Source organism: Nicotiana tabacum, chromosome 7 (assembly GCF_000715075.1).
Source record: "Nicotiana tabacum cultivar K326 chromosome 7, ASM71507v2, whole genome shotgun sequence".
In the NCBI taxonomy this organism is placed as follows: Eukaryota; Viridiplantae; Streptophyta; class Magnoliopsida; order Solanales; family Solanaceae; genus Nicotiana; species Nicotiana tabacum.
Window position 1 is genome coordinate 179,871,882 of NC_134086.1, and position 72,089 is coordinate 179,943,970.

The 72,089-nt window shown below is 37.0% G+C and overlaps 4 protein-coding genes across 6 annotated transcripts; 1 reads left to right on the forward strand and 3 right to left on the reverse strand.

Annotated features, from left to right (window-relative positions):
- The first annotated feature begins 17,790 nt into the window (after positions 1 to 17,790).
- LOC107776421 (protein NLP2) lies at positions 17,791 to 23,485 on the forward strand. Of its 3 annotated transcripts, XM_016596312.2 has the most exons (6): positions 18,103 to 18,313; positions 18,400 to 18,478; positions 18,971 to 20,023; positions 20,387 to 20,434; positions 20,522 to 21,506; positions 22,102 to 23,485. In XM_016596312.2, exons 3-6 carry the CDS (start codon positions 19,211 to 19,213, stop codon positions 22,986 to 22,988), a joined length of 2,733 nt encoding a protein of 910 aa, XP_016451798.2. In that variant the 5' UTR covers positions 18,103 to 18,313; positions 18,400 to 18,478; positions 18,971 to 19,210; the 3' UTR covers positions 22,989 to 23,485. The 3 variants fall into 3 exon arrangements, with proteins under 3 accessions (XP_075074347.1, XP_016451798.2, XP_016451799.2); XM_075218246.1 differs by having other exon boundaries at positions 17,791 to 18,478; XM_016596313.2 differs by lacking the exon at positions 18,400 to 18,478 and having other exon boundaries at positions 18,186 to 18,313.
- Positions 23,486 to 24,498: 1,013 nt separating this feature from the next.
- LOC107776422 (pentatricopeptide repeat-containing protein At2g17210-like) lies at positions 24,499 to 26,997 on the reverse strand. The gene has a single exon (XM_016596314.2). It carries the CDS (start codon positions 26,845 to 26,847, stop codon positions 24,637 to 24,639), a length of 2,211 nt encoding a protein of 736 aa, XP_016451800.1. The 5' UTR covers positions 26,848 to 26,997; the 3' UTR covers positions 24,499 to 24,636.
- A 387-nt stretch (positions 26,998 to 27,384) lies between these two features.
- Positions 27,385 to 32,229, reverse strand: LOC107776423 (putative galacturonosyltransferase 3). The gene is made up of 10 exons (XM_016596317.2): positions 31,957 to 32,229; positions 31,621 to 31,670; positions 31,414 to 31,474; positions 31,238 to 31,276; positions 30,971 to 31,108; positions 30,712 to 30,849; positions 30,294 to 30,628; positions 29,275 to 30,220; positions 27,650 to 27,945; positions 27,385 to 27,556 (listed from the first exon to the last, which is right to left on the reverse strand). The coding sequence occupies exons 1-9, from the start codon at positions 32,011 to 32,013 to the stop codon at positions 27,670 to 27,672; spliced, it is 2,040 nt and encodes a 679-aa protein (XP_016451803.1). The 5' UTR covers positions 32,014 to 32,229; the 3' UTR covers positions 27,385 to 27,556; positions 27,650 to 27,669.
- A 1,916-nt stretch (positions 32,230 to 34,145) lies between these two features.
- On the reverse strand, positions 34,146 to 34,583 carry LOC142162463 (putative serine/threonine-protein kinase PIX13). Its single transcript, XM_075218828.1, has one exon. It carries the CDS (start codon positions 34,581 to 34,583, stop codon positions 34,146 to 34,148), a length of 438 nt encoding a protein of 145 aa, XP_075074929.1.
- Positions 34,584 to 72,089: the final 37,506 nt, after the last annotated feature.

Consider the following 72,089-nt stretch of genomic DNA (forward strand, 5'->3'; position numbering starts at 1 on the left):
TGATTTTCAATAACACTCGAGAAAAGACAAACGGAATTTATTCAAGTAGAAGTTCAGGTTGTCTTTCTCTTTTACTCTCTAACACTCTTGAAATTTTCCAGAATATATTACTCTCGAAAATATTCTCCCAATAATCTCTAAGTCTTCCTCTTAATGTTCAAGTTTTCTAAAACCTCTCTCCAGAATCCCCTTAATAATGTTCAACTCTCCTCCCCTTCCCTAGTCAAGAATGACCCTATATATAGCAAGGCAAGTCTTCAATTCCCAACCCCAAATTCTTCCCCCAATGGCATGCTTTGTCCCACTATTAAATGTCTTCTTTATTTTAAACTTTGTCCCCCATGCCTACATTAAATAAATACCACATTCCCAACCCATTACAATATGTCCCCCATGCCTACATTAAACAAGTACAAGATTCCTCTCCATTATGTTTTGTCTTGTCCCCCATTATATTAAACAAGTACATCAAAACTCCACCCCATTATATTTTGTCCCCTATGCTTAACATAAAGAATCAAAATAATGTTCAATTACCAAACTACCCTTCCGACCTTATTGCAATTTAACATTTTACCCCTGAACGGATTGCAATTTACCAAACTACCCTCATCAGCTCTAAACACTCAATTAATCGTAACTTAACCAAAAGATAGCTAAGATGACCAATTTCTCAACAATCTTCAACAACAAATCATATGAACATAATGAACAACACAATCTCAAAATTAATGGAATGAATCAACCATATCGGGAACCAATCCTGGTTAATTTAGACCATGAATGTATGAGCAAGAATACAACAATACAAACAACAAAATACATGATTCAAACTAAATTAACAAATAAAAAACAAACATAAACTCGCATTAAATCACTGGACTTAAACATGAACTTCAAACAAAGATGAACATGACCTAAATATATTTTTGAACAACAAACATGACGGATTCAACATGACTCAAACAACATTAATATTTTCTGGAAAATACATAACAACATGAAACAAATTGAAGAAATAATTAATTAAATTTCAATTTAAATCTAACAAACATTAAACTAACAAATATTCACTTAAACAACAATACAAACATGAAATAAACATGAAAAATAACTAATTAACTTCCATTTGAAATCTGAAAATTAATTCAACAAAAACACATGAACATGAACAAAACAAAAAACAAATATCTAACCATAGACATGAACAAACAAACATTTGCCGATTTTAGATTCGAAAATATCAAAACAAAATACGGACAAAATAAAACTCAAAAATTACTAACCGGAGATGAACAACATACGTACAGACTATTTTGACGACCAAAGCATCGAACGAATGACGATGAACCTGGGTGGAAACAATCTGTTCGGAAATGACTCTCGCACCAAGATAACTTGACGCCGAAGACGACCGAAGAAAGGACGACCAAAGAAGCGTGGCAGCCCGTCACAAGAAGATGGATGAAGCGGAAGGCAGCAGCACCCCGGAGACACAGTGGTCGCTGCTGCAGCGTCGCCTGGGCCTTGAACGTGAAGCAGTTGGGGCACGTTTGGTTGTTTGGATAGAGGAGATGAAGGCAGAAGAAGCAGCTCGGAGGAAGGCAGCCATGGCGATGAGCCTCGACGAAGCAGGGACAGCAGCGTCGGGGCAGCAGCAGCGGTGGCACGACAGGTTTTGGTCGTGACGAAGCAGCAGCGACGGGGCCTCGAACAACAGAAGGAGCAAACAGCGGGCTGGTCGACGCAGCAAGCAGAAGCAACTGGTGGTGACGACGGACTGTTTTGACGGAGAAGATGAAGCTCGACCAAACGATGACGAACTGGAGCAACCATGGTGGACGAAGGAGATGAAGTGCTTGGGCAGCAACTGTTTGGACGTGAAAGAGCAGAAGCAGCGGGTTGTTTGGACGACGAGGGTGTGTCGAAGAAGAAGGTAAAGGGCAGTCATGGATGCTTGGGGTGGTTTAGTTTTGGAGAGGAAGAAGATGGAGGGTGGCGGGTAGGCTTAGGTCTTTTTTAGGGTTTTTTGCTTTGTTTTGTTTTGTGTTGGATGAAAAATGAAGAGGGGTTGTTGGGTTAGTGGGTCAATGGGGCGGACCGGGTCGACCCGGTCTGAAGTGGACTGGGTCATGGAGAAGATTGGGCAATTTTTTGGGCCTTTGGCTTACAATTGAAGAAGTGGCCCAATCCGATTTTCTTTTGTATTTTTTGTTCTCTTTTCTTCTTTTATTTTCTAAAACTAAATTATAAAAATACTTAAATTATTATTAAGAACTAAATTAAGTTATAAAAGCGCAAATTAACTCCACATAACAATTAACGCACAATTAAGTAATAATTAAGCATAAAATTGTATATTTGGACATTAAATGCTAAAAATGCAAAAGATGCCTATTTTTATAGTTTTCATTTTTGTAAACTACTAATTTAATTACTAAAAATTATAGAATTAAATTCTACATGCAAAATGCGATATATTTTTGTATTTTTTATTAATTTAACAAATAAGCAAACATAGACAAATACAAATAATTATTCAAAAATGTCACAAAAATACTCAAAATTGCACACCAAGGAAAATTAGTTTATTTTGCATTTTTGGGAGTATTTCTCATATAGGGAAAAAATCACGTGCTTACAAGGGTTCATTCTCTTCAACTCCTTTTAAGAGCTTTAAGAAGTGAATCTATATATAAGCACATAAATGTGATTGTCCCTCATCAAAGTGCAAGACAAAAGTTCACTTCTTCAAATTTTCATTTTCCCTCCATTTTATTTCCCTCCATTTCCAATTCACACTTCTTCTCTTTTAAAGCCCAATGGCTTAAAGTCCAACAGTTCTTTTTATTGTAATCAGTATTGATGGAATTACCAGATCGGGAGAGGTGAAGATCATTTCCCCATCCCATTAGGTGGTGTTGTGATGTGCCCCCCCCCCCCTATCATGAGGAAATCAGCTATGGTATACTGGCATGAATATGGTATGAGGTATTATAATTCATGTTCCATCTGTTTGGAGCAACTGCTGTGATTTGGTTGTATTGAGCCGGGGATCTTTCAAAAACAACCTATCTACCTTCACATGGCAGGGGTAAGGATTGCGTACATATTATCCTTCTCAAGCCCCGCTTGTGAGAATATACTGGGTTTGTTGTTATCATCTGTTTGGAGCAACATGACACAGTTTACTTTTTAGTATACACAGTGAGGGAGGTGAAGATAGCATCATTACCCTATATAACAATTCTGATGGTAAAATATGTTAAAATGACATGATCAGAATTCAATGGAATAACATTACACCCTGCCGCCCGGGCGTGTCTGGCCATTTTGATATGTTTCTAATGGGTTTCTATGGTTGATAAAACAAGGTATTTTTTCATTCCAATATACTATTTGAATCTTTATTATCCTTAATGCTCATGTTTAGTTAATTACCCGGCATAAATAAGTTTGTTTACAAAATATATACAATTCAACTTAAAAAGCTCCCAATCCATTATTTGTGCTTTCAATCAAGGGATTTAGTTACACATTTTTCCTTTTTTCTCTCCTCTCCCCTCTTCTCTCTTTCTTATAATACAAGATTGGCCCATATTTTAAAATTAGTAGATCAGAAGTTCAAAACTGATTATAAGAGCATTTTCCCGTTGTGAATTCTATAAACATTTATTTGGTAAATAAAGAATTTTATTTCCAATTGCAATCTATACAGAGAAAACAAGCACTGCATATAAATCACTTCATATGAACAATAAGAAATCCAGAAAATGAAGTAAAAATCGGATAACATAAATCACAAATCTTGTTATTTGTCGTCATTTCTCAAGCAAGGCACATTAAAAACTCTACTCCCACTTTTGAATCCATCAGGACACAATTTCCATTCAACTTTCTTTTGTTATTCAAAATGGATAAATCAGAATCAGATTGGGAGTGGACATATTATGAGAAATCGAGAATGGACAGAGACATAGCTAAACAAAAAAAAAAAAAAAAGCCTACCGACTGAATAACATTTCCAAATAATAATCAAATCTACATAAAATAAAACCTCGAACCTCAAGGCTTATGCCTAAGTTATGTAATGTTTTTGTAGCTTACAAAGAGAGACAATTTACTGATTTGTGCAATGAATTTAAAGAAATGTTGAAAAAAATAATTTCCCCTAATGATCAGCTTTCACACATTATATATTATACAACATATCTACAATTTATCTACAACTTTCATATATTATTTCTACCCAAGTTATATACAACTACAATATCATACAAATTAAATATAATTTTTATACAATATTGTTCTAACTTTCATACGATATATATATATAAACAACAGAATACAATTTTTCTACTATTTTACTACAACTTTACTACAATTTTTGCAGTATAATATATGTCATGTCTTCTTCTTCTTTGAGTTTCAATTTGAAATTCAGTCAAAATCAAGTCTAATCTTCACCAAAACACCTTCAAAATTGAGATAAAACTCCAAACCATATTCCTAATTGTTTGCAACAACACCCAATCCAAACAAATAATGGTTTTTAAAAACCCAAATTTGAATTCAAAGTTTCAAAGCTTTTTAATGGCTATCGATGGTGGAATTGCTGCTCTCTTTTCCTTTGCTTTATATTACTAAAATTAAGGATTGAGAGAGACGTAGAGAGAATCTTAATTCCTTGCAACAACATTCAATTCAAACAAATAATATTTTTTGAAAATCCAAATTCGAATTCAAAGCTTCAAAGCTTTTTAGTGGTTGTCAATTGTGGAATTGCTGCTCTCTGGTGCAAGATACGTGGGGAAGGGGTGGGATATGGAGAGAGAAATGTGGGGGAGTGGGATACAGAGAGAGAAACAGGGGGGTGAGATTTGTACTTTACAGTGATTGTAGGAATTGATTAATTATCCTTAAATCCTAAAAATGTACATAATTGGTAATTTTGTACATATGAGGTAATTAAAGTGAAACTCGAGTAGGGAGGATAATAAAGTTTCCAATAGTGTATAGGTATGTAAAAATCCCATAAAACAAGGCATCGTAGGCTAAAATGCGGAAATTAAATAATCCAGGAAGTGAAAATAAATAATTGCGTGACGATAGTCAATTGGTTGGTTGATTGTGCTTGAAGAATGGGATATTCGAAGTAGAGTATTATTCTACATTTCTTTTTAATTGGATGAATTTTCTCCTTCAATTTTTCTCTTGACTTTAATATCTTCGTATAAACAATTACTAAGTGATTTGAAGGTTGTAGAGTCATTATTCTTTGAGATTTTTAGCTACTTCAAAAATAAAAGAGTTTCTGCGTAAGTTAAGTTTTGGTACATAATTTATTCTTTCTCACTAAAGTAGGTGTAATTGATTCGTTTATTTTCTAAGCCACCACTTAATCTCTCAATAAAATCAGAAACAAAATAACATACACACAAACTTTTTAATTTTTCTCGTCAAAATAGTACCACTCTATTACCGTAATAGCAATGGGCCAAATAGGTATTAGGCAGGTCTGTTTATTAAGACCCAGTACTGTCTATTGAAGGCATTGAGGTTCTCTATAAATTTGTAACAAATCTTTGTCATCGACCGTATTACACTTGGGTTTACTCGATGTTTTAAGGATGTTGTGTTGAATTCTGTAATGAACGCTAATTCAATGTGTGTGTGTGAGATTGATCGAGAGAACAGAAGAGAAAATAGAAGCAGGGGAGATAGAACTGTAATAGAGTTGCAGAAGAAAATGATTTTTTTCTCTTACATTTACAATGTGTAATACAAGTATTTATATACAATTGACTAACCATGGTTAAGTTAACAACTAACTATAGTTAAGTGACCCAACTAACTAAGTACCGTGTGTACTGGCACTATCTTCTACATGTTGTATCTTGTTGCAGAAATAATTAAGACATGCATAATGTTGTACGCATATATATCCGTTTTATCCTTTGGTTTAGTTGATCCTTACGGATGAGATCTATACTTTTTAGTGACAAAAGTTATCCCAATTTACGAAGCGACCGTAAATTCATTAAAAGGTGTCTAACTATGAAATCTGGGTAATATAGTATAGTATATACGTGCATGTAGGCAAAGAGGTTGTGAGTTCGAGTCTCCCCAAGAGCAAGGTGGGAAGTTCTTGGAGGGAAGGATGCGGGGGGTCTTTTTGGAAACATCTCTACCCCAGGGTAGGGGTAAGGTCTGCGTACACACTACCCTTCCTAGACCCCACTAAGTGGGATTATACTGGGTTGTTGTTGTTGTTGTAGCTGCAATGTTGTTGCAACTCAAACATCAAAAGTAACGTATTCGATGCGAGGAATATATATCTCGAGTGAGTGAGATGCAATGGATCTTTCACATCCAGCACGCACCTAATTATCTCCAACGTAACTTCATCTCGTAACCACTTCTAACATAACCAGCAAATTAAAACGATTTGATAATGTCATCTTCTCATCCATCCAGCACATCATTTATTCTATTTCCCAATATTGTGCACATATATATACCAGGCTAGCTGATTGTATTTATTTTAATACCGTTGATTTTGTCGATCGGGTACGTGCATAATGGAAATTTAATTAAAGTCAGAAAAGAAAGAAGAATCTTGTTTGAATCTTTCTTTGATTCAATAATATTGAGCTCCTAAGTACGTGTTGGCTAGGGATCTTCTTTCTTATCTCTTACAGCCTGAAGCCAGGGAATTCAAATACTCTCTCTATCCATCATACACAATAATTATGTTCTGCTTCAATAATAGAATATATAATACTTAGTTATAGAGTAGAATACGACTTTTTCTTTTTTCTTTAATGCTAGCTCTTTTCTTTCTAGAAACAAAAAAGGAGAAGAAAACGACATGTTGTGATGGCGCCTTTCGTGGTATTAGGCAAGCCGATTCTTTATAAAAAACAACACGATATTTCATTTCAAAGATAAATTCAAACTATTTAATAATAAAACTCCATAAAGAAATTCTGAATAACGAAAGTGCGGAAAGAAAAGTCCGACATCGGGATATCACTAGTCAGGAGCATCTACTACAATCTGTCCGAATATACTGAGACTAACACAGTTGTTGAGTTTCTTTTTAATATAGAAAGGTATTAAAAAGAGGGTAAATGGGAAATGGAGGGAAATGAAAATTTTGAGTAAAATTTTAAGTTTCTCTCTCCTTTTAATGAGACATTGTCCCTCATTGGTAGAGGAAAAAGAGTTTGGTGGGTTTATATACAAATGCACTTCATGTAGCTCTTAAAGAGTTAGGAAGAAGGCAAGCCTCGCGCCGTCGTCGTCGCTCGCTCGGCTACGGCTACGGCTACGGCTACGGCTACGGCTTTGGTCAAACGATTGATTGATTAATTTTTTGGACCAAATTTATTAGTTAATAGTAAATATTAACGTAATATTATCCGTGTTTGTAACGAATATGTTCCAAGGCTATAATTTGCATTCCTTCCTCTCAGAATTTCCATTCGACTTCTGAGTTTTCCTCCCTTGTTCTGCATTGTATTAAACTATAAACAAAGCATCCGTAAGTGTGATTTGCTGCCGAACTTTGTATTCGCTGAAACACTGGGGTTTAATTTGAAGTACCGCTATACCAGTGTGTAATTCGTTCTATCCTGGGAGGAAATAATCCATAACCTTGGGTACTAGGAGGGGATTAAATTCCTTAAGGAAACACTGTGAATTCAATGGGCTCGAATTAATTTTTGTTTTATTTATATTTACGTTTATAAGCTAACGTTCTAATTTCCAGAATCATTATTTGCAAATACAAGCATAGTAATAACAACAGTTTGGAAATGTAACAACAAATAACTATAGAAAGATAGGAGGGAGAAGAGCAGGGGTGCGATCGCCAACAGCTACCTTGCTAACTCCGAGAAGATCTACAGCTGAAATAGTCAACAGCTGCTACCGGGTCCTGATACACCTACTTTTATTTAAAGTTTCTTCCCGCTGACTTTTATTATTTTATAGTAGATGTTTCTTCCCTTGCTTGCGTATGTTTCAAATTTGAATATACCATTAGGTTTTTTCTAATTTTATTTGACTCTACCGTTACTTGTATTTTGTACAACAGGTAGTAGTAATACGTCATGAACACATCTATTACAAGTTTCTGTTATTTCCCTAAAATGAGAAAGAAATTAAAGAACTCATTTCATATATTCTCATATTTGATCAGGAAATGTCAGCCCTAAACTAGTTACATACTTCTACTTTAAATTAAAATTCGTAGGGACGAGAGTTGTGCATAATTCATTGAAAGTAAAGTCAAAATTACATAGATTTAATTAGTAACCAATTTAGATAATTAGTAGGCTATCCAACATGTGCTTAAAAATATTCAAAAGTAAAGGCTAGCTATTATCTCTGCTGGGGGATTGGTGGAAGATGCTTAAGTAAGCAGACAAGAACGTTGGCTTCGTCTGCCGTGTTCTACAGAAATTGAATCCCCATGTCAACCAAAATATAGAGAAAAAGTAAAAACCTAAAAAAGAAAAATTAAACTAATTAAGATGGTCATTTTCAAGGCCGTCCATTACCAAATATTGGTACAACTGTCCCATTGACAAATAGTGATGGCTCATTCTATATATATTGTATAACCGCTTTCAAAATAGTAGTAGAAAATATATATATGTATATATATATACACACACATACATTCTGTATGTTATATTCAAAAATTATATAAATTTTATATACTTTTTGGTTATCAAACGCAGAGAGGTAGAGGGAGACCTAAGAAGTATTGGGGAGAGGTGATCAGACAGGACATGACACGACTTAGGATTACGGAGGACATGGCCCTTGATAGGGAATTATGGAGGTCGAGCATTAAGGTTGTAGGTTAGGGGAGAGGGTGAATATTTCTACAGCACAACTGAGAGAGACTATCTAGTTAGGAGTTAGACTAGGAATGTCAGTGGTCGTCTATTGATGCAGGGCTTTACCTTCTAGTTGTACTATACCAGCCATTTATTTCGTATTTCGTATTTCGTATTTCGTATCCTGTATTTCATATTTCGTATCTCTTATATATTGTTGTTATTTTATTACGCATTTTTATGGTACTAATATATTATCTCCTATTGCTTTTTTTGAGCCGAGGGTCTCCTGGAAACAGCCTCTCTACCCTTCGGGGTAGGGGTAAGGTCTGCGTACATATTACCCTCCCCAGACCCCACTTGTGGGATTATACTGGGTCGTTGTTGTTGTTGTTGTAATCTGCACAGATAGGTATTTACTCATTTTATAAGTGTACACAATTTTCTAGCCTCGTCTGACTATTCTTAGTTAATTCTGAACTATACCAATAATGCGCTTACGTAACAATTCTATTTAATTTTAAATAAATTAAGTTCCAACTTACAGTTACTACTTCTAATAAATATAATTAGATCTGGTATATACTTCTACATTTTCAAAAAATAGAAAAGAATCTCCCTTATTATTATTTTTCCGGATAATGAATGCCACGTGGTATCTTCGTATTTACCAAGGACGTACGGACTGATAAATTTCTTTTTTCCTTCCGCGCATGTTCTTGTGTAGATGAGGCAACTCATCGAATCTCTATAATTGAAATTTCATTATTTCAACGTATAACTTGTATGTTGGTTGATGAAAACGAAACCCTTTTCTTCATATCAAACGAGTAATAGATATTTCTAAAAATTACAAAAATAATCTGTCATATTCAGCGTTTATATTTTTTAGCCGGTAAACATAGATTATATATTAATTATCTATATTTATATATTTTTTTTATACATCTAATTGCTATTTTTAGTTTAAGATATTATTTGGGCGACTATTTGAGTTAAAATACTTTAAAAATTAAATTATTGTATCCTACTTGTAAGTGAACAACAGGAAGATAGAAGATAAACGTTGACGTAAGTGGGCATAGAGATTCCAAGGTACAGTAATAATTAATTTTTTTTATACAAATTTAAACGAAAGAAAAAAGGAAAAATAAATGAGATGAAAATGTCAGCAAGGTCAGATACCATCGAATTAAACAAATCAATAATGAGTGTGGAGAACCTTATACATCCACCAACTAGCATCAATTAAGCTCTAATAATCATAACCAATATATTAACAAAAAAAAAATTATAAAAAAGGAGTAAAACTTAAAAGAGTTGGTGTGGAATGCACGTAAGTACAAAGATTAGTTTATATGAGGCTTAAAATCTGACATAAGCAATGGAAAGAGGGAATGAAAGGAACATATAATCATAATTAACACTTGTAACAGCGAGTGAATACCATGTGCTGTTGTCATTTCCCATAAGTGGATATTAATGTACTTTTACATCTTTTTCGATGACGCATCAACCTTTTTTTATGCATGTAGTTTGTTTTTTTAATTGAATCTTTCACTACTTTTCAATTTTTTTGTATAATATAAGGTTCATGCGACATTATTAGTCTGTATATATATAACTTTTGCATATGTGATTAAGTGTAGTACGAATAAACCCTGGTTAAGCATGTGAATTCCTATAGTGAAAAGCATCACAAAAGGAGATCCATCACTCTTTTTTTACTGCAAAAGTCAAAAAGAAAAAGAAAAAGATCGTACCATGGAACAAGTATTCAACCTATTTAGTGAAGACATTTAGTTATTTATGCAAAAACAAAGGAGCTTTCCTGTGGGTTCAGCTTTTATTACCGTCTTTAATTTGGTCATTCTATTTTATAATACCTTCAAGTGTTATATTAAGAAGAAGAAGAAAAAAAGAAAAAAAAAAGGAAAAAGTGGTTATTAAGGATGATAATTAAAGCTGAGAAAGTATATTATCATATAAGGGTTCGTTTGGTTGGGAAACAAGTTATCCCGTGATTAATTATCTCGGGATAAGTTATCTCATCCTCTCATAAGGATAAAAAAAACATTACAGTCCCGGAATAACTAATTTCGGGATTAGTTATACCACAATTTTATACCAATAAAACATGGAATAAACTCATCTTAAATTTAATCCCGTTTCTCTCATACCAAACGGGCCCTAAAAGCTGAGAACGTATATTATAGGATGATAACTAAAGCAGAGAAAGTATATTACACTAATAAATAGGTCTTTGGATTCGAGTTGTAGTTATAGAATCTGTCTTTGTTAGAGAGTGTTTTACCACCCAATATGAAATTTTTCGGTGCAAATTCGAATTCAGTCGGCCTCAATGCAGATACCAAACATCAGGCGAGGAAAAAAAAATGATAATACACGTTCAGAAAGGTTGGTTAGGTTGGAGTAAACCAAAGAGCAATATAATATTCAGGGAGATGATGATATCAGCAAATAGGTTTGTTCAAATAATTAAGATGATTCATTGTAATAATTGGAGGGGGGTGTGGGGGTTGTAATTGTGTTGCTTCCTCATTAGCGGCAGGTTGTAGGGCCCACTGTATATCGTCAGCACCAATTTATACATTTAATACTCAGAATTCTACTCTATTATTAATGACAACAAATAAAGAATCAGCATAAAATAGTAATAAAAGAGCACTACCTACGATGACCAAAGCACTTCCCTTTGATTCAGAATCCAGAGAGGAATCCTTTTAAACGAGACGACGACAACAACAACTCAGTATAATCCCATTTAGTGGGGTTTGGGGAAGGTAGTGTGTACGCAGACCTTACCCGTACCTTAAGATAGAGAGACTGTTTCCACCTTGCTCTTGGGGAGACTCGAACTCACAACCTCTCGGTTGGAAGTGAGGATTGCTTATCATCAGAGCAACCCCTCTTGTCCTAAACGGGACTACCACCTAAATTAAACACCCTCTGCTAATTAAATAAAAAAAAATACTTGAGAAAAGTTGTATAGAGTATAAACTTATTTAGAAATATAATGAAGACAAATTAAAGAGGGGGACCAGACCAGCAAAGTGAAGGCCAATTCCCATATTTTTCGTGCGATGCGGCGAAGAGCGATGTTATTTCTCTTGGAGCCATTACCTTGAGCCTGCCCCTATAGATATTAGAGAGTCGCCTTTGTAAATTTATGGACTATATATTAATCCAAGATTTGTACTTAGATAGGGAATAATAAATGACCCTGCCAAGATTTTTAAAAAAGAAAATATATAGATTCCAATTGAAATATATCGTCAGCATTGAGGATTCAGAATGGCCTAACTTCATATCTTTTTAAGGTTGACCAGTACAATTTCATACCATGTTCGCATATCTTTAAAGTACAGCTAATAAATTGTTTAAAGTTAGTTTTAAAAAGAAAGAGATGAAAATTATGGTAGACACCCGACAGCCAAATTTTTTACTATGTGTTTTAAGCTCATTTAAGATAACGATTGTCATTAACAGGGAAATTAATTAAGCATTAATGATGAGAAATGGAGAGTGCAAACAGCTTAACCAAAGTCAGTGATATGATGTAGCAATATCAATTTTTGGTTGAATGACAAAAAAAAAAAAAAAAAAAAAAATATCGTTCTCTTTACAGCCAAATTAAGGGTCCAACTTTACTGCAACTTTTGGGGATGGAGGGGCTCAAGCTCTTCTTATCCATTTGATCAGTTTAAAAAGTAGAGATAGTTTTGGGTGCAACCACTAATTACATTGAATTAATAATCTTAATTGTGTTTTGTAGCCATAATTAATCATGTATTGGAAATTGGAGGTTAAAAAAGGGCAAATAAACGTCGTAGGTACGGGATGCCGCATAAATAGTCGATCCCTCAGAGATGGGAAAGGTGCCGTCCTTTCTCGTAATTAAGATACACACAAAAAAATTAAAAATTAAAAAAAAAAAAAAAAAAAAAAAAAAATCTCTCCCTGCCGCATATATGTTTTTCTGTTCACAAGACCTGAGAATTAAGATCAGTTTCTTTTTAAAATAACCAATATTTGTGTTTTTAGAGGAAATCACCAACAAGTTTACTAGGGTTTTATTTATACAACAACAATATCAACAACAACCCAGTATAATCCCACTTAGTGAGGTCTGGGGAGGGTAGTGTGTACGCAGACTTTACCCCTACCCTGAGGTAGAGAGGCTGTTTCCAACAGGACCCCCGACATCCTTCCCTCCAAGAACTTTCCACCTTGCTCTTGGGGAGACTCGAACTCACAACCTCTTGGTTGGAAGCGGAGGTTGCTTACCATCAGAGCAACCCCTCTTGTCTAGGGTTTTATTTATAGATCTTGAGAATTTAGTTGCCCTCTTCCCTGTCTGCTGATCAAGCAAACTGCTTGCTGGTTGGGAACACGTTTTTGCTTATACATCAGGAAAAGGACTCTTTAATGAACATTCCTCGAAATTTCACAATTACATTAATTAGCCAAAAGACAAGATTTATATATAGATATATCACCAAAAAATATACTACTCCAATGTATATCGATCTCAGTAGCAGCTGGCATCTGCGTCCAATGGATCAGAATCTTATTTTCTCTTTAAATTAAGAGATGCAGTAGATCAAATCAGTTTTCCATGAGCAAATCCGACTATTTCGTTAACTACTTATAATGATAAGACCAAATTATGTTTTTTTTTTTTTTTTTTTTTTTTTTTTTGCATAGCTTATAGCGTTTATGTTTTTTGGTCCTTTTTTCCTTTTCAATTGCCCACATATATCGTAGCTTTTCAAAAAAAAAAATATTTATTTTTTCTATTTTTCATGTGACACTTTGTTCTCGCACACCGAAAGTTATGATCCTTTTTGGGACCAAACACCTATCTTATGATACCATACTCTTTTAGGTACAGAAACCTCTTTAATTGGTCCTACCAATCATGGTTTCGTCGGAAAATTACACTGCATGTATAGGTAAAATATTATATTTTAGAGGTATATAACACAAATTGAACACTCTTTCTTGGAGATTTTTTTCACTTCTTTCAAGTTTGAACACCATTGAGTAAATTCCTGGCTTCGCCATTGCTACCAATGATATATCATTATTTATTTTTCTTTAAGCTAATCGTGATCGCATTTCTTCAAATACAATAACATAGCATATTTCTCAATATGTTATAGTGCTTTAAAGAAGATTAATTTTATGCGTAAAATTTTAAAAAGTATGATACAAAAATGTGTAAATTAGGTAGAAAATTGTAAATAAAATACTAATTGAAATTTGAAACAGAGGAGTGCTTGTGAACTGAACCTTGGTTTCAGGTGTATGTTGTCTACAGAAAGAATCTCAATGGATTCTCTTTCTTTCTTTCGGACACAGTCAATGGAACACCAAGTTTTAGAATCTTTTTTTCAGGGGCTCCACCCCAAATATTATGGATTGTTGCGCGTGTATCCCGTCTCAATAAGTATAAAATAAAAAATTACATAAATACCATGTTAACTAATTACGTTTGAGTTATAAAATAAGTTTAAGAAAAAAGTGTGAGTTATTGAAAATAATAATTAGTGGTTATATTTAGTAACTCAATAAATGAAGAAACGGTGATAATAGAAGTCATCAATCATCTTAGTCAATATTTTCAACTTAAGATTTATTCATTACTATAACTTCACAAGTTGTCGTATTTCTTTTTATTTTCATCAAGAGCACATAAACTCTCGAAGATTCAAATTTTTTTTTTGAAAACTTTTTGAGAAATATATATTCTTAAGTTCATTCTAGAAAACATACAAAGGATCATCTAACTGACAAAAGATTTTTTTTTTCTCGCAAACAAAATGTGGATTATTCTATTTCTTTAATATATAAGAATTATTCTAAAAGCTATAAAACAACTAAAAAAAATGAGATTTTAGCCAAACAGGCTCATGTTCATTCAAGGTTAACAATTAAGAATACAAAATAAAATAAAAACTTGTTGAATACGTGAATGCAAAATTTAATTATTAAAATAAATATGTAAATGCAAATTTAACTACTAATATAAACGCGTGAATGTAAAATTGAACTACTATAACAAAAAATTGCTCAAAGAAGAACCTGAAAGTCCTTAATTTATAGTTGTTTCTCGAACAAGGCAAAGTTTTGATGATGAAAACGTAGAATTGTACGTAGCTCTTTTATAGAAATTTTTGGTATATAATTTGAAACATGAAAAGATGTATACAAAATAAAATTATGTATAATTTAATGATTTGTTAGAAAATAAAGACTCCTAAACCAAAAAGAAAATCAAATTGCACGTTTTTACCTAATATTTTTTGAAGAATTAATTTGTCAAAAAAAATTTAACTAAAAAATTTCCTATGATATTTTCCTTTGAAAGTAAATAAAATTTTCCTAAGTTAGATGAAAGACGAAACTTTTAGTTTGAGTTGAATAACAAAAACTTTCCAAGTTTTAGTTGAAAGTGTTTGAAATTTTAGATCTAAAAGAAACTGAAAAATAAAAGTTTTAAGTATTTTATTAAATGATTGTTCCTAAATAATAGAAAATTAATTAAATGACTATTCCTCAATATAGAAAAATAATCAAATAAATATTTTGTCTAGTGTGAACTCTATTTCAAAGGGGTAAAAAAGGCGAACGACATTTCACTAAGGGCCTTCGTGCTTTTGATATAGTAACTGGTGTTAGTGAACGTGCTTTGCGCGTGTACCCATATTAATAAATATAACTTTTTTGAAAGTTATGTAAATATTAGATATTTATGTAACGTAAAAGTTAAAGTTTTTTTTTTTTTTGAAAATAATAGATATTTTTGTATTTAGCTAGCTCAATAGATGATGAAATCATGTCCAATTGAAGTTTTCAAACATCTTATTGTGATCTATGAGGACTTATGCGAAACTCTTATAAAAATTATTGTTATGTGATTAATACTAAAACAAAATACGAAAATATTTTTTCACGATTCTTAGATTGAATCTTTTGGTCTTTTAGAATTTGAGAATGAAAAGATTGGCCTTGACCTCCTAAATATTAATAACAAAATATAAAATTTTAAAAATTGACTAATGTTGAGTTCATATTTTGCGATAAATAACTTAAAATATGAAGAATATAGGGAGTTGTCCTTCGTCGGTATAGATTCAAAAAAGAATAATAATGAAGGACAACTCATTTAGAATACATATTTTAAAAGAAAAAAATTACTGATAATTCCTTAAGAATACATTTGTACTTAGAATTAATAAGCGCAAAATTTTGAATATTACCTAAACATTATTAAAAATATATTTTGAGTTATAAAATAAAAATTAAGAAAAATATTTAAGTTTCTAAATTTTTTTTATCCAATTTAACTAACTCAGTAAAAAATAGATAAGTTTTCACGTGAATTGCAGGACTCTAGCTAATAAAAATGTCACCGAAGTACTTGAAAATAATGTAAGATTTTATAAAGAAATATATTACCATCGAACTAAATTACAATTAGGGCTCTCAGCTTTTTGTTGTTCCTTTTTTTCTCCCAAAATTAACTTTTTATTTGCTATAATATATTGCTAAAAAATAACAATAACATTAATTGGTCAATTTAGTTTGTTTGCAAAGTATGATAAATTCTTTTACTTACCAAAAAGAATATTAATTGTAAGAAGAAAAAAAAGTTAAAAAATAGATATATTCCACCACCTATACATCACGTTATTTCCAATATCTAAAAAGTTAGATTTTTTTAGTAAGGTTTTAATTAATTTCAACTTAAATATTAGGATTTCTTACTTAATTCATAAGGAAAGATGTAGCAATCAAACTTTTCGTTGATTTTATTGTCCTAGATATTAGGAAAATAATTTAAATTACAACTTTGTCCAATATAATATTTATTTTTAAAGAGTATAAAAGACGAACAACATTTAGCTAAGAGCCTTCGTGTTTTTAATAAAGTACAAATATAGATAGATATAGATATAGATATAAATAGATAATAAATAATAGATATACGGTAGTCAAAATTTTCCTAAGTTAAATAATACTAGTAGTATTATCTTTTCACTTCATCCTCTTCCTATATGTATTTCCTCTTTAGTCGGAGCTATATGAATTGTTGAATTTCTCTAACATAATGAGGCTTTTAGTGTAATTAATTGCAAAAGTGCTTCAAAATTTGATTGAGGTCATAGATTCAAATTTCAAAGTGTAATATGTTTTGATTTTTTTTTTCCTTATAAAATTTGTGTTACGTAAATGTCATTTGTCCGGTAAGAGAAATAAAATAATAGATGTTATTTGTTAAACTCAAATCTCTCTATAACAACCACTCGATATAATAACATTTCACTATAACTATAAAAATTAATTTTTTTTCAGAAACTATCTTTTTTTTGTTATATTTTACTTTTCTATAACAACATTTTACGTATAACAACCACCGTCTTTATAGCAGTACGTTATTTATTAAAATTATCCATAATAACAACCATATTTATAGAAGTAGAATCTCTAATATTACCAAATAATAGGCCTAGAGATTTTAACTAAAACTTTTTTTCAGCTTAAGCACTTTTATCCAAACACGTAACGTAAAACCAACTCAAGCACCTAAAAAGTGTTTTTAAGAACTTGTACTTAAAGACCACTTTTTTCCGGTCAATCCAAACGGATTCTAAATATTTTGAAACATTAATACATTCATTATAAAACTAAAAAAAAATCAAAACAAGTGAGGCTGTTATAGAGAGATTTGCCTGTATTAGGTGAAGGAATAAGCATCCAAAAAATATTATTAAAAAATGAAAAAAATTTAAATAATAGCCTTAAAGTATTTTATCTTTTTTCTTATGGGTGACAAGGTTTTTCTGAAGCGTCATCTTTTTTTTTAATCCTCAGAATCTTTAAAGTTACTAGTAGAATCAACAGCAACGGCAAGTACCATTTAGAATAGGAATATCAAAGGGGCCACGAAAATGAAATATGAAGTACAGGCGTAGAAGAGCACATTAAAGGTGATTTTCCTTTTTTTTGGGTTCTCTCCCGTGTCCGCTACTCGCACCGGAGTCCGATTATATCCGAATTCGCATCGCATAGGGTCCCATTCGAGTAAAGCACTCCCTATCAAAATTTTTTACATACCCAATATTTAAATTCGAGACCTCTAGTCAAAGGAGTAGTCTTATCCACTGCACCGGGTAAGGTGATTTTCCTTTTAAGCGCGAGTGAGTGTGTGCGTCTGTACTCTGTATCTTATTCTATTCTTTACAATACAGTGGCTTACATCAGCAGCCAGGAGCAGTTCATATAGGGAGGGGTGGCGGACCTTTATTCATATACTAGTACACAACTTTAACTGTGTCCCATTTCTCTGTAGTGCTCTCTCTCTTCTCTATATTCTCTCCTCAGTTACAAAAATTTCTGTGGATGTCATGGGTTCTGAACTCTGACTGCCTTAGGTAACAAAATTAAAAGCAAGCCACCCCTTTATATATATATATATATATGTGAAGTGACTTTACCAAATTCTTATGATGTTTTTCAGTTCTTGAAATTAGTCATATAGCCAGCCAGACATGCCAGCTTAATTAAAGACTATATATATTTCAAGAATCTTTCTCAAAGTGAGTTGCTTTTCCTACTTTTATTCTACCGAGTATCTTTTTTCCACTCCCTGTAATTGCTGGTCTTTCTTTCTTTTGCTATACATGGTTGAATTAATGACCTTTTTGTGTGTGTGATTCTCGCTTTGCTAATTCTGCAAAGTCAAATTCTACATTACATACTCGATGTAGCTTTTGTTTAACTCTACAAAGACGATAACTTTGGAATTGGAATGTTTGTCTTCTCTTGTTGTTTAGATCAACAACTTTATGTTCAACTTGTACTATTTCTGACCCCCTTAGATCCATAATCCATCCGTCTTGATTTGTTTCTTTGTTGACAGCTCAGGTTGTTTATAGTTTCTCTTTAGTTTAAATTCCTTGGGGGGGGGGGGGGGGGCTTCTGTATCAAAGGTTGCAGCTTTGTGTTGTTTGATTAGCATTTTGGCTATGTAGTGTAGAGTAATTTTGCATGGAAATGTATGGCTCCTGAAATGCATTTGTGAATTGCAGTTTACAAACCAAAACTAAAACTGATGAGGTTTGTGGAAACCGGGCTGATTGGGTTTTGGAAGGCTGAGGAAAGAAATCCTTCATGGAAATTCCTCTTCTTGTTTTTCATATATAGGCTGCTTTTGTGTTCTGGCTCGTGATCGTGATCGTGATTTTTTGCCCTCTCTCTCTGTTGGATGATTTAGGGCTTCTGTTTTTATATTGGGATGGGAGATTCAAATTGAGGCTAGCTATTTCATTATGGAAGATGGTCCCTTTACACTTCATGACATGTTTGCAAAGCTCTCTTCTGATAACACTATTAGTACTTCTGATTTTAGTGAATTCCTCTCCGATGGTTTCTGGCTAGAGACAACTAATCACGCCTCGAATTTCCTTATTCCCTCCTCTTTGGCTTCTCAGCCCCTTTTGTTAGATACTACTAACGCAGGCCATTCCCTTCCTACCGCAAATCAAGAAGAAACTGACAAAGATAAGATTTTGTTTGCCCAAATGGATGATTTTTCTCCAACTAGAAGAGAAAACTCTGAGACTTCCCCTCGTCGGTTGTGGATTGGACCAAACATAAACCCAAATCCAACTTTATCAGTGAAAAAGAGATTGGTGCAAGCCATTGAACACCTAAAAGATTCCACAAGGGATAAAGATGTCCTAATTCAGATATGGGTACCAGTCAAGAGAGGAGACAAACATGTCCTTATTACTAATAATCAACCTTACTTCCTCAACCCAAATTTCCAGAGTCTAGTAGAGTACAGATATGTCTCCCAAAATTACCAATTTGCTGCTGAGAAGGATTCAAATGAGTTGGTTGGGTTGCCTGGCCGTGTTTTCTTGAAGAAGCTACCAGAGTGGACTCCTGATGTTCGTTTTTTCAAGCGGGAGGAGTATCCACGAGTTAATCATGCTCATCAGTATAATGTTAGGGGTTCCATTGCAGTTCCTGTTTTTGAAACCGGCAGTGGAACTTGCTTGGGTGTTGTTGAGATTGTGACTACTACTCAGAAAACTCACTATCACCCCGAGCTTGAAGATGTCTGCAAAGCTCTTGAGGTATTTCTTAATTGCTTTTTTCTCTATCTTTATTGTGTCTTAGAATTAATGTCCATTCCTAGAATCGTAAGATCGGCAATATTAGTCCATTATTTGGTAGGTGAGGCGAGAGATTAATTTTCTTTCGAGTTCTGAATACAAGTGATGAAGTATTGTTGAAGCATGAAGTTCTTTGTTTCTTTTTCTTCCTGTTTATTGGTGATTTTGCTTGTCTTTGGTAGCTATTATGCCTGTTTGTTAGGTTACCAACAAAATGGCCTCTAACAAGTAGCTTTTGCTACTCATTTTGGGCTACTCTGATTCTCTGCTTTGACAATGAACCATTTCTCTGGGAAATTAAAGAAGCCGTTTTCCTTCTTGTAGGCTGTTAATCTAAGAAGTTCTGGTATCTCAAATCCTGCAAAAATAAAGGTAGATCCTGAAATTAATCTTTCACTTCTCATTAGGAGGCGGAGCTCCATTTTCACCTCTTATATCGTAGTTGTGATTCTATATCAGGACTGCAATGAGTCGTACCTTGCTGCCTTGGCCGAGATTCAATATATCTTGACATGTGTGTGTGATACACACAAGTTGCCATTGGCTCAGACTTGGGCCCCGTGCATACAACAAGGTAAAGGTGGGTGCCTGCAATCCGATGAGAACTCTGCTTCTTGTGTTACCACAGTCGACGAAGCTTGCTATGTGCGTGATCCACAAGTGTTGCCTTTTCATTACGCATGTTCTGAGCATCACTTGCTTAAAGGTGAAGGGGTTGCAGGTGGAGCATTCAATACAAATCAGCCATGTTTCGCTACAGATATTACGGCCTTTAGCAAGACAGAATATCCACTATCACACCACGCCAGGATGTTTGGATTATGTTCTGCTGTAGCAATACGCCTTCGAAGTATATACACAGGGTCGGCTGACTTTGTTTTGGAGTTCTTCTTGCCACTTGATTGCAAAAATACTGAAGACCAAAAACAAATGTTAAGTTCACTGTCTTCTGTGATACAGCAAAGTTGCCGAAGCTTACGTGTTGTTACGGATCAGGAATTACTGGAGGAAAAAGAACTCCTACAACGTGAAAAGGTCAGCCTTTCTGCTGGTGAATCACATGAAGAAGTATCAAGAAAACCAGTCTCTCCACCTTACAGGGATGAAGATGCTTCTTCCTGGCTTTCTCAAATGACGGATGTCCAAAGAAAGGGTAAAGGAGCCGCTATTTCGCAAGAAGAAAATTTTAAGGTGACAGCAAACCGTTGGAGGGAATCCATTCATGCATCTACATACTCAGAGCCAAACCAGATCCAGGATAATTTTGGACCCAAAGGAGGTTATGGGGGTTCCTTAGATTTTTCTTCTGGTACAGGATCACATTCCTCAGGTGCCAAGAGAGCAGGTGAAAGAAAACGGTCAAAGACCGAGAAGAGCATCAGTTTGCAGGTACTCAGGCAGTACTTTGCCGGGAGCCTAAAAGATGCTGCAAAAAATATTGGAGGTAGGATAAGTTGCATCGTCATTTCACAATCATGTACCTATTTTGTCTTTGATCACTACTGCGGATTTGGAACTTTAGAAATTTGCAATTTTCGGCCTTTTAAATAAAGAAACTGTGCATTTCTCTGCCTGTCGCGAAATTGTCTGCCTTTCATGGCATGATTGTCCCCCTGGGAAACTGTTAAAATGATGCACTGAAAATCCATGGACATCTTGAGTTCTTTGAGAACTGCCCTTAGCTAAAACGACTCAATAGTTCAAAGTTTCAACTATTTCTCCAGACTACTTATGCATCATCTTGATTAACCTCTACTTTCTAGTTTGGAATCTGTAGGACATGCTCATGTGATCCTTTTGGGTTTTCATCCTTTCCAAAGTTATAATTCTTTTGATATTTATCATCTCAAAATTTTAGATTATTTCTGTGTTTGTCTTTCCTACAAGTTTGTGCATCCATGATTTAGTTAATGCAAAGTCCTTTCTTTGTTTTAAAGGCCTATAATTTACCTTAAGGTCTCGAATTTGGGTCTTGAGCACTATCATCTCTGCCATATTAGCTTGTCATTAATTACTTATCAATTTGTTCCAACTTGCAGTTTGCCCTACAACTTTGAAAAGAATATGCAGGCAACACGGAATCACAAGGTGGCCTTCTCGCAAGATCAAGAAAGTGGGCCACTCGTTGCAGAAACTTCAACTTGTGATTGATTCAGTCCATGGTGCCGAGGGTGCTATTAAACTCAGTTCTTTCTACACTAACTTCCCAGAACTTACCTCTCCAAATAATCCAGGGACCAGTAATTTATCTGCTTCTAAGAACCATGATCATCTGCAGCAAGTAAATACTCAACCTGATGGCAGTACATTAAGCCCTGATACCACTACTTCCAAGTCAACTTCTTCATCTGGCAGTCATAACTCCAGTTCAAGTTTATTCTGTTCAACTGGTTCAAAGCATTTATTTCCTCTTACAAATGTTTTTTCCACGGGGAATGCCACAATGGAAGAACACCCTGGAGGAATGCTAAAGAGAGCACATACAGAAGCAGAATTGCATGACGTGGGTCAAGAAGAAACCAAACTTTTGGTTCGATCACAGAGTCAAAAAATTCAAAGCAATCACAATTCTCTGGAACCTTTGTGTCCTTTGCCGACGAGTAGCAACCAGGTTATACGGGATTCGGCTACATTTAAAGTAAAAGCCACTTTTGGGAAAGAAAAGATTCGTTTCAGCCTGCAATCACATTGGGGTTTTATAGATGTTCTGCAAGAGGTCTTAAGGCGTTTCAATATAGAAGATGGTAAAATTGATCTAAAATATTTGGATGATGACGACGAGTGGGTGCTTCTGACATGTGATGCTGATCTTGAGGAATGTGTAGATATACACAGATTATGTAAAAGGAAAACCATTAAAGTCTCCCTCCACCATGCTTACCATCCCAATCTTGGAAGTTCATTTGGTAGCAGTGGCCCTGCCTAAAGCTATATTTGCTTTGCTTTACAACTTTTTCCAGATTTCGGGTCAGGTTTGCTTGCTACGAAGCTTGCAGCTTATCACTGTGGAGGATTCTTGGCAGACACATGTAAGTAAAAAACGGCCTCACTTTTTATTCCTAGTGTTAATGTTGGATGCACACGCACACAAAATGGGAGATGGCAGTTTAAAGCTACAACGTACTGTTTACACGAGTGGTTAATGTGCCGTTGCATGTCCAGTCAGATGCAGCTATTTGACATTCTTGTTGATTACACAATGCATACCCATTGTATTAATGTTTTTTTAAAAATCAATGGGAATGTAATACGTATAGAACATACAATTATGCATCGAGTGAGATGGATTCTTGGTCAAGCTGTTTGTGCACTTCGGGCATGGTTTTCCCTTTGTGGGAGAGGAGATAGTCTTCAGTGGTCATTTGACATTTAAACGATTTGGGCAGTAAACCATCAGATACCCTCTCCGCATTAGATGTCTAATAGTGTGTTTTAGCTAAGTTCCAACCTTATGTAGTTGTTATTGCATTCACTACCAGGAGCCTAACAAAACTGTACTAATGGCTTGGTATCTACTTTATGGATCTTTCTGTTTTTGTAAAAAAGATTCGTGGAATGAATTTCGATAGTAGTATCTTTCCTGTGACAAAAAAGACTGGGTGCCTACTTAAATATCAATGATAACAAGTTGTTCTTAGGACAACAAATTAACTGCATCAACTTACACCTAAGAAATCTTCAGTGATATGAGGTAAACATCTCTTGATAAAAATATCAATGTTGGATGCACATGCACACAAAAAGAAATGAAGATACTATAAAAGGAAGTATTGTGACTATGTTCATCTCCCTCTTTCCTAGCGTCTTATGTGCTAACCCTTTAATTAATTACCTCATCCGTCCAGGACATATCTTTCCCCTCCCCCTCTCTTTGTCGCCCTTTTGTCACCACTAGAGGTGGCAAAATGGTTTAAAAGACAGTTATTCACCCATATTATTCATTAAAAAATGAGTTGGATAATGAATTTTTTTAAAAACGGGTCAAATATGGATAAGAACCATATTATCCACTTAGAAAATGGATAACTAATGAGTTTAATTTTTACATTTGTAAAGCCTCAAATTGGAGGTTCATCAAGTTTGGGAGACTAGAAATTCTCCTAAAAGTGATCATATTCAAGAAGTCATGTCCATATTATCCGCCGGGTAACTCTTTTTTATCCATATTAAATATGGGTCGGACCGGATAATTTATCCGTTTTTTAATTACCCTTATTCGACCCGCTCATATGCGACCCGATCCGCCCATTTGCCACCCCTAGTCACCACCTTTCAGTGGACAGCAGCGATATAACCCACTGCTGAGACACATTTTACCCTATCCTGAATTATAATTCCCAATCCAATGTAAGGTACGACCATTTGACTGGCAAAAGGTTCCCTCACCCCTGTCCCCTAACCCCACAAAATTTACAGGTAGGCATCAGAAGCAGAAAACCGCCAACAAGCTTCCACCCCCAACATCCAACAATCCAGAGTTTTGGCCCCCTAATTTTGCGGTTTCTATGCAGCAAAAGAAAGACAGCTCTTTAGTTGTGGAAAAGTGCCGGCTTTCATAGAACACAAAAGAGCCCCTACCTGCAAGTGATGTCCATTTTCATACATGAGTGCAGTTGCTGAATGGCGAACTGCAATTCATCAGACAAAGAATTGTGGTTATCTCCTGCAAGAAACTTGCATGCCTTACCATTGACATACACTAAGCTATAGCCAGCTGTAACCTTGACACCTCTCTCCTTAGACATCATTCTCATTTTGCTGGCATCAACCCATGAATGACCTGATGCATACATGTTTGATGCAAGAAGATAGCCAGCTGAGCTTGACGGCTCGAGTTCAAGTACTTGAGGGAGGGCACTGGCACCGAACTCATAGTTCTCATAGTTCCTACAGGCACTCAAGAGCGCCCCCCATGCACTTGCACTAGGCTTTACTCCACCACGTAGCCTTCCTATCAAATTCATTGCACTATCAACCTTTCCAGCCCGAGCTAACAAATCTACAAGGCAAGAGTAATGTTCTAAGCTAGGTTCAACCTCATCATCCCAAATCAACTCCTCAAAAAGAGATAGCCCTTCTTCTACCAGTCCCCCATGACTACAAGCGGACAAAAGAGACAGTGCTGTTACTTGATTCGGCTTCAGACCACTCATTTTCATCTCAGCAAGTAGGGCTAGAGCTTCATTTGGGAGGCCATTCATACCATATGCTGTGATTATGGCACTCCAGGTAACGACATTCTTGTGTGGAATCCGTTCAAACACTTTTCTTGACAATTCAACAGAACCACATTTCGAATACATATCTAAGATCGCAGTTCCCACATGTACATCAGATGCCAACCCTCTTCGAATAACAATGCCATGAGCCCACCTTGATCTTTTCAGGTCTGCAGAAAGAGAGCAAGCTTCAAGAAGATGTAGCATGGTAATGGCATTGGGCCGTTCAGTAGTGTGGTTCATCTCTCGGAAAACAGCAATGGCTTCGTCAGGCATGCCACAGTGTGTGAATCCAGCAATCATGGTGCTCCAAGTTACTGCATCAAGCGTTTTCATAATACTAAATTGACTCCATGCATAATTTATGAGATTGCAACTTGCATATGCATCGATCAAAGAGTTTGTAACCAACTCATTCAACTCAAAACCTCGTCGGAGTACTCTGGAATGTATCAACTTGCACTGGTAAGGGTCAAGGAAGGACTTACATAACTGCAGTAGATTGACCAGAGTCACCTCATCAGAATCAACTCCAGCCTTCCTCATCGAATCAAATAAAATTAGAGCCTCAGAATGCTTCTCATTTTGCACAAGTCCTGACAACAAAGAGTTCCAGGATACGACATTCTTTTCGGGAGTTTCGTGGAAAACTCTCAATGAAGAATTAACATCGTTCCATTTAGAATACAAGTCGATCAGGGAGTTCTGTACAAACAAATCATAATCCAGACCTCTAGAGATAACAAACCCGTGAACTGACTCTCCCATTCTAATGGTCATCAATTTGCTGCAAGCTTTGAGTACACTTACCACTGATTGTCCGTCTGGGGTTATCCCAAAATGAATCATCCGTTTAAAGAACCCGAGAGCAACAGTTGCTTCCTCGCTTTGGGCATAGCCAGCAACCATGACACTCCAAGATATAACGTCTCTGTCAGTCATTTCATCGAAAAGGTTATGCGCAAGCTGCATTCCTAATTCAGCATAAAAGTTGAGGAGCGAGTTTTGGACAGAAGTTATACGTGAATATCCAGCACGAATGATAGAACCATGAATCATCTGTCCAACCTCAAAAGCTTTAAGATTCCGACAAGTCTGAATGACAAGCACTAAGGTGGAGATGTTGGGTTCAAAACCTGCAGCCCAAGCCTGAGTAAAGAACCACAATCCTCGCCCGTAAGAAGCAGCAGCTCGCTCTAAGTGTCCGTGAATGATTACATTCCACGAAACTGAATCTTTGTTGGGCATGCAGTTAAAAACAAGAAGTGCAGAACCCAAATCTCCAGATTTAGCATAGAAGTCCACCATAGAATTACCGAGGGAAGTGAAAGCTAGGAATCCCTGCTTAATCAGAGAGCCATGGATAGAGTTGCCATGTGTGGGTGAGAAGTTTAAACATGCTTTGAGAAGGACGGCGAAAACCGAATGGTCTGTCACCTCAAGTCCGCTCTTCTTCAATTCACGGTAGTGGAAAAGAACGTCTTGGGATTTGCCATGGTACAGTAATTCTTTGAACCTAGAACACCAGTTACAGTTCCAAGCAGGCGACGAGAAAGGAACACGCATTTAGACGACAGGGTTTTTTGATTTCAGGGTTTCCAGCTCTAAATCCAATGACCATAACTCACTATGGTATAGTTATACGAAAGCAAGTCCACAGCTCAATTTTAGAGATTAAACTGACTCTTACTGTGATTAGCTCTTACTGTTATTCAGGAGGTAGGCATTTCAATGACCTAATTAAAAGAACTCCCTTTTTAGTATGAAATAGTGCAATGCCAAGCGTCCTTATACCTTCTCAGTTCTCCCCCTAGCCGCTACATTTACACATGAGGTTCTCAACTTATCATTGAACTCATAGCTCGTTTTAGTTACTAATTTCACAATTACATATTTACACATATTTAATGAACTTTCTAATTAATTCAATTACTGGATTCGCCTGTACCCATATCTAATACTTTAGCCCCGCCCCTACCTGAGGGATGATACACTTTATCAGAAAGGTGGATCATTTTTCATACAACTTTGAAAGTCTGCTTTTAGCATTGGACTCGGAATGTCTACAAGTGAAGGGCTAAAAGACGGTAAACAAAAAGGATCTACAAGTTAGTTCTGATTGTTAACATTAACTAAAAACAGTCTGAAACAGTCAACAATCATATGCCGTGATCCTTCTCAAGTTAGCTGCAGAAAATACAAATACGCACATCTTCAGCTATACAACATCATTAGGATACTCTGTCGCTTGCCCATGCTCTCCCAAATTTTCTTGCTACAGGAAAATTTCAAGAGTGACAAAAGTAAAACATTTTCCCTTTTTTCCTATAACAATTGTGAGAAAGAAATTGATTACAAGCAAAACTACCTTGAAAAAACATGAATTTACTACTCACTGATGTTGCAAAGTTGAAGGTATGAATTATTGAACATTACATATCTAGACCAATAAGATTTGTACTTGGCAATTGCAAGATCCAACCATGGTTTGTAATTTCCATTGTAGTGAACAACCGCCCCATTTTCTATTGCTGTTTTGTTTAGGGCAGGATCATAACCAAGACCCAAGACATGCCAGCTCCGGTCCAAAGGATAAGTCAAGTTATAAAAAGTTATCAGCCCCGGAGGTAAGGTCCCAAGTTTCCAAAGTGTTCTATCCTCATTCTGCAATGGAAAATCATAGTCAGCTGAAGGCTACACAAGGATGAAGAAATTAACAAAATGAATAGGAACTATGAATTTTCTCCTCTTACGGAATTGCTCTTGAACATCAAGTGCATTACGACTCTTTGCAAGAGGAAAGCTAGCATTCTAGACATGGTAGATTCTAAGAGCAAGGTCTCTATAAACATGGTGGATCATAACAAGAGTTTGCAAAAAAGCTGTCTAGTCGGCAATAATTCATTTTTCTAAGAGATTGTGCAATATAGCTCAAAGGAAAATGAGCAATCATAGATAAGGTATGTTTCTTCCTTTTTATGGAGTTAGGGGGTGCTGGGGATAACAAGGGCCGCACCCTAATACGACTGTTACAATTCTATGTTTTACAAAACTAGAAATAGAGATCACAAAATTAGGTAAATAGGTGATAAGTAGACAAGCTACATGGTTTGGGCGACAAATTGGTTTAGCCCTTATCATGAATGTACAATTTCATCACTTGTACTCAAAAACTAACTAAGGCACCCACTATTATTCTTAAGTCTAAACAATGCCCGAATTTGCAAAAAGTCATTCTATCTCCACTGCAGAACATACTTTAAGAGCCATGTCTGAGACCCCCAATACCCGGGGGGGGGGGGGGGCAGTCCTGACAAATTATGGCAGTTTAGTTTTGAGCCAATAACATCTATCTACCCTCAAGCAAACAACGGAGCTTTCAGCAATAATTGAAGGTTTCAATCCCATCAGTCTTCCGACTATATTCCTACTTAATTCTTTGTTTTTCATCCTCACTAAATACATTGATTTTCAACAGTAGTTTAATCAGTATGGTTTTTGAGCTGCAGCACTTTCACGGAGTTTCACCTCATTTGACCATCCAAAGCAGCAGCAGAAGCATCTTTAAAGTTATAGTATCTAGTATATTGCACTACTCTCTTACTTATCAAAAAACAATCATATAAACTTGAAACTAAGATGGAGATCAATTTGATGACTGTCTAGCCTTAAGAGCCACCTCCAGGCAGCAGGAGCTATTAAACTCACAAAACCTATATGAAATTGGGAGAGATCGGTCTATTGGCCCATCACAAATGATCCACTAGCTCTTTTTTTTTTTTTGTTGAAGGTAAAAAGGAGATCGCTGAAGTATAACACACAATACCGGTAAATAAAACACATCAGATCTTTGTAGGGTCATTTTCTTTTATTCAAATTGTAGTGGGTCAAAGAAGATCCTTTCCTCATGTAAAACATTCATGATGATAATATCAAAAAATTCAGCTCATTGTGTCTAGAAACACCAACAAAGAATATATAATATTAACTTACCATTTCCTGCCAATGATGATATATTCCTGTAATGTTGCGCCTCCTCCACTCCTTCAAATCAAAGATATTCATGCCAAATGCCCAGCCACAAGCATTGGGATCAAAATTTTCAGATATTTTCGGGTTCGAGAAGTTAAGATATTTATCAAATCTATGGAAGCTTTCCTTGCATGTCTCCACGGCACCATTGACCATCCCTTGTAGGTCGACAGACCAAAGAGGCGTCAGATCCTTTTGAACAACAATATCATCATCCAGAAACAAGATTTTCTCCAGCTTTGGGTATACTTCAGGAAGGTAAAACCTAAGATGATTTAGCATTGACAAATACTTTGGGTTCCTGTATTTGAGATTGTCGGTGCCAGTTGTAAGGGAATTCGACTGATGTGCCTTGAAATAATACTCTATCATTCTAGCAGATTCAAGCTGTCGTAGTACAGGGCAGTAAGAAGAATTAAGCCATGTAAAGTCATCCACATTCTCAACATGAATTGTTGCGCCAGCAGGAGGATTGACAAGGAACCACATTTTCATAGCTAGGAAGTTCAATTTGTCTGTCACTATATGGAAAACGTGCTTTTCAGGCTCCTTTGCGTGCAGTGTAGTAGAGTTCACAACAACAGATGTGGCTAGGACATTATCAGAAAATATAGCATAATGATACAGAGAAGGATCTTCAAGTTTTTCCTTGTTTGGAAATCCTCTCTCTTCATATCCATGTAGGAAGTAGTCCGTCGTGAGAAGCAAGGGAAGACAATGCAAAGGCCTGGGAACTGTTTTAGCAGCCAGCTGTATCAAGAATGCACTCCTTTTCTTCAGCAGACTTAGACCAGTTTCAGCCGACTGAAGCATGACCCTTAGTTTCCTTGCTAGTGTTATGCAATCGTATAGTTGATCTTTCGCAGCAGCTAGAACATGGCCCATATCCTTTGCTCTGTCAAGTGCACTGTAGATAAACCTAATGTTAAAGACAAAACCTAACATGTAAACTTCATTAACGAAAAGTTGAAAGCACCAACCTTGGTAGAAGTTCAGCATCAGAAGTGGCCTCTCCAATTGCAAGCTGATTTACTCTAGAATGTTGTATCAAAGAATCATACAGAGCATCTTCATTCTTAGCTTTTGCAATGGTAGCATAAGCTCTTGCCATGATTATTTGGTCACGCATAAGTTTAAGGGTAGAGTCAGAATTGGGATTTTCATATTCTTTCCTCCATATATTGTATTTACCCTTTCTAGTTGTGTCAAGCTCTTTAGCTCGCTGAATAGCAGCATCTTGAATCTGGTCTTCAATTGCCTTATCTTGTTGGATCAGCTCTGCAGTCCGCCGTTCCTTTCTTTCATTTCTTAGCCTCTGAAGCATCAGGAAGTATCTATGAATCCAAATGACTCAAAAAGAACATGAATGATAAATGTAGAGATATAAGAATTTGCCACCTGGCGCTTGAGTTTGATTGGATGAAGCTCAGATGCTTTTTTATGCTCTATGACAAATCCATACTGATTTTCATTTATGTTAGAGTGCTCAATATTGACCTCAAACTTATCCGGTGTCTGAGACTTCCCTTCCACTTCCTGAGAACAAGCAGTAAAAAGAATTGCAGTCTACATTAACAAATATAAAAACTACTATATCCTCTTCACTTCGAGAAGATGTTGTGTCCATTTAAGATCAGCAAGTAAAGTAAACACACACCTTGGAACTCTTTTTCTGATCACCATCCTCATCACTAGGATATCTCCATACCCATGAAGTTGACAAGTCCTTGGAGTTTATGCTCCTAGTTCTAATAGCACCATTAGCATCAGTGTATGTTACAATGATGTCAATATTCTGCATCAAGAACAGAAAGATCATCATGGTATGGTATACGAAGATTAAAAGTAGATAAATCTAAAGGAGAAAAGAATTCTCTAGTCATCATTAGACTGTTATCCTAAAATCAAAAGCTGGGTTGATTACTTTCTCATCAGGACGAGCAGCACTCATTCGACCTTGTTCCTGCCAAGAAATTGCAGAGTTTACAGCATATACAGGCAAAAGGGATGCAAAAATAGAAGCCAAATTTTCATAGAGGCAGAAGTCTTGAAAGACATAGATAATGGCTTTCAAATATACCAAATAAATAATTGTATTACCTTTCTATCAATGCATTGTGGACAATCATATGAGGGGAAAAGACCTTTCAGCTCTCCCTGACTGGAAATAGGAGGAAGAGAAGAGAAGTGAAAAGGTAACACATAGAAGTCGGGTAAATAAGAAGTAGTAACAAACTAGGCAGCATTACTTGCAGCAGTAAAATTGACTAAACATGAAGATAAGTATGATGCACGAGTGATCCTTACAGTGATAATACATTTGACAATTCTGTTCGGGCAGGTTCAACATGTATAACCTGAATAAATAGGATATAATAAGTGTAACAAAATGAGAAAAGAGAGCTAAGGTAAAGCTCATTATGTATTGGAAGAAGTATGATACACTCCTACAGTATAATTTGAATCACAACAAGTTAAAAATGAGAAGAAAATAGAACCTCTTTAAATAGTCTCGACGAGATCCAGGCCACATCAACAAGATTAAAGTAGAGGGAAAAATGAAAACATAAAATTCAGGGAGAAACAGAAACAAAGATGCGCAACGATAATATTGAGAGAGAAAGATCTAAAGAAGTGAATTACCAGGAAGAAGATTAACAAAGTCGGGGAGATGAAGGATCCTCTAAAACGAGCTCTCATGGCCGGCCGACCCAAGAAGAAAGAAGAGGCCTCTGCTCTGACAGTGCGTGGGTGGGTGGGTGGGTGGGGATCAAATCAATAATCAATTACAGTACGTACGGCATTATTCTCTTCACATTCAACCTTAGCTCAGCTCAGCTGTGCCGATGAACATACAACTCTCAACGGAATGGGATAAATGAAATCAATACAACTTCCTCCCCTTGTAATAATAATTTATTATAAATGCCCTCTTTCTTATATTTACTAAAGTTGTTTTGGCTATTTATTAACAGCTTGTTTGGATATGGTTGTTACCAGTTGTATCGTATCGTATTGTTACTTTAAATACAATATTTGTTTTGATTGTTACTTAAATTTTATTGTATCGTATCGTTAAATCCGTCGTTACGTAACGATGAAATGTGACACTTTATGTAACGACCGATTTGGTGTGGTCGCGTAGTTTCCTTGTGTTTTTCTCTCAATCTCACCCTTTATTATTATTAAATAATTTTATTTTATCATTTACCCTACCTTTTTATATACCATCTCATAATTTTTCTTTATAATATTGCAAGTTTATTCATCATATTACTGGTGCATGATACCATGAAACGACGGCAAAACGACACAATCCATCCAAACATTGTATTCATCAAACGATACAGTACAATACAATACAATACAATACAATACGATACATTATGAAACGATATGTAACAACCATCCAAATAAGCTGATAATATCAACGGCATAATAGACTTTTCAAGTAAATATGTGACTTTTGTGATAACTAGAGCAAAGTAAAATGATTTTTGTGTAACAAAAAAATGCTAAGATAATGCCTACTTATTTAAAAACGATAAACCTCTTTGTATCATTTTAGTTCAAAATTCAGCAATTGTAGTGCTCTTCATGTTATTGTTAAGATAATGCCTATTTATTTTCATAAAATAAATAATGCTAAAGAAAAAACTTACAAGTTCGACCATTGATAAAGTTGGTGAATTGGCTGGTAGTAAGTTGAAAAATATAAAAGAGAACAAACTTTTAATTGCATTATTTGTCTAGTTTTCTTTAACCGACCTTCGTTTCTTACTTGTTTTACTCCATTTCAAAGGTTAAATTCGTCCCACTTCATTCCCATCACCTTGCAGCAAAAGCTTTGTGTTTTCCCATTCTTTAGGCAAAATGTTGGGTAGCCTTGATTTATTTACTTTTCTACTAACTTATAACATTGCTTCAGCCCCACCTTCTCTTCCAGGTCCATCGTGTGGGGCTTAAGGGCAGCCCGGCGCACTAAGCTCACGCTATGCGTGGGGACCAGGAAGGGGCGGACCACAAGGGTCTATTGTACACAGCCTTATCTTGTATTTCTGCAAGAGGCTATTTCCGTTGCTCGAACCCGTAACCTCCTGGTCACTTGACATCAACTTTATCCGTGTGGGTTTGATTATGTTAAAAAAGACTTTCAAAAACTGTATCAAATCTTCTATTCATTGCAGAATGAACATGAAGTATGAATGCTGCTAAACCAGAATACCATGTATGTATCATAAGCTCCTTTGAGTGATTGCATAGATGAAATGTATATGCTTTTAAACTAGTTTTGCCAATTTATTGACGACAAACAACCTCCCAAGGAAGGTCGTTGCCCAAAACAAAACTACTTTTTAATAACGACTCTAATTACACAAGGTTCACTTCCCTCCAAGAATAACGAAGATAATCATATGGAGTACCATTCTTATTTTAGAATCAATATCAAAATAAAATTATAGGATGTATCAATCCTATGTGCAGCAGGTATGTGATTATCTGCTTCCATTTCCTAAGTTCTGATAGCCATTAGCCACCACCTCTCTATTCAATGATATCCATAACATAAGATAGTAACAAGTCCGACTCGAAATCTCAATCTCCTTCAATGTACAAAATAACGACCTCTTTACATATTGCTAAAACAACTACAACCCAACACCATACAGAGCCTTACCACTTCACCTCACAAGCTCAGACTAAAGACCAACTAAACATACAATGGCTTTGAAGAGGCCAGGCGACAAAAGAAGAAGAAGAAAATGTTTCTATTTGGACAACTAAGTTATCATAACTTCTTCATTTTGTTATATAAATAGAACGTATCATATTCAGTATGCTCTTCTTGGGAGTGGATAGGCTCGATTTACATCGTGCCTTGGGTGAAGTGGAGAACGATGGTGCAAAGGTTGTTGACCATATCTATAAGCAGTCTGATGTCTCGAACTTACTCTAGGCTCCTTGGGTCTTTCATTGGCAGCCTCAATATGTTCTAGTTTCTCAACTACTTCTTTCATTGATGGTCTGGTTTTAGGTTCAGGTCCAAGACATGACAGTGCCAGTTGTGCTATTTGTACTGCAGCTCTGGATGGATATTTCCCTTCTAGCCGTGAATCCATCTTGTCCTTCAACTTCCTTCTGTCAGATAAATGTGGCTTAATCCATTCAACCAGATTATGCTGGTGGCTTGGGCGGTTTGTGTCTAGTGCCCGTAGACCTGTTAGCATTTCCACTAAAACAACACCAAAACCATACTTCACCCGTTTCATTCCCAAACACCACCCCCCTTTATCTCTGAAAGAGACTAACCAAACGACCTCGGAACCCTAGCGCCGCCTTTCCACCCCCTCACCATAAACCCGTCGGCAACGATGCCAGTGACCACCAAATTAACACCCCTAGTGCACCTTGACCCCCTGGACATGAATCTACAAACCGTTTGGCTCGAATCAACCTACATCGTCTACGAGCCAAACCTCAACCTATACTAACCGACCCCAAATTCACACCAGTTACTCCCCTGACGTCCCTCGTGACCAAACCAAGCTTGGTTTGGTTCGAATCGAACCATAAAAGCTCGAACCCCTAATCTGAGCCCCAAGAACCCTAGAAATCTAAGAACCAGGAATTTGTCCAAATTAGCAGAGGGTGTGGGGTCTAATAGACCTTAGTCGAAGTGTTCTCCGTTGAGAACACTTGATTAAGGTCCATTCGACCTCAAAAAGGTCGAGTTTGAGTTCGGACCTGGGTCATCTAGTTTACTTGAGGTATTCCTCTTCCCTTTCTGTTTGTTCTATTTTTTGTTTGTTTTGTTATTCGTTTGTGTGGTTAGAATGATTTTATTTCCAACTTCTGTGCTTTGTTCTTCTTCTTCTCCAAATTAGACCTATTATTTGGTCGAAATTTTTGTCTGTTCATTGTTAAGTGTATGTGTTAAACTATATAATCGATTGGAATGAGTTTGGTCGATTAATTAGTTTCCAGGGTAATTCCTTGTTTTGTCAGTACAACTTGAATCACCTATGTGTACTGTTCGATTCTATCATTAGCTATTGACTATATATGTTGTAATTCATATAGTCGATTGGATAAATGTCGTCAATTAGTTTTAACAGGTTGGGATGTTAGAAACCTGCAAATTGTTCAGTTTTAATGGTCTATCAGTTTAATACTAATATACCACTAAGCTAATGAATAAAATAGGGATCAATAGTGGGAGTGATAATATGTTAAGTGCCTTTAGTGGCTGGAAGTCAGAAATAGCATGGGGTTTAATTTTAAAATAGAAATGGCCAGTTAAAAGACTGACTAGTTTTTGAATTAACTAGTGAAAAAGGTACTACTTGAGTTGACTTAGTGACTTTACTAGTGGGTAATCAGTAACAACATGGGTTTAATGATAAAAAGGTAGAAATGCACATGGGGAGGGAATAAAACAGGCTGAAAGTGAAATGTTTGAACAAAAGAATGGCCAATTCTAGTCTTTAAATAGACTGGATTTTGGACAAGAAAGAGAGGTTTTTTTGGAGAACCTAAAAGAGTCTATTTTTGAACTAGTGAAGAAAGCTCATTTCTTGACTTGAATCCTAGATAGACAATAAACACAAAAGAGGCAAAAGAAAAACCTCTGTCGTTCCATTGAAGCTGAGAAAATTCTGCTTTCCTTCACTGTTTGAAATCAGCACTAACTGCTATTATTCCATTGAAGCTTGAAGCTTCTTTCTTTGAGTGTTCGAAAATCAAGAACTATTTTTTCACTGTTGTTTCAGATTCACCTGTTTCTGCCTGTGATTAACATTGGTATTTCCGGGTCTCAACTGAGTCTCCCGAGTCTGTTTTGGTTGGATATTGGTACTGTTTCATTGGGTTATTTCTGGTTTGTTCACTGGGATTTATTCTGCTTGGTTGTTACTGCTGCTGTTGCTGTTGCTATTTGCTGTTTACTGCTGCTTCTACTAATCTTCATCTTCTTTCCTTGCTTTCCAAATACCAGGTACACAAACTGATACACTGGTACATCTTGTAAGCTACTCGAAGAATGAATGCAAAAAATGGGAAAGATTTGAAGCTGTAGTTTAATGTAGTCTTTTCTTTCTTTTACTGTCTGTACTTAGAACATTCTATGCGCTGCCCATGTAAACTCTGGTTATATACTGAATCTCGGTTGTATATATGTTAGCTAGTTGCCTTCACTAGAATCAGGTAGTTGTTGGTTATGTATAACATGGGCACTATCCTATAGCAGTTTAAGTTGTAAACTTGTCCCCGTAGGATTTTAGTTTAAAAGGACTAATAGTGTAGTTGTAACATTCTGTTAGTTCAATTTGTTCGATTAAACAGCATGTTCCAAATACACATCAGGCCTTAGGTTGATTACTCAATAGTTCAAACTATTTTAGTTAACAACTTGCTCATCTAACTTCGTAAAAAACGGGTTTCATTAGGTATCACTTTCATTTCGGATTATTAAAGTTTGAACATGTGTAGAATCATTTAGCTAAGCCCAACATCTGAATAAGGATGGCACAAGTCCAGTTTTACCCCTTATACATTGGACCTGGGCTTATAATTGTTAACCGACTGCCCTTATTGTATCGTTTTCAGATTTAACGATTCAATTTTGAAACTCAACTATAATAACTCGTGAGCATGTGAGCAAGTTAGAACTCTTTTTCTTTCATTATAGAGACGAACGAAATGAAAACATAGTCACTATAGGTTAATCCTTTTAAAATAAAAATGAGGCGTGCCTTGCCAAACAAAAATGCACAAGCTGCGGGGCCCTCTATACGTGTTTGTAAAGTTGCTTAGACTACGGGACAGGCCGTTTAGCAAAGTTTCACGGCCTTGCCCAAAATAACGATACGCCAATCGCTTAGGGCGCGTCTTTAATAAAATTACTTCCCTAAGTATGGGTGTGCATTTATGCAACCCAAATCCAAATCTCAACAGAGTCGAAACGTGTCTATGACCACGGGTACATTGATTGTGACGAGGTTCGAGATACGTTTTCACGACGTTGCAATTCTATTAAAAAATAATAATAAAAGCGGTTTAAACTTAATAAAAGCACACAAGTTATAACATGTATAAAATCAAATATTTAGCCATTACAACAATTTAAGCGACCGTGCTAGAACCACGGGATTCAGGGGTGCCTAACACCTTCCCTCGGTTCAACAGAATTCCTTACTTAGAATTTCTGGTTCGCAGACTTCATTTGGAAAGTCGAATATTTTCCTCGAATTGGGATTCAAGTTAAACCGATAACTTGGGACACCAAAAGCCAAACGTTTCCCAAGTGGCGACTCTGAATTAAATAAATAATCCCATTTCGAATATTGTCAATTAAATTAGAAAAACTCCCTCACGCATTTATCCTTCGGGGTAGGCGCGCAAAAAGGAGGTGTGACAGCTCTGGCGACTCTGCTGGGGATAGAACCCAGAATCTCTGGTTCAGGGTTCAAGAATTCGAGCTTAGAATAATTGTTATATTTGGCTTTATTATCTTATCTTTATTACATGTTTGGGCATAACGTGCTAAATATTGCCTTTTACCGCTTTGATATTATTTGAACTGTATATAAACTGTGCCGAAACCCTCCTCTTCTCATCTTCGGGGATGTGCTTGCTGGTCAAGACTCCCTATTCTGTTAGTGTCATACCCTGAAAGAAGAAAGAGGCCGGACAAGTTACAAAGCCGGACGATCTCGCGGGTCCCCGGTACGTAGCCCCCTCCTCGACTCGAGTTGTCCGCTCGGGTACACAGTCTAGAACAAATACCCAGGTTACGAACCTAGAATAACTCAGCTTCATGCCGGATTCCTAGTAGGAACGTTTGTTTGCATCATGTGCATTTGACTTTGGAGGCTCAACACAGGGGTTGAGTCTGTCTAGGACAGGTGTACCAAAACGACAAAAGACCATCCTGATGCAGCCAACTTGCTACTTGTGCATTTGTTTGTTTCGGACTTGCATGCCGACCGACTTTTGAATGTCTTGAGGAAAGGGAGATAGAGGTAGTTAATCGCCTGCTTTGAAAAAATCAACGTCCAAATAGTGTCGAAACTCTGCCGAATTTTTGAAGAAAAAAAAGAGTTTTGTTTATGAAAAATGGTTTTGTTTGCCAATGGAAAAAGAGTCTTGTTTTTCAAAAAAAGTTTGTTTTATCGCCCGAACTACGCCGGTTTGATTCTCACAGGGTGTGAGATACGTAGGCAACCCTCATTGGGTCCAACCTCCCCTTTTTCAGAAATAGCCAAAATGTCAGAATTTTAATTTCATCATAAATGAGTCGGGTGATGCCGCTTTTGTCAAATGTAGCCGAATGTTCCCGAAAGAGACGCGCTAGAAGGCTGACTTTGCATAAACAGCCGCTTTTGGTCATTTTTTGAATTTTGACCAATTTGCCCAATAGCCTTAGAATCCTCGTCCCCGAGGCTCTGTGAGGCTGTGTTCCCAATGTCGGGTCACTATTTAAAAAAAATAGAGTCATAAATAAATCAAGTGATGCTGTTTTGTCAAAAACAGCCAAATGTTCCCGAAAGGGACGGCGGAAGGCTGACTTTGCATAAAAGGCCATTTTCGATCATCCTTTAGAGTTTTGACTGGTTGACCCTCACAGCCTTAAAATCTTCATCCCCGAAGTGCTGAAAGGCCGTGTTTGAAAATCGGATCTTTCTTTCTAAAATATAGTCAAATCATTTTTGAGTCAAATAATTTTTTGCTTAAATCACCTTAATAAATGTGCAGGATGAACACAATGCAAAATGAACACTTTTCGATAATGACTAAAGTCCCTGTCAAGTTGCGGCTATGGTGGGATGATCTAGGCGGTGAAGGGCAAGATGAGGTCAAGAAATATCTGAAAGGTCTCACGGGTTTATTGGAAATCCAGCCCCGGGGAGATATCATAAGAGCTTTGGTCACATACTGGGACCCGACACACAATGTCTTCCACTTCTCCGATTTTGAACTCACCCCGACTCTAGAGGAAATAGCCGGGTACATCGGAAATGCTGAAGTTCCATTAAGGCAAAAATACCTGGTTGCCCCAAGAGCCGTCACCGTGCATCGGTTTCTAGATTCATTAAAGATACCCAGGATGGTCCATAACCCAGATTTGGCCGCAGGTTTCTGTAATCCGCGCTTCATATACGACATATATGGTCATGTAGGAGGATTCAACAATCCGGGTAACAAGTTATGCAGCAAAGGTAACCGTCAGAAGTGGGATGAGCATATACGAGTGGCTTTCATGATAACATTTTTAGGCCTTTTGGTGTTTCTAAGGAAAGACGGAAACATTGATCTGAAAATATCCGGGGTCGTTAGTACTTTGCTCACTCAAAATGAAAGCACTCTCGCGCCTATGGTAGTATCTGATATCTTTCGAGCTCTCACAACCTGCAAAGCCAGAGGGAATTTTTTCGAGGGGTGTAATTTGCTGCTACAAATATGAATGACTGAATATCTCTGCCACCGTTCCAAGCTTTTGAGTTATGGTTCCTCGAAGAAGACTTGCATAGAAGAGTTTTACACGAGAATCAAGGAGGTCAGTCTACCCGAGGGAGTTACGACATGGACGTCATTCTTTCAAACCCCCACCGCCAGCCAAATACAGTGGACACTGGGATGGTTGCCTGTTGATGAGGTCATATATGTGCTGGCAGAGACCCACTTTCTATTGATGGGACTTAAGAGCATTCAGCCTTACGCTCCCTATCGAGTTTTGAGATAACTCGGGAGATGCCAGATAGTGCCACACGAGGAAGATCTTAGTGCTAAAGCAATTGAGATTAGCCCTGACGGACAATTTCCTGAAGCAAAAGTCCTCCAGATCTGGAATGAATGCCAATGTTTAAAAGCAGATACTTGCGTGCAGGATCGGTCCAAAGGTGAAGTAGCACCAAGGTACCTTGTGTGGTACAGAAGAAAACTTAAGCACAAAAGGCCGGATAAAAGACCCCATATCCTGAATTTTGCCGAGTCATCATAGGAGCAATGAGATTGGTTAGCAAAAGAAAAAGGCTATCGGGCTGAAATCAGCAAGCTGAAACAACAAATTGAAGGTCTAAAATTTGAAAACAACGTGCAAGTTGCTACTGATCTGGGAGAAAAGAACAGGTTGGCCCAGGAAAACGAGGCGCTTAGGGCCCAAATCCAGCAAATAAGGATAGCCGCTGATAACCAACAAAGGAGCCGGTTGGATGAGCGACTGATAAAAGGTTTAAAAATGGAAATTAGTGAATGCCGGAGTGAGTTGGAGTATTTGAGATTATCATAGCAGGACTCGAGGCACACTGGGCAAAAAGAACAGAGGAGCGCAACCGGTACCTGCAGCAGTTGAAAAGGGATCACGAGCAAACCATTGCCAATTTGAAGAGAAAGGTGGCCACTCTTAAGGACAAAGTGGCTAAGAAAGCCCGAACCTTTGAAGCTGAAAATAGACATTGCTATGATTTACTGGCCTAGATGGAAGTAGAAATTCAGCATTGGCAGAATCAACATCTCCAGGATTCTCGGGTTCTGAAGGCCCGTAGTGATCAAATAGAGCGCCTACTCATAGAAAAGGGGCAAACCAGGGATAAGATTAAGACCATTGCCCATGCCATCATTAGGAGGTGTCTACGGTGCGAAGATATGACCCGCACTACCTTCTTCTCGGCAGTGATGATTTATGTCAAGCGAACCATGTATGAGCTGGAACAACTTGAAAGGGACCTTGCACCTAAGCCCGCGGCGAGGCCGAACGATGCCCCGCGGGCGCCAATTTTTAAAGCTTTAATGTATTTATAGGTCGAGTCTGTATTTTCCGTCTTGGCGTCTTTTGTTTGTCTTTTCACATCAGGGTGTATCAGTAGTTTTTGAGTTTGTATTTATTTCAAGTCTGTTATTCTCCCTTTTTCAAAAATGTTTAGTTTGTAATAGAATGTTTTAGTAATAAAAAAAATGTTTCTTTATTTTTGCACTTGTTTGTCCCGAACTACGCAAGATCTGATTATGCAGGGTCATGATACGTAGGCAATCCCCATCGGATTCGATCATAGATATAAAATAAATTAAGTAAAAAAATAAACTAAAAAAAAGAGAAAGCAAATTGAGTGAAAAAATAGAAAAGGAAAAAGTGGAAAGAAAAATAAAAAAATAAATAAAGAGAAGCCGGAATGACGCATGCCATCGATGCAAACATGTAGAAACTCACTTAACTGTAAAGGTGCATCACACCCCAACGTGAGATTACCTGTCTGTTATTTGTTTCAAACTAACCGTTTGCTTGCTGCTAAGTCCAGGTTTTTAGAAAGGTGGTTTGGTTTTGTTGAGATCTGGCCTCATATTCATACTTTACGAGGTTGAAAGGAAGTGTTCAGCTGCCCGTCACTAACTCGAGAGGAAGTATTCACACTTACTTCACGAGATCAAAGGGAAGTGTAGAGATGTCTTCAGAAATTCCTTTGCCAACGATTCCTATTTCTGAAGAGAGTTCAATCTCGGCCATCCCAAATTTCGAATCAGCAATTGCTGAAGAAAATAGAATCTTGCGGCTTCACATGTTGGAAATGTTGGATGACTAGAACAATGGAAAAGAGCTGCCGAGTGTAATCCCTGGATTCCCCAAGCTATTCTCTAGGACAAGTGGGACTTCCAACGTCCCCATAAGTTATCCAACTACCCCATTCGGATATCCTACCATTTCAGCCCACTCCGCTGGATCACCCTCCGATTCTTATTCCCGGGTGTCAACGACAGATGTGGCTACAAACATATTCACTGCACCGCCCTGTCCAATTGTGGCACAACTCGCTATACACATGCCTAATTTTGACTCTTTCTCATTCACATTTCAAGCACCATCCTTCTTGCTGGAACCAACTCGGTTTACCACCAGCGCTCACCCTCAGCAGCCTCAATACGAGCTTATGCCTGGGCAAGACCGAAATCCCAAAGCTCTTGAACAAGATGAAATGGTGAGAAGAATGAGGATCCTCGAGCAGAGCTTAAAAAATATGCAAGGCTTAAGCGGGCAGAAGAGTGTCTCCTATACTGATCTGTGCATATTCCCTCACGTGCACCTGCCGTAGGGTTCAAAACACCGAAGTTTGAGAAATATAATGGGCATGGCAATCCCATTGCTCACCTCAAAAAGTATTTCAACCAATTGCGTGGGGCTGGCAGCAAAGAAGAATTGTTGATGGCATACTTCGGAGAAAGCTTGGTGGGCGTAGCCTCAGAGTGGTATATGGATCAGGACATATCTCGATGGCACATTTGGGACAATCTTGCCAGAGATTTTGTAAGGCAGTTTCAGTATAATATTGACATCGCGCCAGACAGGAATTCTTTGTCAAACTTGAAGAAGAAACCCTCAGAAAGCTTCAGAGAATACACTATTAAATGGCGCGAGCAAGCATCAAGGGTAAAACCTCCCATGGATGAAATAGAAATGGTCACTACTTTCCTCCAGGCTCAAGAATCAGATTACTTCCAAAACATAATATCGGCCATGGGAAAACCTTTCGCAGAAGCAATTAAGATCGGGGAAATGGTAGAAAATGGGCTAAAAACGGGTCGAATTCTAAGCCAATCTGCTATCAGAGCTACCTCCGAAGCCATTCAGGGTGGGTCTGGAGGAATAGCAAAGGGAAAGAAAAGGGAAGAAACATTCATGGCAGCGTCGGGTACAAGGAGAAATTATACTCCCAGATCCCTTTTCTCAGAGAGGACCCCACAGCACTATTACCCTCACCAAGATTTGGCCTATACTCCTCAGCCATAATCGGTCATAAATACTCAGCCTTATGTCCGGCCACCGCAACAAGCCAATCGGAGCCAAGCTCCACCTCCCAGAAATCAGCCTCCTTACCGACACCACTATAATCCACAACTACTCCAGAATAACTTTCGTCCTCAAGAACCACCCAGAAGACAAACTTTCACACCCATTGGTGAATCATATTCTACCCTATTTCCAAAACTGGTCTAGATGGGTTTCCTGCAACCAGTCTCTCAGACAAGGCAAAATCCAGCATCACCTGCTTACAGAGTCGGTGTCAGGTGTGCTTATCATTCGGGAGCAGAAAGGCATGATACCAATGATTGTTGTACTTTAAAAAGGGCGGTAGAGAACTTAATAGAATAGGGAAAAATAGTATTAAGGGACGAGGAGGTTCCAAATGTGACCAACAATCCGTTGCCCGCTCACAATAATGGGCCGTTGATTGGGATGATCTGTGAGGACAAGGAGTTTGATCCTGCCCTGAAAGCTATAATCGCCATTGTCGATGCAGAGAGAAAGCCTGAAGCAGCCCCGAAGCAAGAGAAAGGGGAAAAGAAGACTAATACTATCAAGGCTGAGCTCGAAAAGAAGGCTGAGACAAAGACAAAGATGATGGTGCCTTCGAAGGATGAGGTTCTCTATATTCCACGAGGTCGATCAGAGAATCCACAGAGATTCGAAATAAAAGGGGAATACCGATGTACGTGTCGAAAGGGGCCTATGTGGTCCGGGGGACGATTAAACCGCCTCGGCTGAATGAGCCAGCGGTTATCAGACGCGTGCCACAGAAGCCAATGACAGACCCGTCTACGATATCGTGGAATTATCAACAAACATTGGTTACATACAAAGGCAAAGAAATCACAGGGGAACTTCCAGAAAATACTTTTGCTGGAAAATATTCAGACATTCAAGAAGTGAACAATGCCACACGGAAGCGCTTCCCACCCAAGAAGCCTGTAAGCGCTGAAGAAGAAGAGGCTTTCTTCCAGAAGATGAATATGCCTGACTATGAAGTGGTGGATCAGTTGCGCAAATACCCTGAACAAGTGTCTATGCTATCTTTGCTAATGAGGTCCGCCGAACATCAGAAGATCCTACTCAAAACCTTGAATGAAGCGTATGTGCCGGCTGAGACTTCAGTTGAACAACTTGAAAGAATGACGGTAAGGTTCTTTGCGGTTAATCAAGTTTCTTTTAGCAAGAACGATTTGCCTCCGGAGGAAGCAGCTCACAACAAGGCTTTACATCTGACAGTCAAGTGTGAAGACTTCTACGTCAAGCGAGTAATGTTGGATGGGGGTTCGGTTGTTGACATTTGTCCGCTCTCCACGCTGCAAATAATGGAAATTGGGACCGGAAGGATTCACCCCAATAATGTCTGTGTAAGAGCTTTTGATGGCATCAAGAGGGACACACTCGGAGAAATAGACCTGATATTGACTATCGGGCTGGTGGAGTTCGAAGTAACTTTCCAAGTACTGGATATGGACACATCTTACAACTTTCTCCTCGGAAGACCTTGGATTTATGCTGCAGGGGCTGTACCCTCCACTCTCCACCAAATGGTGAAGTTTGATATGAAGATCGGGAAATTATGGTCCACGGAGAAGACGAACAGTCTATTTATCGGGACCCATCCATCCCATATCTTGAAGCAAGAGAAGGGAGTGAGCACACAGTTTATCAGGCTTTTGAAGTTATGCTGGCAGAGCAGTATGAAGAAGGAAAACCTTGCCCCCAACCTTTCCTTTCTAATGCATCAATCATGGTGGCCAAAGAAATGATCCGACATGGCTTCAAATTGGGGAAAGGACTTGGGAAATCATTGCAAGGGATGGTTGAACTTATTACCCTGCCCACCAGTGAAAAGTTCTTCGGGGTAGGCTTCAGACCCACTCCAGCTGATATAAGATGGGCAAATGATAGAAAGAAGGATGGTTGGATCTTGCCTCAGCCGGTTCCGCATCTTTACAGAACGTTTGTCAATCCAAAATACCAGAATAAAGAAGAAGATGAGGCCTTTACTACCAAAGAAATTGAGGAGATCTGTGGGGCCATGAGAAAGATACTATATGAAACCCACATGGTCCAGCCAGGGGAGGGCTCAAGCACCGCTGAGGTGCTGTATATGGGTCCCAATGCCAAGCTGCAGAATTGGAAGGCTACGCCATTCCCAATCAGGCAGGAGTCCGGGTAGACTTGTCCTGCCACCTCTCCTGCATCACGAGTTATCCCAGGGTGTAACTCAGATGTTTTTCTTTAGTTTCCTGAAATATAAACCCTGTTATCTTCCCAATTCCAAGGAATAAAATCAGTATTTCATCATTTTTTCTTTATTCTTTCTGATTTTTGCTATTTTTCTTTTATCTTTTCCTTTTAGTTATAATAATGCGGCTTTAAATAATATGACATGCTTGCGGACTTCACTCCCAGATCCAAACGAGCTGTCTAATTGTGAAATAATGAACCAAGAACCGGAATATGACGAAGAAGAGGCTTTTAGGGAAATAAATCGAGAATTGGAACACTTTGAGAATTAACCTAAGCCGAATTTGAATGACACCGAACCGGTTAATTTGGGAACTCCTGAAGAAATCCAAGAAACCAAAATAAGCATTCACATAAATGGGAAAACGCGAGATGCAATAATTCAACTCCTCTTTGAATTTAAAGATGTGTTTGCTTGGTCATATAATGACATGCCAGGATTAGGTGTTGATCTAGTGGTGCATAAATTGCCAATTTACCCTGATTATCCTCCTGTTCAACAGAAGCAGAGGAAGTTCAAGACTGATATCAATGATAAGATCAAAGAAGAAATCACAAAGCAGTTGAAAACAGGAGTAATTCGGGTAGTCCAGTATACTACGTGGTTGGCTAATGTAGTTCCTGTATCGAAGAAAGATGGGAAAACTCTGGTGTGTGTGGATTATCGAGATTTGAATAGGGCAAGTCCCAAAGACAATTTCCCGTTGCCCAACATCCACATCCTTATTGATAACTGTGCCAAACATGAGATACAGTCTTTCGTAGATTGTTACACTGGATATCATCAGGTGTTGATGGATGAAGAAGATGCCGAGAAAACCACCTTCACTACACCATGGGGTACTTACTATTATCGGGTTATGCCATTCGGTTTAAAGAATGCCGGGGCAACTTACATGAGAGCCATGACTGCCATTTTTCATGATATGATGCACCAAGAGATAGAGGTGTATGTAGACGACGTGATAGTCAAGTCCAGGACTCAGGACGATCATGTTCGAGACTTGAGGAAATTTTTTGAGAGGCTGAGAAAGTATGACCTGAAGCTGAATCAGACTAAGTGCGCCTTCGGAGTCCCATCGGGCAAGCTTCTGGGTTTCATAGTAAGCAGGAGAGGTATCGAGTTAGATCCAACAAAGATAAAGTCTATCCGAGATCTACCTCCTCCAAGAACGAAGAAAGACGTGATGAGTCTATTGGGCAGGTTAAACTATATCAGTCGATTCATTGCCCAACTGACTAGAACATGTGATCCCATATTCAAGCTATTGAGGAAGGATGCAACAATCAAATGGACGGCTGAATGTCAAGAGGCTTTTGACAAGATCAAAGAATATCTTTCAAATCCTCCAGTTTTGGTCCCGCCGGAGCCAGAGAGACCTCTGTTCTTGTATCTGACGGTCTTGGAAAATTCTTTCGGTTGTGTCCTCGAACAACATGACATAACTGGAAAGAAAGAGCAGGCGATCTATTACTTAAGCAAGAAGTTCACTATTTATGAGGTCAAGTACACTTTGTTGGAAAGAACGTGTTGTGATTTGACGTGGGTCACTCAAAAATTGAGACATTATCTCCAAGCTCATACTACTTACCTCATAACCAGGTTGGATCCTTTGAAGTACATATTCCAAAAATGGATGCCTACTGAGAGATTAGCAAAGTGGAAAATCTTGCTTACTGAATTCAACATAGTCTATGTCACTCGCACGACAATGAAAGACCAAGCGTTAGCAGATCATTTGGATGAGAACCCGATTGATGATGAGTACCAACCATTGAGTACTTATTTTCCAGATGAAGAGATAAACACCATAGGAGTAGTCTCGGAAGACGCTCATGCTTGGAAGATGTTCTTTGATGGGGCTGTAAATGCCAAAGGTATAGGAATTGGGACAATCTTGATCTCATCCACTGGTCAACACTATCCGGCTACAGCTAGGCTTCGTTTCTTTTGCACGAACAATACAGCTAAATATGAAGCCTGCATCATGGGCATGAATATGGCGATCGATCAAGATGTTGAAGATTTGTTGATTATGGGGGATTCTGATCTGATTATCCGACAAGCCCAGGGAGAATGGGAAACTCGAGATGTCAAGCTTATTCCTTACCGGCAGCATGTGGAGGATCTCAGCAAGCGATTCAAATCAATAAAGTTCAGGTATATCCCGCGGTGTCACAATGAACTAGCCGATGCACTTGCCACCTTAGCTTCAATGTTACCTTATCCAGGCAATGCCCACATCGATCCCTTGGAAATCCAAATCAGGGAAAGACACGGTTACTGTAATGTAATCGAGGCGGGACCAAGTACCCAGCCATGGTACCATGATGTTAAGAGGTTCTTGAAAACACAAGATTACCCCGAACATGCTACTGGAGATCAAAAGAGAACTATTAGGCGGCATGCGAGTGGATTCTTTTTGAGTGGCGAGGTATTGTATAAAAGAACCCCGGATCTCAATTTGTTGAGATGTGTTGACGCAGAAGAGGTCGAAAGAATCGTGCATGAGGTACACTCGGGAGTATTCGGGCCCCACATGAAAGGGTATGTTTTAGCAAAGAAAATCCTTCGAGCGGGTTATTACTGGATGACCATGGAAAAGGACTGTTTTAGTTTCGTTCGAAAGTGTCATCAGTGTCAGGTGCACGGTGATTTGATTCATGCACCTCCCACAGAACTGCATCCCATGTCTGCACCTTGGCCATTTGTTGCTTGGGGCATGGACGTCATTGGGCCAATCGAGCCAAAAGCCTCAAATGGACACAGATTCATATTGGTCGCTATTGATTACTTCACAAAATTGGTCGAAGCTGTCACTCTCAAATCGGTCACTAAGAAAGCCGTGTTGGATTTTGTACATTCAAATCTTATCTGTCGTTTCGGTATTCCTGCAACTATCATCACAGATAATGCGACAAACCTGAATAGTCACTTAATGGAGGATGTATGCGAATAGTTCAAAATAACGCATAGGAACTCCACTCCTTATCGGCCGAAGGCCAATGGCGCTGTTGAAGCAGCAAACAAAAACACCAAGAAGATTTTAAGGAAGACAATCCAGAGTTCCAGACAATGGCATGAACAATTACCTTTTGCCTTGCTGGGATATCGCACTATAGTACGCACATCAGTAGGGGCAACCCCATACTTGTTGGTTTATGGGACCGAGGCTGTGATACCGGCAGAGGTAGAAATTCCATCGCTCCGAACCATTGTTGAAGCAGAGATTGAAGATAACGAATGAGTTAAGACTCGATTGGAGCAGTTGACCTTTATTGATGAAAAGTGAATGGTTGCGGTCTGTCACGGGCAGTTGTACCAACAAAGAATGACCCATGCTTACAACAAGAAAGTGCGACCCAGGAATTTTGAGGTAGGTCAACTAGTGTTAAGACGCATTCTTCCATATCACCAGGAAGCGAAAGGAAAATTTGCTCCTAATTGGAAAGGTCCGTACATCATCAGGAAGATATTGCCAAGAGGAGCATTGTATCTGGGTGATATTGAAGGAAATGATCCTGAAACAGCTGTGAATGCAGATGCAGTCAAAAGGTACTATGTCTGAGTTTACTTCGGTGATGTGTTGGCACATTTGAGATGATGAAGGCTTTTATTCCCGCTACCCAAACACTATCATACAAACCCTTTGAGCCGGGTACATTTCTTTGGCTACCCTCTTTGGAATCCAAAAGCACCGTTGAAACCAAAAAAAAAATGATTAGCTTGAACTACGTCTGACTTGATTCCGAAAGGATACGTAGGCAGCCTCCCTCTAGGGTTCAGTCACACCAAAACAAAAATCCAATTTTCCCTGAAGTTGAAACTGAGGCAGATGTTATAATGGTTCAACCACGGGCACACCAAATGGTTCCGAAGTTGTAATTTCATCCACAATTCTTTTTACCAAAGACCAAGAACAAGTCCTTCGGATCAATTGCCAAAGGCGGGGGAAACCAAGAAATATCATGGTTGGAAGCCGATGCATTCTGAAATTGAGAGAAATAAAATGAGAGAGTCTTGTCGGTGAAAACTTTCAGGCACCATGAGGCGACGAGAGTAGAGAAACCAAGAATGAGAGAGTCCATTTAGTGAAAACCCGCAAAAGTACTATCAGGCGACGGTGAGAAGAGAAATGAGAGAGGTCGACTAGCGAAAACCCACAAAGGGCGTTGTCGGTCGAAAAGATGATTTCACCACAGAAAGTTCTGGCAAGGTTTCCTGGTTGGGAAACATAGATCCGTTTTGGTTCATGAGGAAATGCAAGTTCGTGAGGTTCGGGCATCCAGTCCAAAAAGCATGTCATGTCAGTTTAAAGCCAGCATGCACCTCAGATAAGTCCTTTTTTTCCCCCGAAAGGGACGCTTCTCTTTTAAACTCGTTTTTCCGCTCTTTGTTTACCTTTCCTTGAATCCCTTTCGGCTTAAACCTAAATTCCAAAATGTGTTAGAAAGAAAAGGTGGAAGGACCGGTTTCAAAGAGCTCCGTCTGGCAAGAGGTGAAGAAAATACCTAGCCTCAGTGGTGCGTCAGTCCAATCCCAACTGATCATGATGTTTGATTACCTCCAAAGTAAAGGAATTAAAAAAAAAAGAAAAAAAGAGAGAAGAAAGTCAAAGGCAAAGGTCTGGAAAGCGGAATGAAAACCAAAGCCTTACACGGGCGAGTCATCATGAAATCATGAAATCTGAGTCTTATCAGTTTGAAAGGGGGTCGCCTTTGAAGCCAATCAATGGCGAAGTTTCTTAACAGAAATGAGGCCGGGACCAAGCAATTGGAATGATCAAGGCCACCGAACCAACCACCATTTTCAAACTGACAATTGTTCTTTGTTTGAAAAATTGAAACAGGTGCAATCCAAAGCAACCGTGCAAGAAGCAGGTGCAACTAAAAGGGAAAAGAAATGCACAAGTGCAAGAAACAACTTTGCAGCAAGGAATCAACCTAAAAGGGAAGTTTCTTCCAAATTCTTTCCTGCATTTTTACTGAACAAAAAAAATAATTAAAAAAAAACGAAAAGAGAAATAAGAAGAAAATTCCAAAAAGGGGTTAGTTTAGAATCCCCAATATCAACCTATTTTTCGCCAACATTAGGGCTCCAATCCCTGAGTTGAGATTTTAGACATAGGGCCTCCATTCCCTAGTCGCCTTTTGCCAACATTACGGTTCCAATCCCTGAGTTGAGATTTTAGACATAGGGCCTCCATTCCTTAGTCACATTTGCCAACATTAGGGCTCCAATCCCTAAGTTGAGATTTTAGACATAGGGCCTCCATTCCCTAGTCGCCTTTTGCCAACATTAGGGCTCCAATCCCTGAGTTTATATTTTAGACATAGGGCCTCCATTCCCTAGTCGCCTTTTGCCAACATTAGGAATCCAATCCCTGAGTTGAGATTTTAGACATAGGACCCCCATTCCCTAGTCACCTTTGCCAACATTAGGGCTCCAATTCCTGAGTTGAGCAATTCACCTTTGCCAACATTAGAGCTCCAATCCCTGAGTTGAGCAATTTTCCTTTAGCCGACATTAGGCCTCCAATCCCTGAGTTGAGCAATTTTCCTTTAGCCTACATTATGGCTCCAATCCCTGAGTTGAGCAATTTTCCTTTAGCCGACATTAGGGCTCCAATCCCTGAGTTGAGCAATTTTCCTTTAGCCGACATTAGGGCTCCAATCCCTGAGTTGAGCAATTTTCCTTTAGCCGACATTAGGGCTCCAATCCCTGAGTTGAGCAATTTTTCTTTAGCAGACGTTAGGGCTCCAATCCCTGAGTTGAGCAATTTTTCTTTAGCCGACATTAGGGCTCCAATCACTGAGTTGCGTCTTTTAGACTTGAGGTTTCCAATCCCCTCATCAATTCTGTAGATTTTTATGGAAATTAACTCACGAAATTTTCCTAGTGAAACTGGGGCAGAAAAATTTCGTTAGTTCTTTTGTTCGTTGTCTGAGCAGGTTTGACCTCGAGGCACAGGGATCGAGATGACCTATGGAGTGAGTCTCAATCCAGAATAAAGGAAAGGAAGAAAAGAACAAAAGAAGATGAGCCCAAATACCGGAACAGACAAAGTGCGTATCGCTCAAAATCTGATTGAAGTCACGAGCTCCGCCAATCCCGCTTCACTCAATGCTGCAGAAATAAACAAGCACCTACAACTTGCAAGCATCAAGATTCAGATCGAAGTCTACAAGCAGAATCAGCTAAGACTCAAGATCAAGTTGCAAAAGAATTATAGATAGGAATCTTGTAACTAGTAGTTGATAGGCATAGCTAGCTTAGTTTTAATTCTCCTTTGGTGTAATAAGGAGGTCGGTAAAGCAGTAGTAACAACATGCAACAACAGTAACAACAACATTGCAGTTCCATGGTAGTCCCAGCTACCAAAACTTCCCGAACTACATTGACCTGATTCCTGTTTAGCCCAAGATATGTAGGAAACCTTCGAAGTAGAGGTTCGGTCAAATCTTTGAAAAAATGCTTCACACGGAGTAGTCAAACAGACGAAAATCGCTCGTATCCGCTCACTTTATCTTTGCACGAAAACCCTGCATGTTTTCGAACAAAGAGGGGCAGCTGTGAGCACGTAATTTTTGCTCTCACGACAATTACTCCAAAAGAAATCAAAAAATAAAACAAAATTTTCTTTGTGCGTAATTTTTAAAATCTGTGTGGCATTTCAGATAGTTATTTGTAGTTTTGTCTGTGATTGTTTAAATACAAAAAATACGTTGCATGAATTTATGATTTTATTCTGCTATTAGGAATTAATTAAATCATATTTGGAATGAAAATCACAAAAAATATTATTTTTGGTAATTTTGTCATTTTTATTGTTTAATGGTTGATTTTGTTTAATTAATATTTGATATTGTGTGTTAATTATTGCTAAGAATCAATTAATGTCTGTGTGATATAATTTTTATTTTTATAATTTATTTTTAGGATTTTTGTAAATTCGGAATTTAAACTAGGAATTTAAAAGGAAAAGAACAAAAATAGAAAAGAAATTTGGACTGGGCCATTCCCTTTTTGGGCCAAAATCAGGCCCAAACGAGACCTATACCTGGTCCAAACCTTCAGCTCTCAAAGACGCCTCAGACGATGTCGTTTTGAGACCGGCGAATCTCGACCGTTCATCCATCCTCATCAAACGGTCCAAGATCTCACCCCATAACCCGACCCGCTTACCCGGATAAACCCAGTCCCTCATTAAAACCAAACGACCCCGTTTCTACACCAAATGACCCCGTCCCGTCCATCACCAATTAATCCGAGCCGTTAAGATCATTTGATCTACCAAATTAACACCCCTAGTGCACCTCGACCCCCTGGACACTAATCTACAAATCGTTTGGCTCGAATTAACCTACATCGTCTCGAATCGTCATCTGAAGATTCGAGCCAAACCTCAACCTATACTAACCGACCCCAAATTCACACCAGTTACTCCCCTGACCTCCCTCGTGACCAAACCAAGCCTGGTTTGGTTCGAATCGAACCAGAAAAGCTCGAACCCCTAATCTGAGCCCCAAGAACCCTAGAAATCCAAGAACCAGGAATTTGTCCAAATTAGCAGAGGGTGTGGGGTCTAATAGACCTTAGTCGAAGTGTTCTCCGTTGAGAACACTTGATTAAGGTCCATTCGACCTCAAAAAGGTCGAGTCTGAGTTCGGACCTGGGTCATCTAGTTTACTTGAGGTATTCCTTTTCCCTTTCTGTTTGTTCTATTTTTTGTTTGTTTTGTTATTCGTTTGTGTGGTTAGAATGATTTTATTTCCAATTTCTGTGCTTTGTTCTTCTTCTTCTCCAAATCAGACCTATTATTTGGTCGAAATTTTCGTCTATTCATTGTTAAGTGTATGTGTTAAACTATATAATCGATTGGAATGAGTTTGGTCAATTAATTAGTTTCCAGGGTAATTCCCTGTTTTGTCAGTACAACTTGAATCACCTATGTGTACTGTTCGATTCTGATCATTAGCTATTGACTATATATGTTGTAATTCATATAGTCGATTGGATAAATGTCGTCAATTAGTTTTAACAGGTTGGGATGTTAGAAACCTGCAAATTGTTCAGTTTTAATGGTCTGTCAGTTTAATACTAATATACCACTAAGCTAATGAATAAAATAGGGATCAATAGTGGGAGTGATAATATGTTAAGTGCCTTTAGTGGCTGGAAGTTAGAAATAGCATGGGGTTTATTTTTAAATAGAAATGGCCAGTTAAAAGACTGACATGTTTTTGAATTAACTAGTGAAAAAGGTACTACTTGAGTTAGCTTAGTGACTTTACTAGTGGGAAATCAGTAACAGCATGGGTTTAATGATAAAAAGGTATAAATGCACATGGGGAGGGAATAAAACAGGCTGAAAGTGAAATGTTTGAACAAAAAGAATAGCCAATTCTAGTCTTTAAATAGACTGGATTTTGGACAAGAAAGAGAGGTTTTTTTGGAGAACCTAAAAGAGTCTATTTTTGAACTAGTGAAGAAAGCTAATTTCTTGACTTGAATCCTAGATAGACAATAAACACAAAAGAGGCAAAAGAAAAACCTCTGTCGTTCCATTGAAGCTGAGAAAATTCTGCTTTCCTTTACTGTTTGAAATCATCACTAACTGCTATTATTCCATTGAAGCTTCAAGCTCTTTCTTTGAGTGTTCGAAAATCAAGAACTATTGTTTCACTGTTGTTTCAGATTCACCTGTTTCTGCTTGTGATTAACATTGGTATTTTCGGGTCTCAACTGAGTCTCCCGAGTCTGTTTTGGTTGGATATTGGTACTGTTTCATTGGATTATTTCTGGTTTGTTCACTGGGATTTATTCTGCTTGGTTGTTACTGCTGCTGTTGCTGTTGCTATTTGCTATTTACTGCTGCTTCTACTGATCTTCATCTTCTTTCCTTGCTTTCCAAATACCAGGTACACAAACTGATACACTGGTACTTTTTGTAAGCTACTCGAAGCATGAATGCAAAAAATGGGAAAGATTTGAAGCTGTAGTTTAATGTAGTCTTTTCTTTCTTTTACTGTCTGTACTTAGAACATTCTATGCGCTGCCCATGTAAACTCTGGTTATATACTGAATCTCGGTTGTATATATGTTAGCTAGTTGCCTTTACTAGAATCAGGTAGTTGTTGGTTATGTATAACATGGGCACTATCCTATAGCAGTTTAAGTTGTAAACTTTTCCCCGTAGGATTTTAGTTTAAAAGGACTAATAGTGTAGTTGTAACATTCTGTTAGTTCAATTTGTTCGATTAAACAGCATGTTCCAAATACACATCAGGCCTTAGGTTGATTACTCAATAGTTCAAACTATTTTAGTTAACAACTTGCTCATCTAACTTCGTAAAAAACGGGTTTCATTAGGTATCACTTTCATTTCAGATTCTTAAAGTTTGAACATGTGTAGAATCATTTACCTAAGCCTAACATCTGAATAAGGATGGCACATGTCCAGTTTTACCCCTTATACATTGGACCTGGGCCCATAATTGTTAACCGACTGCCCTTATTGTATCGTTTTCAGATTTAACGATTCACTTTCGAAACTCAACTATAAGAACTCGTGAGCATGTGAGCAAGTTAGAACTCTTTTTCTTTCATTATAGAGACGAATGAAATGAAAACATAGTCACTTTAGGTTAATCCTTTTAAAACAAAAATGAGGCGTGCCTTGCCAAACAAAAATGCACAAGCTGCGGGGCCCTCTATACGTGTTTGTAAAGTTGCTTAGACTCCGGGACGGGCCGTTTAGCAAAGTTTCACGGCCTTGCCCAAAATAACGATACGCCAATCGCTTAGGGCGCGTCTTTAATAAAATTACTTCCCTAAGTATGGGTTTGCATTTATGCAACCCAAATCCAAATCTCAACAGAGTCGAAACGTGTCTATAACCACGGGTACATTGATTGTGATGAGGTTCGAGATACGTTTTCACGACGTTGCAATTCTATTAAAAATGATAATAATAAAAGCGGTTTAAACTTAATAAAAGCACGTAAGTCATAACATGTATTTAAATCAGATATTTAGCCATTACAACAATTTAAGCGACCGTGCTAGAACCACGGGATTCGAGGGTGCCTAACACCTTCCCTCGGGTCAACAGAATTCCTTACTTAGAATTTCTGGTTCGCAGACTTCATTTGGAAAAGTCGAAAATTTCCTCGAATTGGGATTCAAGATAAACCGGTGACTTGGGACACCAAAAGCCAAACTTTTCCCAAGTGGCGATTCTGAATCAAATAAATAATCCCATTTCGAATATTGTCACTTAAATTGGAAAAACTCTCTCACGCATTTATCCTTCGGGGTAGGCGGGCAAAAAGGAGTGTGACAGTAGTTAATAATGAATATGTGATAGCATCTTAATGAAATTAAGTCTCTGTTATAGATCTTAATCATACAAATCTATTCAAACCCATTAACTAAAAAAACAAACACACTTAATGATTAAAATCTGAATAATTAAGATTCAGACTCTAAAAATAAATGCACTTAATGTCTGTGATCTGAATGATTAAGATTCAGACCTCCATTAGGTGAAAAAAATGAGGAATTAAATCAAATACACGATAATATTGCTCCATTTTGCTGTATTTTTCACGATTTTTTGGTCAATATTGTCCCTTATCCTTGAGGCTAGGTCTATTTTGGTCCCTCAAATATAACCCCGAGCATAATTAGTCCCTTAAGCATGTTAAGGTGGAACACCTTTAATCTCACTCACAGAATGTGTTTAAAAACTAACGGTGGTAACCAACTCTAATTCATGAAACAAATCTTCTACTTTGAAGCAAAACGTTTCCTCTCCTTTAATACCTCATTTTTAGATAATGTCTTCTAAAATTTTGACTTTGAAAATATTCCCTTCTATGCTAGTTTTCAATGAGAAAATAATATTGTATAGCCGCTGTAAAAATAATAACAAAAAAAATATATAAAATTTATACATTATTTTGTATATATATACATTTTGTATGTTAATATATAAAAAGTATACAAATTTTATATACTTTTTCGGCTACCAAATGTAAATAGTTTCTGGCGCGGGCTTAAAGTGATAATACAACCTGGTTATTTGTTTGCTATAATAATATCCCTAGAAGTGATCTTGGCAACTCTATTTTTTTTCTTTCTAATTTTAACTTTTCTTTTTGGAAAAGTCAATCGAAATTTTTAAAAGTTAAAATTTCAACGTTAAAATCTTAAATTTATTAGCTCTGTACGATTAGTGAGTGTTGGTTTATAAAATATTTTTGACAAGTAAATTTAAAAGACGGTGAGTGCTGAAACCAACCCCGTAATTGATCTTGGATTGTCATTGAAACTAAATGTGCTTCACTTTAACATACTTAAGGGACTAAATATGCTCATGGTTATATTTAAGGGACCAAAATAGACCTACCCTCAAAGATAAGAGACAATAGTGATCAAAAACACTATTTTTCACTATCCTATTTCAAGTTTGTTTTAAGCATAAGAAATATTTTTTTAGAATAAATTCACCTTTAGATTGATAAAATGCATTAGCTTTTTATATGAGAAATCATTTTCACATATTTTATTGTACCTCATTTTTATTTAAAATTGCGCTATAGTTGATATAAGTAAAAGTTGGATTAACTTCGAGAAAACTTATATTTATATGATTTTTATGCTTACTTTGCTATAAATAAAATTAGATTAATCTAATAATACCATTGACTTCCGCCTCTTTACATAACACAAAACAATGAGTTAACAATACTTCTGGTTGATACAACTTAAGAAGTCCACAGGGCTTCCTCTTCAATAGCTCCATCTCTCAATGTTTACACTTACCTCTCATGTTTACGCTTAGCTCTGAAAAACTGGGTTTTTGAAGTATACAGAGAGAGGGTCACATGTGGAAAATCAGATAGAAGAGACCCTTTATGAGTCTGTTAGAGGTTGATGGGGGCAAGAGACACTTGGATGATTATAGCACCAGGGGTAAGAGATATTCCCACCTGCATAGGCATCATTACCAGTCCTATGCTTTTAAATACTGCATCTCAAGAAAATAGCCACTTACAATCAATATTACTGATGGTAGTGTTAAGAAGCAAAATTTGTGGTTCCAGAGACAAAGAATTGACAATGTCATTAGCTGCCAAAATAATCTGCCAATGTCATTTACTAGGAGGGCATAATTGAGTTGTCAGCACTCGACAACGGTCTAATCCAATCTGATGCACTTCATACAATTAGCAGGTCTATGAATATGAAAATTGTTAACTTATGATGAGGCTTCATTCCTATGTAAAATCTGGTCTATTTTAAGTTATTTTTGAACTTAAACTATACGGCATTAGCCTCAGAGTTTGGGTCCTATAACTTCTTAGCTTCATTGGTTTGATGAAATAGAAATAAGACAATAATGATAACCTCTACAATAAAGAAGGTGCCAGATTATGAGGTCTTTTTTCTTTGTAAGCTTTTGGAATACGAAATATCTATGATATTCTCGTTAGTATAGATGATTGGGTATCGGATTTTTGCTTAGATATAAGATATACCATTTGCATACTGAGGCACTCCCAAACTCTATCAATACAACCAGTGTAGTCCCACAAGTGGGGTCTTAGGAGGGCAGTGAGTACGCAGCCTTACCTACCTTTGTGCAGGTAGAGAAGTTGTTTCCGATGGACTGTCAACTCAAACCTAGCATGGATAAATACAACAGAATAGAGGGAGACATGCAATAATATAGAAGTCATAGAAGAGAAAAAGTAGCAACGACAAGATAATAGTGAAAGCGAATTACAAACAACATTAGGTAGTAATAAAAATCTAAGAATATGGAAATACGAGAATAACACTGCCAATACAGGTATGAGAGGAAAGACGTTTGACTTCCAACTAACTTTCTATCCTAATTCTTGACCTCCACACCCTCCTATCAAATACATGTCCTCGGTAAGTAAAAGATGTGTCATTCTTGCCTAATCACCTCTCCCAATACTTCTTCGGTCTACCTCTATCTCTCCTCATACCTACTTTTGTCATTCTCTCACACCTTCTCACCGGGGCATCGGGGCGTCTCCTCTTCACATGTCCGAACCATCTCTACCTTACTTCTCGCATTTTGTCCACCACACCACGGAGGTCATGCCTACCTTGTCCCGAATATCATGATTCCTAACCATATCTCTCCTACGTCAGAGCAACATAGTTATGCGCTTCAGAATATCCCGTGATAAGTATAACTAAATGCATCGACCGTAACTGCACTAAGACATCAAACATTTAAGTTTACATAATTAATCACCGGAACTATTAGATTATAAATAAACATTAATGAGTGTATGTATATACTCAACACGGTAATTAAGACAAAAATAAAACAACATTTGAATTAAGTAGTTAATAAACATCGACTAGTTTATACTGCCATGGGTTTGAATAATAAGTACTCAGTCTACGAGAAAAAGTGAGAGGCGACGCATATTCAAGCAAGACAATGGAGTCCAGTCTTATCTTATTATTGGAAAGTAGGGCCATCAAGCTGAGACGTGATTAAAGTTCTGACATCATCTAATTCATTGCTGTGGAGCAATTCACTTATCAACTCTCTAGTATGGATGTCATAGGTGCAGAGATAATTCTCCTCCCTTTCCTTGTTTTTTCGAACAAAGAACAAAATAGACTTGTGGGCGCAAACCACTGTATCCTTATAATTAATATTGTCGAATGGAAGCTGCCTGATGATTCGTTTGGTTTCAGCCCATTTCAGTTTCTTGTGATCTTCTAGAACCAACACATGTAGCTCATCCTTTACTATTTCAGCAAACGAGAGTTGACCATTCCAATCTAAGAGATTAGTAGTGCTCAGCTTTGGGAAGAAATTACCCTTAGGAAAATTAGTATGACCAATATAACTCTCATTCTCCATATCAAAAACATCAACTCCTATATCAACATTATCCCAGGAAATGCAATAAGCAACTGATCCTTTCCCAAAGAAAACCTGAATTCTATCCCTCTTCCTATTTCGACATTCATTAATGTTTTGCACCTCAACAGGTCGCCAGCGATAAGTATTTCCAGCAAACCCAACACTAAGAATTTCATAACCGAGTGATTGATGATGATCTTCATGAACGGAGAGCAACTTGACAGCTTGGACAGAGAAAACAAAGTCCAAGGCGATGCACAAACTAGGTTTTTGTGGACAAGGGATTTCAATATATTGGAACAATAAGGCGTTATATATGCGGTATCTCGAAGGAGAAGCCCTAGTTGATGACTGCATCAGATATAAGCCATGTCTACTCCTTGTTGATCTCTTGGCGAAAAAGTCATTTTTTTCTTTGATGATGATCTCCTCATCAAAATCCATATAATCCTCAAAGGAATTCAGAATGCGAAGGTACCGAAAATCAGGGTGTACAAGTAAGGCATTCCAAAGCTTGCGATTAACGGATTTGAATCTCGTAAGAGACTTGAGGGGCACGTAGCTCAAGATGTGGAACATGATTTCATCTGTAAGGCACGAGTTTGTCAAGGAATCTAATTCTGAGCACGAGATTATATATGGCTTCCTATCCATATATAATTTCTTTGGTATTATTATCAATGGCTTATTTAAAAATTTGCTTCCCAAGAGGTCAGAGATGAGATGAATGGAGAGGTACCGGGGTTTTAGAGTGGAGGGTATACAAAATATTTATAATAGTTTTTTGCCGGTTCCCAAACCAATATTAACTAGGACTCCATGTTGGAAAACTAATTCAAAGTTGTAGTAGGATACCTAAATTATTTAGGATTTGATATTTGCTACTTTATTTAGTTCATGTCTAAATAGGATTTGTATTCATTATTATATAGGAATAACCTTTCATGTTTCTAGTTAAAATAAGTTTTGTATTGGTATAAATCGGGGTATTGCTAGATTATTTTATAGGTGAAGATTTGTGAAAACTAGAGTACACTTAGAGATTTCTAATAAAATATATTTTCCTTCGCTCCAAATCCAAACAACATAGATAATACGGTTTGCAACTCCAATCAAAACAAAGCTAAGGTGTTTATATATCCTTTTCTTATTTTTTTTTTCCTTCTTTCTTCCAGAAAACCTATAGTAAATTACTCCTCTTCTTTTCTGTTTTACGATTTGAATTACGTACTTACAAAACATGAACGAGTTTATACTCTTCTATGTATGGGTTGAAATATAAAAAGTAGTTAAAAAGAAATTATGATTTCATAGCTGTATTTTGATGCATGCATGGAAGATTGGCAAATATTAAAAGGTGATCGACGTGTTGTAATTTCTTTTACGGTTATTCATATAAAATTTCACTAGCAGCCCGCTGGTGTACTATGTGTCTTTCAGTCTCAGCTTACATTGCATCTCACAAAAGATTTTCATTACTGTCATCAACACGTACTCGTCACTTGATTTTCCATTAAAACTCCAGAATTTCAAAGTAAACTTATCGTGTTATTAAAACTCCTACGTATCCTTTCAGAGAGAGGCTGCCTACGTGTCCTTTCAGAATCAAATCAAACGTAGTTTAGGGAACTCTGTTTTTGATTTTTTTTTTTCATGTTTTCATTTTTGTTTTCTTTTGCTTTTTTTGTTCTTCTGTTTTTTTTGGTTGTTTTTTTTCATTTCTTTCTTTTCTTTGTCATTTTTTTAATAATAACTTCAGATTCCAAAGAGGGTAATCAAAGAGAGGGAACCGACTTAAAGGGTTTGCAAAAGGGTTAATGGTATTTGAGTAATGAGAAAGAAAACCTCCATCATGCCAATCAGAGAATGTTAACACTAAGTAATGAGTTTATTATTGTAACTTTTGACTATATCTGCATTGACTGTTGTCTCGAGGGCATTTCCTTCGATGTCTCCCAAATATAACGCTCCATTTGGAAATACTCTTGTTATAATGTATGGACCTTTGCAATTTGGAGCAAAGTTTTCCTTAGCTTCTTCATGGTGCAGGAGAATATGTCTCAGGACGAGTTGCCCCACTTCAAATTTCTTGGGACGTACTTTTTATTGTAAGCATGGGCCATTCTTTAACTGCCCATGGTAGCCTCCGGCCAATCACTTTCCATCAATCAAAGATAATGTTTCAATCGGGTCTTGACTCAATCTTCATCAGCGATCTCGGCTTCAACAATGATCCGAAGAGAGGGAATCTCATTTTCGTTTTAATTCTTTGTTTATTTCTTACAAGCCTTATCTTCAACACATTATGCTTCTTTGTTCATTATTTCGAAATCTGACAGCATTTTAGGATTTGGACATGAAGTACGCGAGCATGTCGTATTATTAAAATCTGCATCTACAGAAATGAAAATGAGAATAAGAAAGGTGACAAGATTAAGAAAAGAAGCATATATTCATGGATGATGAAATATTGATTTCATTTATTTGAATATTTTAAAAAAAAAATAGAAGGGTTTACGTCAGAATGTAAGACAGTAAAGTAAAAACATTCGGACGTCACACTGAAATAATTCGAAAGGCAGAAAAGATAGCAAGACCGGCTACCGAGACTCCCGTCTGATAGGGAAAATTTCTGGGTTGGCGCCCGTTTTTTGTTTCTCTTCTGCCGCGACAATGGCTACTATGACTTTCAATGCTGGATCAAATTTCCCATCACCAAATCATCCCGAACAGGCCATGTCCTATTGGTCAAATCTTGTAATGTTAACCCCACATTTGCCTTTATTTTTTTTTTATTTTTCACCGTCAATTTGCCTGCTTGCCTTTTCGTGATCTTGGATCAGTAACAGTGGTTCTTGTTCCATATGTTGAGAAGATGCTTTTATTTCCGAGGGATCAGTAACAGTGGTTCTTTCAGTCTCAGCTTACATTGCATCTCACAAAAGATTTTCATTACTGTCATCAATACGTACTGATCACTTGATTTTCAATTAAAACTCCAGAGTTTCAAAGTGAACTTACCGTGTAATTAAAACTCTCAAGTTCCAAAAGAAAATCTTTTTCTGTTGCGATTCAATTCCTTCTCCTTAAGTAACTGGTTATTAAAATTCCAAATTAAAGTTCCAATATATTAAGTAACGAATAACACTAACCATTTTGCAACTGCCCCACACATTATTTTTACCAACAGTCAACAATGTTTTTGTAGCTTTTCCCCTTGCACGTAAGGAGACTATTGTCTATACAATTCGAGTCAGTGACGGACCCATGATTCTAAGCAAGCAAATTCAATAAAAATAACAATAACCGACAATAAGGGCGCTACAGACAAATAAGATTTGTCCGGTGCTTTTTTTAACATTAAACTCATAATGCTACCACAAAATAAACAATTCAAAAAAGTTAGCGCTTCAAAAACGTTGAGCAAGAAATTTAAAATATTTAACAAAGACCACTTACTTTAAAAATGTTAACAATTTATCTATTTAATTTGATAATTTCATTTCAAATAATTTCTATTTACCCCATTTAGAAACCTTCTGAACTCTAGAAATTTGTCAAAATCTAAAATCATTTTTTTGTTGATAAAGAATATATAAAGTCGCTAATTTACAAGCAAAAGAGAACGAAAAATAAAGGATTACGAATTTAACTAAACTAATACAAATTATAAGAGAAAAGAGCTTATTAAGTAAACTAACAAATTATAAATAATTTCAAAGATTGCACTTGCATATTTTATCAAACACAATGTAAATTTTGCTTTGTAGAAACCTTTGATCCTTATGATGTAAAATAGACTATAGAATATATCCTGTGAATTATAGTAAAGAGACAAATGTAAAATAATATTATAAAAATAAAGTATAAAAATAGAGATAAAAATAAAACACATAGAGGAAAGGAAGAATCAAGTAACCAGGGCAGATGTTGTTAGTTCCTTAAGCCTTAGCATTGACAGGATAGTGGATATGCACGTCCCTTTTTGCAGTACAAATGAAGATAAACACAAAAACTATGCAAAAACACAAAACATAAGTGACCAGGTGTCGAACTCATGACCTTTACACCAGTTTGAACTAGCTAGACCATATTTCCAAAGGATCATCTTTAATCAAGTGGGTTCGACAAAGAATTATATCTATATAAAATACCAATTTTTTTTGTGAAGCAGGTTGATCCTAAGTGGGTCCTTCCCTGAGTCGAGGTTATGAGTGCTACTCATAAATTGTGACGACTGAAATATTTTAACTGTTGAATTGGGATTAGTCATATAAAATACAAAAAAGCTCTCACTTTTAAGACGAGCTTCTAATAGCTGAGATGGATCTTAGCATCCTAAACCTGATATCTCAGTATATAAAAGTGGCTGTAAGATTTAGATGGAGTCTTTTTTTGGTTAAGAAGCACTTTAATTACTCCTAATGTAAAAAACATTACAGTGAGAATATGACTTTAATCAGATATTTATTTAATTAAATAAAATATTATGGACCGGTATCTAATAGACACATTAATTGAAACAATACTCCTATCTCCTTATTTGGTGTTGAGCATTTCTCATATTACAAGATAGCTCCCGAGGCTCAAATTTTGTTTATTTTTTAACATGGTGCCAAAATTTCAATATCATTGGCCATACTTCAGATATCAATAAGCGAAGTGTTAAATTGTCCACATATTAATTGATAAAATAAACTATTAGTTTCTTTTATATAATCCTTTACAATCTTTATCTCATTACCAAATAACTTCATAAGATATTTCTTGCTAAATAATTTTGGACAATTTAACTTATTGCTAAATTATTACATTCCATACCGTGCTGTAGATTTTAAGTTGTTTGTTTGTGAGATCATTCACTAGGCAAAATCTCAGTTAGAATTTGGATTGCAGGCTCAAACAAAGATCTAATAGGAAGATCTAGAAGAATCAAAAAATTGAGAGGGAGAAGAAGAAGTTGAGTTTCATTTCTTAGTTGCACTGTCACACCGACTAACATTATTTAACAAACAAAACTAACATTCACATGCCTCACACGTGTGGGCTTGTACATATCTAAAATACCCTTCTCGTTAACAACTCTACTCCTCAATACTCTCCTCAAGATGGAGGGTGGAGGATGTATAACACACCGAGCTTGGAAACTAAGAAATCATGTTGTGCAATAGTCAACCCTTGCATCAAAGAGTCTGCTAACTACAATGAAGAAGAAACATGGTATGGTTGGATGAGCCCTATCTTGATTTTCTCTCTCACAAAAAACCGTCTATTTCATTGCTTTGTTCTCTCGTGAAAGATAGGATTCTTAGGTATTTGTATTGCTGCTTTATTATCATAGAACAAAGAAACAGGTTTGGATATAAGTATTTCCATCTCTTCTAGTATTCCGGTTAGCCAAGTGATCTCTGCAGTTATAATAGCCATACTTCTATACTAAGCTACTTCTGAACTCCTGCTCACTGTTTGTTGTTTCTTTAACTTCCAAGAGATTAAAAAATTACCTAACTTCACAACATAGAATGTTACGGATCTTCTTATGTTGAGGCATTATGCCCACTCTAAATCACAATATGCACTGAGAATGTCAATCTTGAAACCTACTTCCACCAATAATTCCAGTCCTGGTTCTCCCTTTATATATCTTACTACTCTTAGATATGCTTTTATGGTTTTGGTTTTTGCATAAATTGACTCAAAGTTTTGACTACAAAGCTTATGTTAGGTTTGGTAATAATTAAGTACAACAACTTCCCTATCAACCTTTGATATACTGAGTTGTCTTTCAATTCCGAGTCACCTGTCTTCCCAACACAAGTTTTATACTCCGCTGTTGTCAATTTCTTGTTCAACTTTATAGGAGTGAACAATGATTTTGCACCACTTAAGCCTGCTTATGAGATTAGTTCTAAGGCATACTTCCTTTTATTGAGTAAGATCCCTTTCTTGGACCTTAATACTTCAATCCCAAGGAAATATCTTAGTTGGCCTAGGTTTTTAACCTTGAACTTTCTATGAAGAGTTTCTTTATTATCATTCACTAGGTTGGGACAGTTCCCAACAACAAGCAAATCATCCACATAAACTAGTATGATGACCACCTCTTTTCTTTGCTTCTTCGAGAATAAAGAATGATCAAAGGCACTTTCTTTGTAGCCACTGTGAATTAGTGCGTCAGTAAATTTTATGTTCCTTTGTCTGGATGTCTGTTTGAGTCTATAGAAAGATTTCATAAGCCTGCACAATTTCATCTTCCACTGGTTGTGAAATCCTTGAGGCAAATGCATGTAGACCTCTTCATAGAGGTCTCCTTGCAAGGAATCATTGCTAACATCCATTTGGTATAAATGCCAACCTTTTGCAGCAACCATGCTTCTAATGATCCTTATGACCATTTTAGCCACAAGTAAAAATGTATCATGATAATCTAATCCTTCCTTTTGATTATACCCCTTGGCAACTAGCCTTGCTTTGTATCTCTCTGTCTCTCCATTAGCCTTGTATTTAATTTTGTATCTCTCCCAGCTGGTAAGTCTACTATCTCCCAAGTTAATTATCCTCTAAAGCTTTGATTTCCTGTTGCGTAACATCAATCCACCTGTTATTTTTTGAAGCCTCCTGAAAAGTACTATGCTCAACTTCATCTGAGAAACAACCGAGAAGCCTGCAAGTAAGCTTGATATCCTGCTATGAGATTAGCATAAGATAAACCTTCAGATAGTGGATACAAACACTGCTCAGAGAATTTCTTGACAGTTTGATAATCCTTAAATCAAATTGGTGGTTTTGAAGTTCTTTAGTCTTCATGTAACCTTGAGCATCAGTTGATTCCATCATGTTTAGTTTGGGAACAACTATTATTTCTAGTCTATGTCTGCATTTTCTATTCCTGTAGGTATGATTGTTGAGGTGTCTTCCACTACATGCTTAAGTTTTACTACTTCTGTTGCATTGAATTCTCCTTGATCTTGAATGTTATTTGTAGGTTGTGTTGTATCACTTGTAGAGTCTGTGTAGGAATCTAGTGAGACTGCACCAGATTAATGTATTACATAGAAATCAAGTTGTACAATCACATGCATTTGTGGAGGTAATCTGTCTTCTGATTTAGTTGTAGTTCCTCTGAAGGGAAAGATATACTCTATGAAAGTAACATCTCTGCTCACAAGAAAGCTTTTCTGTTTAAATCAAAAAGTCTATAGCCTTTCTGAACCTCTGAATAGCCTGTGAAGACTAATTTTCTTGCCTTCTTATCAAACTTGTCTCCTATTGGTAAGTTGCTATCAGAATACAAAATAGCCAAACACTTTCAAGTGATCAATCCTGGTTGGTTTGTTGTATATCATTTCAAAGGGAGATTTTTCTTGTAACAAGGATATAGGACACTTGTTAAAAAGGTAGACTACTGTCTTAATACAATCTTCCCAATACCTGCTTGTTAGAAAACTCTGAAACTTCAATGTCGTGACTACTTCAAGTATATTCTTATGTTTCCTTTCCAACCCCCATTTTGTTGGGGTGTGTAAGGACAATTGCTTTGATGCACAATATCTAAGGAAGACAACAATTCATTACAGGTAGAATTGAAAAATTCTTTCTAATTATCAGATCTCACTACTTGTACATTCATAGTAAACTGAGTCCGTATCATTATAAGGAAGTATTTCAACACAGTTACAACTTCAAATTTTGACTGCAACAAGCATACCCGGGTATATCTACTAAAATAATGCACAATTATAACAAAGTAATGCTTCCTATCATATGTAGGTAATCTGTGTCACGACCCAGAATACATTAAAGATCTTGATGGTGTCGGACATCATTGTCAGGCAAGCCAACACCAAATAGTTAATTTAATTCTCATTTTAATATTTTTGAAATCATAAATGTCCATCAATTTAACTACTAAAAGATGAACTATACAGAAAAATAATAATATTTTCAATTTCAATACTGCATATTCCATAATCCTCCTAAGACACGGTGTCACAATTGCATGAGTGTTTACTAAAGAATTAAAGAAAATACAATAACTGTCCGGAAACAAATTTGGACAGAAAGGAAAAAACCAATACTCTAAAGGAGACTCTGCTGGCTGCGGATCACACATAAGATGCATCTTGCCTCAAATCCCCGTATCAACCACGCCGTTGTGTTGACAAGACCACGAAATGTATATATATGCTTGTACAACAAAATGTACTGCAAATGTAGTATGAGTACGAAAACAACACGTACCCAGTATGTATCCAATCTAACCTTGAAGAAGTAGTGACTAGAGGTCGACTTCGACACTTACTAGTGGTCCGAATATAATAATGTGAGATTCTAATTAAGCATGATTTATAGAGATAACAATAAAACTCGGAACAAGAAATAACTGGACAATTCTTTCATCATATTAAAGAACCCCAAGAACTTCCTTCATTTAAAATATTTGATTTCTCAAACAACGTATTTATACAAATTACAAAAGGGATTCCAGTTCTATTATCACACATAAATTCCACCAAGGATGTTCGGCCCGATCCAATAAATATGTAAATTTGCACTGCCGAGAGTCGAATGACACGAACCATAGATTCATATATAAATTTTTCCGCTCGCGAATCATACATGTGATGCTGTCCCCGCTCGCGAATCATGCATGCAACATGGTCAAATATAAATTTAAGAAAATACCCCGCTCGCGAATCATACCTGTGACGAAGCCAAATATAAGTTTAACATTTAAATCATATCTCTTTCTTGATTTTTTTAAACGTAATGGAAATTCAACTTGAAATTCTTTAAGGGAATTACCCCGGTCACAAAACATACGTGCGATGCGGTTACACATAGATTTCTTAAGCTATTATAATATTTGTCAATTTTTTTCGAAATCTCAAAGGTTAAATGAGATCTTTTATGATCAGGAATTACCCCGCTCGCGAAACATATGTGCGATGCGGTTACACATAGATTTCTTAAGCTATTATAATATTCCTCAATTCTTTCCGAAATCTCGAAGTTCAAATGAAATCTTTTAAATCTTAAATTCTTCAAATTTCAACTCTTTCAAGGAAATTATTACTCAACCTCAATCTTGTTTCTTCTCAGGCAACCCACAAACATAAATCAACAACGATATCAGCAAGGCATAATGTAGACCTAGACTACCCTTTTAGGCATAGCTAGTAGCTAAGTACAAACTCTCGTCACCTCGTGCGTACGTATTTCACCTTAGTTAAAAGCACATATTAATTTATTTCACCTATGGAGTTAATTCTCTCTTACAAGGTTAGAAAAGAGACTTACCTCGTCTCAAGACCTACTTTCCGGTCCAAGGATGCGCTCAAACCCCCAAATCGGTGCCAAAAAATCCAAAACTATTCAAATGGTGTATAAACAAATCAATATACGCTTAAAGTTCATATTCAACCTATTAAGGTGATTACCCAACTCTAAATGCAAGATTCATAAAATTCACCCCCGGGCCCACGTTCCCGGATTCTGGAAATTTTCGAAGATAAACTTTCCCCATAATCCCCACGAACTCAAATATATAATTTGTTTCAAATTCCATGCCCAAATTCGTGGTCAAAATCCAAAAATACCAATTTCTACGTTTTTTTTACCAAAATTCCAAGTTTTTACTAATTTTTCATGAATTTCCATGTTAATATATATATATATATATATATATATATATATATATATATATATATATATATATATATATATATTTATATATAAGATTTATAAAATTCACCCCCGGGCCCACGTTCCCGGATTCTGGAAATTTTCGAAGATAAACTTTCCCCAAAAACTCTCATTTAGGGACTAAGCTTCCCAAAACTCTCCGAAATTCCAAATAATTCCTTCCGACAACTCACAATAGCAGAAATAAATACGAGAATGCAATAATAGGGGGATCGGGGCGTAAAGTCTTAAAACAACAGGTCGGGTCATTACAGTATAAAGTTGGATGTAAAATTTAGATGGAGTCTTTTTCTGTTAAGAAGCACTTTACTCCTAATGTAAAAAATTTACAGCGCGAATATGACTTTAATCTACTACTTATTTAATTAAATAAAATATTATGGATCGGTATCTAATACACACATTAATTGAAACAATTCTCTTGTCTTTTGGTGTTGAGCATTCCTTATGTTACAAAAGGCTCAAATTTTGTTTATTTCTTAATATGGTGCCAAAATTTCAATATCATTGGCCACACTCCAGATATCCAGACATCAATAAGCGAAGTGTTAAATTGTCCACATAATGATTGAGAAAATAAACTATTAGTTTCTTTTATATAATCCTTTAAAATCTTTATCTCATTACCAAATAACTTCATAAGATATTTCTTGCTATATAATTTTGGACAATTTACCTTATTGCTAAATTATTACGTTCCATACCGTACTGCAGGTCTTAAGTTGTTTGTTTGTGAGATCATTCACTAGGCAAAATCTCGATTAGAATTTGGATTGCACGCTCAAACAAAGATCTAATAGAAAGAACTAGAAGAATCAAAAAATTGAGAGGGAGAAGAAGAAGTTGAGTTTCATTTCTTAGTTGCACTGTTACACCGACTAACATTATTTAACAAACAAAACTAACACTCACATTCCTCACACGTGTGGGCTTGTACATATCTAAAATACCCTTCTCGTTAACAACTCTACTCATCAATACTCCCCTCAACATAGAGGGTGGAGGATGTATAACACACCGAGCTTGGAAACTAAGAAATCATGTTGTGCAATAGTCAACCCTTGCGTCAAAGAGTCTGCTAACTACAATGAAGAAGAAACATGGTATGGTTGGATGAGCCCAATCTTGATTTTCTCTCTCACAAAAAACAGTCTATTTCAATGCTTCGTTCTCTCGTGAAAGATAGGACTCTCAGGTATTTGTATTGCTGCTTTATTATCATAGAACAAAGAAACAGGTTTGGATATAAGTATTTCCATCTCTTTTAGTATTCCGGTTAGCCAAGTGATCTCTGCAATTACAATAGCCATACTTCTATACTAAGCTACTTCTGAACTCCTGCTCACTGTTTGCTGCTTCTTTAACTTCCAAGATATTAAAAAATTACCTAACTTCACAACATAGCATGTCACAGATCTTCTTATGTTGAGGCATTATGCCCATTCTAAATCATAATATGCACTGAGATTGTCAATCTTGAAACCTACTTCCACTAATAATCCCAGTCCTGGTGCTCCCTTTATATATCTTACTACTCTTAGATATGCTTCCATGTTTTTGATTTTTGCATAAATTGACTCAAAGTTTTGACTACAAAGCTTATGTTAAGTCTAGTAATAATTAAGTTCAATAGCTTCCCTATCAACCTTTGATATACTGAGTTGTCTTTCAATTCTGAGTCACCTGTCTTCCCAACACAAGTTTTATACTCCGCTGTTGTCAATTTCTAGTTCAACTTTATAGGAGTGAACAATGATTTTGTGCCACTTAAGCCTGCTTCTGAGATTAGTTCTAAGGCATACTTCCTTTTATTGAGTAAGATCCCTTTCTTGGACCTTGATACTTCAATCCCAAGGAAATATCTTAGTTGGCCTAGGTCTTTAACCTTGAACTTTCTATGAAGAGTTTCTTTAGTATCATTCACTAGGTTGGGATAGTTCCCAGCAATAAGCAAATCATCCACATAAACTAGTATGATGACCACCTCTTTTCTTTGCTTCTTCGTGAATAAAGAATGATCAAAGGCACTTTCTTTGTAGCCACTGTGAATTAGTGCGTCAGTAAATTTTATGTTCCTTTGTCTGTTTGAGTCCATAGAGAGATTTCATAAGCCTGCACACTTTCATCTCCCACTGGTTGTGAAATCCTTGAGGCAAATGCATGTAGACCTCTTCATAGAGGTCTCCTTGCAAGAAAGCATTGCTAACATCCATTTGGTATAAATGCCAACTTTTACAACAACTATACTTATAATGATCCTTATTGTGACCATTTTAGCCACAAGTAAAAATGTGTCATGATAATCTAATCATTCCTTTTGATTATATACCTTGGCAACTAGCCTTGCCTTGTATCTCTATATCTCTCCATTAGCCTTGTATTTAATTTTGTATCTCTCCCAGCTGGTAAGTCTACTATCTCTCAAGTATGATTATCCTCTAAAGCTTTGATTTCCTGTTGCGTAACATCAATCCACCTACTATTTTTTGAATCCTCCTGAAATAGGCTCAACTTCATCTAAGAAACAACTGAGAAGCCTGCAAGTAAGTTTGATATCCTGCTATGAGATTAGTAAGATAAACCTTCAAATAGCGGATACAAACATTGCTCAGAGAATTTCTTGATAGTTTGATAATCCTTCAATCAAATTGGTGGTTTTGAAGTTCTTTAGTCTTCATGTAGCCTCGAGCATCAGTTGATTCCATCATGTTTAGTTTGGGACAGGTGCGGATGACCTTTGGAGGAAAATACAAGCCAAGGAATATTCGGTCATCGACCAGTTAAATAAGACGCCAGCATAAATATCCATTCTCTCTTTGCTTCAAAGTTCCGAGGCGCACGAGAATGCTCTATTGAAGGTACTAAATGAAGCATACGTACCAAGAAACATCAGTAGCGGGGAAGTGGCTAATATGGTAGAACAAGTTCTGGAAAGCCAAAAGATTACCTTTCATGAGGACGAACTGCCACTTGAAGGGCTGGGGCACAATAAAGAACTGCACATCACCGTGCAATGCGAAGATTATTTCATCACCAGAATCCTGATCGATGGAAGTTCTAGTCTTAACATTTGTCCACTGGTAACCCTCAATAAGTTG

Bases quoted from the DNA above. Each gene is read 5' to 3' on its own strand.
- LOC107776421 (XM_075218246.1), top strand. From the start codon at position 19,211: ATGGAAGATGGTCCCTTTACACTTCATGACATGTTTGCAAAGCTCTCT. The intron at 20,024-20,386 runs GTATTTCTTAAT...TCCTTCTTGTAG, and splicing joins ATGTCTGCAAAGCTCTTGAG to GCTGTTAATCTAAGAAGTTC. The intron at 21,507-22,101 runs GTAGGATAAGTT...TCCAACTTGCAG, and splicing joins TGCTGCAAAAAATATTGGAG to TTTGCCCTACAACTTTGAAA.
- LOC107776422 (XM_016596314.2), bottom strand. From the start codon at position 26,847: ATGCGTGTTCCTTTCTCGTCGCCTGCTTGGAACTGTAACTGGTGTTCT.
- LOC107776423 (XM_016596317.2), bottom strand. From the start codon at position 32,013: ATGAGAGCTCGTTTTAGAGGATCCTTCATCTCCCCGACTTTGTTAATC. The intron at 30,629-30,711 runs GTGGCAAATTCT...CTGATGCTTCAG, and splicing joins CAATCAAACTCAAGCGCCAG to AGGCTAAGAAATGAAAGAAA. The intron at 27,946-29,274 runs GTAAGTTAATAT...TTTCCATTGCAG, and splicing joins ATCATCATTGGCAGGAAATG to AATGAGGATAGAACACTTTG.
- LOC142162463 (XM_075218828.1), bottom strand. From the start codon at position 34,583: ATGAAACGGGTGAAGTATGGTTTTGGTGTTGTTTTAGTGGAAATGCTA.